General features: G+C 41.0%; 1 protein-coding gene across 7 annotated transcripts; it reads left to right on the top strand.

The window, feature by feature from the left end:
* The first annotated feature begins 26,779 nt into the window (after positions 1-26,779).
* On the top strand, positions 26,780-71,697 carry cep57l1 (centrosomal protein 57, like 1). 7 transcript variants are annotated; one of them, XM_048531098.2, is made up of 12 exons: positions 26,780-26,894; positions 31,501-31,601; positions 40,016-40,187; positions 42,377-42,547; positions 46,076-46,197; positions 48,094-48,210; positions 51,153-51,230; positions 54,763-54,855; positions 59,064-59,141; positions 60,122-60,381; positions 66,846-66,990; positions 71,105-71,697. In XM_048531098.2, exons 1-12 carry the CDS (start codon positions 26,795-26,797, stop codon positions 71,336-71,338), a joined length of 1,671 nt encoding a protein of 556 aa, XP_048387055.1. In that variant the 5' UTR covers positions 26,780-26,794; the 3' UTR covers positions 71,339-71,697. The 7 variants fall into 7 exon arrangements, with proteins under 7 accessions (XP_048387055.1, XP_059501213.1, XP_059501217.1 ...); XM_059645230.1 differs by lacking the exons at positions 26,780-26,894; positions 31,501-31,601 and adding exons at positions 33,371-33,660; positions 36,114-36,331; XM_059645234.1 differs by lacking the exons at positions 26,780-26,894; positions 31,501-31,601 and adding an exon at positions 33,371-33,660.
* Positions 71,698-72,089: the final 392 nt, after the last annotated feature.

The raw sequence follows: 72,089 nt of genomic DNA, 5'->3' as shown, positions 1-72,089 counted from the left end.
ATTACGAGTCTGCAGAATCAGGTGCCCCCCCCCCCCCCATTGCCTGAGGCACACAGAGGTCAGGGAGCCTCCCCTTATAATACATCATTTATCCAGCCAGATCCTCCCCTTTTAGCTCCGTCCAATCTGAGCTCCAAGGTGCACAATCTTCCCATTACTTCCCTTGTCCCACCCTCATCATACATCGCATATTATGTTAATTAAGCAGCTTCGTAAGCATGGGCGTAAAAGTTAATATGCATTCTCTCATTAGGCATGCGCTTCAATTATGTCTATTGTGCAAAGCTTAACCTTTTCACCCTCTGGGTATCTCCTAGCAGTTTTGGACCAGTTCATTCTGGTTTCTAATCACTTGGCCCTTACTCCCTTTTCTTATCACTCGGCTTAGTACTAGATGTCTTTTTGTTCAAAGATGAGTAATTCTTTTTACTGCAGTTTAATCATCTTTATTTCTCACAATCCACCCTTTTTCTTTTTGCTACGCATTATGATTAAACTGCACCTTGGGATGCCGTCCCTCGAACCCTCGGAGCATCTTCTGAATCTCTCTCTGCTGCGTACTATCCTCCGATTGCAGAAGCCTTTGGCGGTGAACCTGGGTTCCCCCCTTCAAGGATGTCCTCAATCGGCTCAATACACATTTCAGGACATTGAGCCCCAACACCAGACCCACTAGTATCAGCAATCCATAAATGGCCAAATTGACCAGCCAACTTCCCCCAACCGGTCAATCCCCAATTTCCCCATTCCCATCTTTTTTCCTTCCGGTACCTGTTACCGGCATCCCTAGTTTTGGCGATCTGGTCTCGCACGTGCTGGGAGATATCAGTAATATTGGGGGAGGCATCCAGTATGTATGTACAACATTCTATCTCAATTAGGGCACAGGTACCGCCCTTTTCGGCGAGAACAAAGTCTAGAGCCATCCGGTTTTGAAGAGCCGTTAGCCTAGTGGCAATCATCTCAGTGTTTATGGCCTCCACCTGGGATTGGGTATCGGCTAACGCATCAGCAGTGTCGTTGGCCAACTCATCCAGAGAGGCCGCCAGCTTCTGTATCTCTCCCCCTGATCGGGCGGTCCCATACATGGATAACAGGGTCCAGAGGAGACGATCCCCCTCAGTTACTTTTCAGAGGATACGTCTCCCTCCTCCTTGTCCCTGGTTTAGCTTAGGGGCCCGCCCCAGCAGTCTCATATGTGGAACCAAATAGGCTAGGTAACAACAGCCACTCTATCCCTTTTGATCATGGAGCAAGGATCTCCCCCACCCGGACCCCTCCTCCCCTCGGTGTTGGTGCATGTCCCCGGGTAGATATGGATACGCCTTTTATCGCAAACCCAGCGCGTCCCATTCAAAACTCGGGGTAGGGTGGTGTCTGAGGCTAGAATGTTTAGTTTACAAGACGAATTCCCCAATTGGAACGGGGCTCTATCATTCCAGTTACAGAAACACATTGAGTTAACCTGTCCCCTAGGTGGCGAAACCCTGAGACCGTCAATTGCACCTTGGGTCCGTGGGGCTGGCCGAGGAAACGATCCCTTGAAACTATAATTCCCCTTGCTCCCGTTCCGCCTTCCCCAACGCGGCCACCAATTCCCGTAACTAGAATTCCATGCACCCCTGCCCGACTCCCACGTATCATTTAAAGTGGAGTCAAACTGCAGCACCTCGCCTATTTCTTCTTTGGTCAGAGGTACAACGGTAAGAGGAATTCCGGACTCCCCATGATGTGGGATCACAGCACACACCCAGCAGTTGGTACGCCCTGTTTGTCTAGCATAGTTTTGACATAAAGTGGTAAAAATGATTCCCTCCCTCTCCCCAGGCTACAATTGACAATAAAATAACAGTACAGTGTAAACCCTTCATATTATCTTCTTCTTCAATTTTAACGTCAATAGGTTATCCCCCTCCCGTGCCTCCCACTCTTCCTCAGCCGGCAGATCCACTGGTCCCTTTATCCATGCCGCATGCGTCCACCCTTTTTCTTTCGTTCGGACTGCTGTCTCTGTTGTCAGTAGCACCAGGTATGGACCAGTCCACTGCGGCTGGAATTTTTCTTCCCTCCACGACTTGACCAGAACCCAGTCTCCCGCCTTGACCGAGTGGATGGAGAAGTTGAGAGGAGGAGTCTGCGCCTCCAATCCTCAGGCTTTTAACTCTGTAAGGGAATGAGAGTCTGCCAGTAAATAGTTTCTGTGAAATCTATCATTGCCTTCAATCTTTCTCATGTATGGGAGTCCTTTATTGGACACCAAGAACCCGACCGGCTCTTCCCTCAGGGGAATAAGAGACATCATCCGCACAGCCCCAGATTAGGCGGCTTGTTGTACCACCTCATCTGCCAATCTGTTGTCCCTAGCCTCAGGTGAGCTTCCCTTCGAATGTCTCTCGCCACACCCCTTTTCCCCTCTTCGTGGGGCCGCCCGCTGTCTTTCACGTTCCCACTTCGACATTATTATTAGTGGCTAGAAAGGCTCAATCCATCTACTTAATGCATCGACAATAACAAGACAACTCCTCTAGCAATCTACATGCGACAATTCAATAAAATCAAGCAGAATGCACTCCAATAGGTGACCAGGCAAGAATGTCTTCCTGTTATGCACTGCAGTCCTTGGCCAGTCAATAAGCATTGGTAACAAAGCATCGGGTATACACACTTGGCCAACTGGAGTGACCCAGAGGCCTTTGGACGCACAGCACGAACACCCATGCGTCTTTCACAATTGCTTTTCAGAGCCGGGGCGTCCCCCTGTAAACGCTGAACAGTGACAATATCTGGCATGCCCGTCATGTTCAAGGGAGGCAAACACTTGATTGCCTGCTTGTGCGTAGAGGGCACACTAAAAGTTTGATCTACGGCAGCCTGATCAGCCCGGGTGTTACTTACAGAATCCTCGGAGGCATGGGCAGCGCATTTGATAATAGTCAATTGTTTAGGGAGAAGGATTGCCTGGAGAAGGGTTTTAAACATACAAGGCATTGTATGCAACATTTTATTCCAAATTGTCTATTTCCCTCTCTAGTCCTACTCGTCTTACTCATTTATATCGTTACCTTGAAACAACCTCGGCAAGCCATACATGTCAGGAGGTACCTCCTTTTTATTTCCGTACGGTAATTCAGCCTAGCGTTTCACTCCTAATTCTCTATTCTGCATTTCCTTTCTCAATCCTTCCTGTTCTGTTACTCAGATCCTAAACCTCATGCTGCTGCTTCAACACCTCCCACCATTTAAAGTTTTCCTCATGATCAAATAATCTAATCCCTCTTCAACAGGCATTATTATCCCAGCTCGCCAGTTTAGATTAGTTCGTTATTTTCTCTGCAGTTTTTTTTCTCCAAGTAGTTATTAAAGTTTTTCAGTTTGCCCCTGATTTGCATTTCAAAATTGCTTCTTTCACTTTGGTGCATTTATCTACCTCCTCATTCCCTCTATTTGCCCAATTTCATTCCCTAATTTATTATTAAGGCATGCTGACAGATGTCTGAATTGCTCCTCATCCTCAGAATTTTCTCGGCACATTCGATGCGGAGGAGCTCCAGTGCCAGATTTATCCAAAGTGTACTCATCCTACACTTATCTCTTATCCTGAGTTTATTCACCCTACCAGTGCTCTAACATCGGCCCCAACGGACTATCGGGCGGAATCCCGGGGCCTTGTCCTCTTGGCCCCCTGTTCTGTTCCCGGGGTCTCTCACCTTTTACACATTGAGTCCCCATCCCTGTCCTGTTCCGGACAGACTCTCCCCGATCGCCCGGATAGTACTTAATAGTCAATTTTCTTACCCAAGTCTTGTGCACAAGAATTGCTCGATCGACTCACGTTCCAAGGGCCCTTAACCTAAACCTACTTGTTTCCAGAGTCTCCTATCTGGATATCACTCACTCGAGCCGCCCAACGGCAAGCAAGGATGTCTGGGACCGCTGAACTCAGCGGGGCGCACTTTCCCTTCTTCCGAACCTACCGCCAGACGACTCAGAGTGTGGATCCCAGATGAGCCTCCAAGCTTGTGAGATATAGTTTCACGTGCTCACAATCACAGAGTCAGTGGAGGCAAAATCTTGAAAACAAGTAACTTAAGCTTTATTACAAGTCTGCAGAATCGGGTGCCCCCCCCGGTGCCTGAGGCACACACGGGTCAGGGAGCCTCCCCTTTTTATACATCATTTATCCGGCAAGATCCTCCCCTTTTACTCCGTCCAATCTGAGCTCCAAGGTGCACAATCTTCCCATTACTTCCCTTGTCCCACCCTCTTCATACATCGCATGTTATGTTAATTAAGCAGCTTTGTAAGCATGGGCATAAAAGTTAATATGCATTCTCTCATTAGGCATGCGCTTCAACTATGTCTGTTGTGCAAAGCTTAACCTTTTCACCCTCTGGGTATCTGCTAGCAGTTTTGGACCAGTTCATTCTGGTTTCTAATCACTTGGCCCTTACTCCCTTTTCTTATCACTCGGCTTAGTACTAGATGTCTTTTTGTTCAAAGCTGAGTAATTCTTTTTACTGGTGATAATGGGAACTGCAGATGCTGGAGAATCCAAGACAATAAAATGTGAGGCTGGATGAACACAGCAGGCCCAGCAGCATCTGAGATGTATTTTAACGAAGGACTGAAATAATCTGACATCCTACTATTTTGCAGCCAGTAAATGTTGGACCCAATTTGAAAAGAGAGTAAGAAACAATATGTGTCAGCCCTAAAGAGTGTGCAGGAGTCCAGGGACATGAAGGTTTGACCAATCTTAATGACAAGGCCTCATTTAAATCATTTTAGGCAATCCATCGAGGATTAATGATGACAAGTTTCCTCTCCAGTACAGTGGTTCCTGCTTCTAAGATGAAGAATAACTCAGCTGATCGAAGAAGGCCCAGAGAAAACAGATCACTAAATTTGACACTATCTCAGCCCAGTCTTACTCTACAAAAAATATGGCAAAGACTGACATCCTAGGTAAAGCTTAACGCAAAATTGACCGTCATGGTACAAAAACATCTTTGGAAATGGAAAGTTGCCACTGATAAGGCCAACAGGCAACCTGCAAACTTTGTCACAAGAAACAGGTGGAGCTTGGAAGGTCAGACACTGGTGTTATTCAGAGGTTTGTGTTCTCTCAAATCTGTGCCTTTGTCAATGTGTCTGAAGTTTAGCATTTCCACAAATGAACCTCCCTTTTGATCAGTAACAAGCTACAATTTCTTGTTAATAAAAGTCTCACCGTAGTTCTCCATTAACAGGGGAGGTAATAGCCTGTGGCATTATCATTGGATTGTTGATCCAGAGACCCAGGTAATGTCCGGGGGGGCAGGGTTGGGTTTGAATCTCACCACAACAGCTAGCAGAATTTGAATTAAATAAATATCTGGAATTTAGAGTCTAATAACAACCATGAATCAATTGTCAGCTGTCAGAAAAACCCATCTGGTTCACTAATGCCCTTTAGGGAAGGAAACTGCCATCCTTACTTGGTCTGGCCCACATGTGACTACATATATACACACACACACACACACACACACACACACACACACACACACACACACACACACACACACACACACACCCCCCAAAGTGGTTGACTCATAACTGCCCTCTGGGGATGGGCAATAAATACTGGCCTAACCAGCAACACCCTCATCCCAAGGAAAGAAAAAAGTCCATAAAGTGCTTTTTAAAAAAAACACACTAATTTATTAATGATCACATCCATGAGTTTAGTGCACTCACTGTCCTTCACTCATGCATTCTTTAGTAGAATTTTTTTATATGCAAAGTGGATAGACAAGCTCAATTTTTAAACGAAGTTGCTAAGCATTTAAGCTTCTGTTATCTTGGAATGTCCAGCACCTGCAGTTTCCATTATCTCTGATTACAGGAATAGGGTTCAGGATGCTCTTTGGAGGTGTTGACTCAATGGGCCAAATGGCCTGGTTCACACTGTTTGGATTTTGATGCCTCCATGCAATTAGTATCTCTAAAATTGATTAGATAATTTACAGCACACTTTAAAAAAAAAGGACACACTAGTACCAAGTGTGTCTGAACTGCAAATGCACTCCTCTCCCAAAGCAGTTGCCTCAGGTTCCATATCCTGTTACATTTTTCAATCAACCTCACTAAACATTGAAACCAAGTATAAAAGGACTTGATTTTTGCCCAATGATTGTTCTTAAAGGTAGCTTCAATTCTATTTAGAAAAAAAACATTAGTTTCCAATCTCCACCTCCAGGCAATCATCTTTTGCTATCAATGTAGATAGAATCTAAATCAGCAAGCAAGGTTGAAAGCAACACTTGTTTCCCTGCTGTTGTAACATAAACATGATGGCACCATCTGCTCCACTACCCACACCAAGTACCAAAGCTGTTCTCATTTATTTGTGCTCAACAACTAATAGCCACCACCTGTTACCCTTAACCTGAAGTAAAAACATTAACCATAATGTGATTGACCAGACATTAATAGGGAGTGTCAAGATAATGTGCTCTAGCACAATTGTGGAGAGAGTGGGACTGATGAACCCAATGGTTTAATTAAAATTTTCTTGTCAGGATAAGATGGATTGAAACCAGGATAGTGGTTTAAAACTTCAGCTTCATTTATGTTCTCATCTTTGTTTCCCATAACCAAATATAAACCAAATTTGTATTCCCTGTTATCATTTAGTTTTCCTGAATCTTACTGGATGCACAAATTTCACCCTTCATCACTTTTGAGCATTTTCTTAGGAAAAAGGCTCAATTGTACCAATACTCTGGACAGTTGTGGGCAGGTGAGAAATGATAGTGCACCATTTCTCAACCTACTGCATTTTAAAGTGTTTTAACCCTTTGAGTGTTGTGACTATAACTAAATTACATTAGACAGGTTTTCTGAAAAGTTTAAAAAGGAACAAGACTGAATATTTATTCCTCAATACCTGAATATATTCACACAGTACCCACTCTCCCACACATGCAATGAAAAGACTATTAGGTGAAGAGATAATATTTATATTTTCAAAGGAGATCCAAAAGTTTACTATTTACCTTGGATCTTTTAAGATTCAATCTTGAAATGTCCCTTTTCATTGACTGAAGAAATGTCATTTGGAAATTCCATTAATTAATTCTTGGTGGTTTACTGTTACATGTTTCTGGTTCTGTTTCTGTCAATGCCATTGAGGCCCTGTAGCTAAAGTCTAGTTTACTTCTTCAAAGCCAAATAAAAGAATAATTCTACTTTACTGTCTTTTAGTGAGTCTAGGCAGTCTCTTTCATTTTAATAAAGTGTGAAGCTGGATGAACACAGCAGGCCAAGCAGCATCTCAGGAGCACAAAAACTGACGTTTTGGGCCTAGACCCTTCATCAGAGAGTCTCTGATGAAGGGTCTAGGCCCGAAACGTCAGCTTTTGTGCTCCTGAGATGCTGCTTGGCCTGCTGTGTTCATCCAGCTTCACACTTTATTATCTTGGGATTCTCCAGCATCTGCAGTTCCCATTATCACTGATACAGTCTCTTTCACTTTGTTAGGCTGGGTCTTTTCCCTCTGATTGAATGATTTTCAAAATCTGTGTGAATAACTGTTCCTTACCACAAACTGGTCTGTGCCAGTTAATCATAGCATTGGTTTATCCATAGACCATGCAAACTAACCTACCATCTCTCATGTCCTTCAAGACCAACAACAACTTATAAACTTTAATTGAATAAAATATCCCGACAACAACTTTAATGTTTAATGTTTTAACAACTTTAATCCTAACAATAATTTACTAACCCAAGATACTTCATAGGAAAGTGATGATACAAAACACAACACTGAATGACATAGGAGATATTCGGTCAGACGATCGAATACTTGGTCAGAGATAGGTTTTTAAGGAGAGTCTTAAATGAGATAAGCAAAGCAAAGCGGAGCAAATCTCATCAAGACTGGGGTCAATTAAGATTATGTCATTGCACCAACCCTGTTTTCCATTTTCCTAGCTGCAATAGTACATCTTGCCTCTAACACAAATTACCCAGAGGTGTGGAGATGATCTGGAAAACTGTTCAATATATTTCACTTCAATGTAAATCAAAAATTACTCAAACCATTGCATTTTAAATATCACTGAGTCCAAGTTATTGAACTTAAATATGGAGATGATGCTTCTGTCTGCTGGCTCAGAAACTAAGCTCCAAGCCTGTCATTGTGCACACTTTCTCCAAAGCTCATGATAAAATAGGTCTTTCACCAAACATCTTGAAACCTAAGGTTCTCTTTCAATCAGTTCCCAAATTCCATTACCTCCAACTATTGATTTAGATTGTTGAGAGCCTAGGAAATTTGAACCATTTTCTGTATTTTGGGAACCCCCTTTCAATTAAGATAGACATAGATGATGAAATTCATCATTGCTTCTGAGATTCAATCCCTGCTGACTGAAGAAAAGAATTTTTGAGAACCAGAATCTCAAACCCGAGTTAAAATCGTGGTTTACCCAGCAGCAGTGATTCCCACACTCCATTATACTTTCAAGGCATCTGGTCAACCGTAAAGCACTGGTGACTTTGCAAAGTCAAGGCAGACAGTCCAGAAGCAGCTTCATCTCCCAATATGCCAGCATCAAAGCATTAATCATTCAAAGTCAGCTCTGTTGAGTGAGGTATATTGTTCGTATACCAAAGCAAGACTCCCAAAGCAAGTTTTCTTCTCGGAAACAGTCACAACATGAATACTCCTAAGAAGATAGTGGAAATACCCTAGGGATGTCTGCAAAGCCTGCCTGAAGAGATCAAACATTCTCATTGAGTTATGCAAATTGTGACACCTGGTTTAATCAAATGGAAAAAATAAGCATCAAACACATTGAGAGATTTTTTTAGCAGCATGCAGAGGCACTTTTAAATACTTCATCTGCTCAAACCTTAGCATTACCAGCCCTACATGCCTCAGAGTCTGTAGATCACAGATTAAATTTATCAGCCATCAACCATTGAACCAGAGTAGAAGCATGTCATCCTCAATCTTGTGAAAATGCTTAAGAGAGAGAGAAAGAGAAAAGCAAAGCAGAGATGTAGGGAGAATATTCCATAATCTTAGTAACTGAAGACATGACCATCAATAGCAGAGCGATTAAAATCAGGATGCTCAAAGGGCCAGAATTAGAATAAAACTCTCTTTAGAAGACCTGTCCTTTGTACAATCTTTTAATCATCCCTCTTTTAATCAGCTCCTACTTTGCCATGTTCAAATATCATTTAATAAAATCGCTGGAAGTTGTTGTACACTCAACAGCTAGATCCACCTCTACACTAGTTCTGTTGATCCATCTTCTGCTTCAGAAGACTACTTGATGAGCCAATTTTCTCTTGAACTTTAATGCATACTGAAGCATAGTCTTCAGCCTAGACCGGCGCCAGTGCGATAGCTGGCCATTACCTTAACATAAACCAGAATGTTTGTGAGCTTAGAGACCCATTCAACCCTGACAACTTTCCAACCTAATATACTTCCCACCACAGAGATCACCTACTTTTACTTTCCTGGCATTCTAGCTTCTGACACTGGCTCAATCTATCTGCCTTATCCATGAATTTCTCACCTTTACATTCAACTATTCCAACACTCACTTAGTCAACCTCACATTCTCCAGACTGCATAAACATCAGTAAACTCAAAACACTTCTGCTTGGATCCCACCTCAGGGCAAAGACTGCTCACATATTAATTTCTGGTCCTCCATTGCCTCCAATTTAATATTACAATAATTCTGTTTAAATCATTTCATGGAATCACAGTTATCTATCTTTGTAACCTCCTTCAGTCTCAGAATCCGACCTGCAAACTCTTCATTTATCTGATGTTAGCCCTTTGAACATTTCCTGCATCCTTCATCACACCACTTCAGGAATCCAGGACACACCTGGAAATTCTTTCTTAAGCTCCTCTACTTCTCTGTTGCCCACTCCTTTTTCAAGCTCCTCCTTAAAACCCAATCTCATTCACCTAGCTTTTGTCATTTCTCCTCAGATTGTTATTATGATATATAACACATTATCTGAACTGCCGTTGATGGTATTCTTGAGAAATGGAATGGCTGCAATCACTCTCCAGTTATAACTAACTCAGTTGTTGCTAATAGTTTATATCAATTTGCGAAACACATCAAGTGTATTTTAAACATAAGCATAATAATCACACACTTTTCAAAAAGGAGAATAAAATCTGAATGTATATTTGAAGTTAACTTTAAGAATTAATTTGCCAAACCAACTTTCCTTGAGAAACAATTCAACTTTTCCCCTTGTTCTTAAAATATGAAATAACTATTGGGAGATATTTTCATTAATTGAGAAACTATACAAAAAGCCACCCACTTGCAAATATTAAATGTTAATCAACAAACCACAAAGACATAATTTCTTTCAACATGAAATAGCCTCACATAATGTTGAAAAGATCAAAGGAGTATTTCTCTCCCATTTCCACCTTGCTTTTTAAGCAGCAGAGAAATAAAAACATCAAGCATAAGTTACAGGTTACACAAACAAAATAAAATTGACTGAGAGTGTTGTTTTAAAACTGTTGTAAAATAATGGAATAAGTAATTATCTGGCAGAAACTCATTGCCTGCTTTCACCCAACTCTAGCAGCAAAACTAACTTTCAATTTCCCATCTTTATAAGATCACAAGAATAGGAGCAGGAATATACATATAGCCATTCAAGCCTGTTACACCTTTCGATATGATTGTGGCTGATCTGTCTCAGCTGGACTTTTACATGTACTCCCCATATCCCTTTACTCCAAGACTGATAAAAAATATTTCTATCTCAGCAATGAATATACTCAATAATGGAGCATCCATGACACTCCAGTGTGGAGAGTTCTAATGCTTCACAACTCTTAATGAAGAACTTCCTCTTCACCTCTGTCTTAAATGATCAGCCCTTTAGTCTGAGCTTGTGACTCCACCATGACAGAGATTCCCCAACTTCACTTAATGCAACTCCCCTCTCTGATGCTCCTCTCTCTGCAACACCACTTTCTCCTGGTCATCTCTTTGTTGTTTCCCCCTCCAGTGTACAGCTGCAAGTTAGGTTAGTAACACTGCTGGTCATATTGCTTCTCATCAGAAGTCACATCTAAAGTAGAATAAGCAGCACTCAGTCTGAAATTTTAAAAAAAAGCCAAAGTGTAGAAAGTCAATTCTAAACAAAAGTACTATAGATGGCCTATCCCCCTAACAAGTAACAAAGCACCTGTGAATACTGAGTTTTTGTTTCATTTTGATGAACTAGATTGAACACCTTAACTGCTGCTCTTTTGTCACCTTTCTTTCACTGGGTTTCAGGAGATTCTGGGTTTATGGAGCTGGCAAGCCTACACAGAGAACAAGTCAAACACATGATTATAAGAATAATTGTCAGTGCTGTGTAACAGTAAGACCTCACAGGCATAGACAAGGTCCAGCCATCTCTAAGGAATGCCTTATTTGCAAAATTGTAGGCCACTTCCAGGATGAATGAAAGAAGTAAGATAGTTTCCAAATGATAGAAATATTGTGATTATATATGTAAAGACATTCACATAGTAGATCACCCACCACCAGACCCACAGTAGAAAATACACATGCATTTGATGAAATACCTCCATTGGAGAAGATGCTGAGGCATTCCTAGGGGAACCAGCTAATCCAGAAGAACCAAAAGGTATTTTCTATATCAATGGGCATCCAGATAATTTTTGTGCTTCATACAGGAGCAAGTGTTAGAATCCTATGAAACCAGTTACAACAGCTGAAGATGCAGAAAGTATTGCTTATAGCAGATGACATAGCATAGATGGAATAAGTGTCAGAAGGATAGGAATCCTGCAAATTATACTACAATGCAACACACACAAGAAGGTTGAAACTGTGCACATTGTTCACAATCAGCTAACTTAACTTTTGAGCCAGCACATGCCTCAACTTCAATGTCATCAGAAGAGTTGGAGGAGACTGAGAACCTCCCAGAGAACAAGTGGTCCAGAAGCAAACTGCTCTCAAACACTGGTCCAAGACAACGTCTTGTTGACAAACAGTCGTGATGCAACAGTTGAAGGCCTCACCGGGATTCTCAGATTCAAAGGAACTCAAGATGAAAGAGTCAGCGAGACTCCTTAATATTAGCATAAGAGAGCTGTTTCATACTGTCAACAAAGTGGAAATCACATATTTCACAGGGCTGGTGGAAATGTTTAAAATTGAACAGTCTATGCCAGTGACAGAAATAATGTTGAATAAGCATCAATCCTTCAATAAGTGTTCAGAAAAGTATACTTCATCATTCAAAGAATGATCCACCTTTCAGAAGTAGGATCAGTAGTCCTCAAGTCTACTATTCCTCCAAGTTCAAAGAGGATGCATTCTGACAGATTTGTGAAATGTCCAGACTGCCTGCATTTTGCAGGTAGACAGGGTGGTGAAGAAGGCATTTGTCGTCATTGATCAGAGCATTGAGGATAGAAGTTGGGACATCAGTTACAGCTGTACAGGACATTGGTGAGGCCATTTTCAGAATCCAGCATTCAATTCTGGTCTCTTTGCTGTAGGGAAGATGTTGCTCAACTTGGAAGGGTGCAGAAAAAAGTTTACAAGGAAGTTGCAGGGATGGAGGGTTGAAGTTATAGGGAAAAGCTGAGTGAGCTGGGGCTATTTTCCTTTGAGCTTTAGAGGCTGAGCGCTGACCTTATGGAGGTTTATAATATCAAGAGGGTCATGGATAGGGTGAATACCTGTGGTCTTTATCCCAGTATATAGGAGTCCAAAACCAGAGGGGAAGGATTTAAAAGAGACCTGAGGGGCAACTTCTTCATGCAGAAGGGGTATGTATAGAATGAGCTTCCAGAGGAAGTGACGTAGGCTGATACAATTACAACATTTAAGGCATCTGAATGGGTACACGAATAAGAAGTGTTTAGAGGGATGTGGGCTAAATGCTGGCAAAGGGACTAGATCAGTTTAGGATATCTGGGCAATGGGGTCAAGTTGGCCCAAAGGATCTGTTTCCATGCTGTATAACTCTGATTTTAAGACAGAAATCAGAAACTTGGTTGGAAGGTGGGGTAGTGGTAAATATAATAATGTTATACACATGACTGTTTAATAGATCAAACATGGACAAAAAGCTTGGGAAGTGATGTTGTACAAGGTTCTGAGGGTATTGGTGCTCATGTTGCACTGATATAATACATATTCTGTGTGTGAACACAAGGAATTCTATCTTAGCTTATAGAGGGAGCAAGCGTATCTTTACAGCATCCTAAAGTTCTGGTGATAATGCCTGATCAAATGTAGTTATTCTTATTGCTATTATGCAATAAATTTTCTTGTGATCCAAAAATACTGCCTTTTCTGCAGATATCCTATGATGCTGCCACTAATCACTAGATTGGTCTAAGCCAAAGCATAGGTCAAGTGGCATTGAAGTACCTCAAATAACTTTTGCCCAGCACCAGACTGATTAAGATGTTGCAATGCACCATGAGTGATGTGGCACATTACCACAGTTCCAGTGATTTATTTGCAAATTAGGATTCCACAAGGAGGTCCTCTGACTTGCCTGCCTCCCTCCCAACCTGGTGAACAAAGATCGGGAATGTGGGGCTGCAGTGCAGCTTGAGATTTAGGAATGACCTTTTCAAATAACAGAAGAGGATTATAATGCATGCATGACTGTGCATCCTTCAGGCTACAAAGAACATGGGAGACCTGCAAATCCACGAACCATCTTAACCATTTAATGCTTGGGAATGCTGCATGCAACATCCTCCATGCAAAAGCACCAGTACTGATCAGGAGGACTCCCAAGTAGACAATTTACCTTTGGGAGATACCTGCAACATCTGGACAGAGGCAGAATAGTTGATAAGAGTGAGGAAATGAAGAGTACGTAGCAGCAACCTGAACACACAAGTCTTTCTTCATACTCTTTCAAAAAAAACTTAAACATTTTTTAAAGAAAGTTGCTAAACAGCTACTGTAACAAAAATCCAATGGTCAAAGCAAAATTAAATGTAAATTAAAATGTTGTAGGTGTAGGTAAGGCACCCTTACCCTGATGTTATTCAACATTCAGGGAAGGCCTCAAGCACAGATGTAACCACAGAAGCAAGGCACACAGTAGGTCTCAAGACCCTGCGAATGCCCTCTTCCTGGATTTACTAATGGCTACCTTTACCAAGCCCAGGGACAATCCATCAGGAGATACTCTGATCTTTTCACCTTCATCCTGCACCCACACTCAGTATGGGGCTAAAATCCAAAGAAAACCCAAGGAGGAGCACCCCCCCGCTAAAATATTGAAGCATTGGCTGGTACCTCACACTCTGTGTGTACACATGGACCATCCACAAAGCCATGAGAATAAAAAGCAGGATGGGAGTCCATGAATCATTTTAAACAGCTATTGCACCTGCTTGTTCCATGAGACACATTACATGCTAAATCTCCAATGGTAAAGGGGAGAACACCTGTGTGAAGAGCCACTCACCAATGCCCCCAGGTACCACTGGATGTCAGGGCAGAATGCAATAGCAAGTGCAGATAGTTGATATGGGTGAGGAAGTGGAGGGTATGCAGCTGCAGTCTGTAGGAAAATCTCACTTTACATGCTCAAGATTCTTAAATTAATAATTACCTTCCAGCTGTATACCCTTAACCTGAATACTACAACTACCATCAATGTTGCACTATTTTCAGGTTTCAGCCTTCATTCATATCTTTAAGTCCTGGAATGGAAGTTGAATCCAGCATTGAATTGTGGATATTTCTAATCAACCTGTTTACGACAGACCTCTGGAGCAGGTTGGAGTCAAAATGGGTCTTCTAGCTCAGAGGTGGGGATACTACCACTACCCACAATTGCCCTCACAACCTGAACTGTATTAACTAAGTTAACAGCATAGTGCTAATAGTAGGCATTCTTGCATATGCTAGCCAACAATCTAGTTTCAATAAAATAAAACACTAACATTAAAACAAATATATTTCTGAAGATGACTGAAAACATCAGCTTTCCTGCTCCTCTAATGCTGCTTGGTCTGCTGTGTTCATCCAGCTCTACTCCTTGTTATCTCTGCATGTATTTAATACCCATTTTTGCCCTTGTTTTCTTCTAAATGTACCTATCTTGTTGGGATATTGATTCCACAGCAAAAGCAGTAATCTATTACTTTTCCTCTCTGATGAAGGGTCCAGGCCCGAAACATCAGCTTTGATGCTGCTGGGCCTGCTGTGTTCATCCAGCCTCACATTTTATTATCTTGGATTCTCCAGCATCTGCAGTTCCCATTATCACCACTACCACAGCACAGTCTGAATTGCTATCCAATGACAGCAGAACACACATATGCCAATGAAAAGCTGCAAACAAAGGCCTGCAATGATTTTTCTCCCCCTCAAAATCTAAGGCCACACAGGTCAAATATTCTTTAATATTAAAGAAAATTCAATTAGTTCAGTTAATCACTCACAAAATGTTGATTATTTTTGAATGGGGAGCAATCCACGTTGCTTATTAAGAATCATGTGACGCAAGCTAATTCCAAGTGAATATAATTGTTCATGTTTAATGGATAGATTCGTCTGCAGGAGTAAATACAGCAGAGATCTTTTTGCTACAATGTATGAACCTTAGTTTAATCATCTTGTTGACATAGAGCACTTTAACAATTAAAGTTCTTGAAAACTTAAGGCTATGTGTGATGATGTTTGACAAAGAGTAATGCAGTTCTGAAGCTTTTGAAGGCTTTGTGGGTTGGGAAATACAGAGGAGATTGACCAGAATGACTCTAGGTTATAGTTATACAGATAGACCAGAGAAGCTGCAGTTCTCCTTGGAGTGGATGAGATTTGATAAAAATGTTTAAAGTTAAACAGAGTTGAGATAGATTAAATAAAGAGAAAATATTTACATTGGCTGAAGAGCTGATTACAAAAGGTACAGATTTAAGTTCATTGGCAAAAGAATTGTGAGAAAGCTAAGGATTAGCTGGGTTCCACTTCAGCACTTGTGCTATTATAAATATCCCCCTTTACTTCTGGGAGTTGTGATGTTTAGGAACAATGCCATTATCATACAGATTCAAAAGGACAACCTTTATGACACCATTGCCATATTTATTAGTCATCACAATGGCTCATTAATGATCCACACGGTTGTTAAATAACGGTGTTTATGTTCAAGTATGTAGCAGTTACCTAAGCGTATACCATATATTTAGCCTTTAATTTAGTTTCTTCTCCTGAATAGGTTATGCCTCCCACGAGCAATCACCTGGAGCCTCTTTCTTTTGATACAGCAATGCAGATGGCAGCAAAATGTGTCAGAAACTTTGGCAGGGATGACAATCATGTAGGTATCACCATGTATATCACTGCACACCAAAACAGTAAGTGCAGATATAAATGATAAGCTAACAAAATAAAAATTTGAAGCATAAATTTAATAAATATGCTAATACGTGTCATAGAAGTAGAACTTGTTGGAGAAACTCAACAGGTCTAGCAACATTTGTGGAGAGAGAAACAAAACTAATCTTTTGAATCCAATGTGATTCTTCTTCAGAACTGCTGGAAATTAAATGGGTTTTACTTTGTTGAAAAAGAGGGTAGGAGCAAATGGCACAGAAGCGAAGGTCATAGAAAGATTAAAGGGTGAGGGAGATTGGAGTTCAACAGTGTCAAAAACAAAAGATAAAGAGAATGGTAATGATTGTAGAGAAAAGTCAAAGCATTGATCTACTGTAGGTATTGATAGCAGAATAAATATCAGCTCGGATTATAAACAAAAACATGAAAAGAAGACATAGACACTGGAAAAGAAAATTAAAATGTAAGGCAAAGTTCATGGTGTGAAATTGTTGAACTCAATTTTGGGTCCAGTAGCCTGTATAAATAGAATCCATATCAGAGACTGGTAGTTACAGAAACAGGATGAAGGAGCAGAGGGAATTAAGAATGGGCAGGCTTTTGATTGGTTTCAATGGTGATTTTTTTTGCTAATGAGCACACCACCATGTTTACAAGGGCCTGCTTGTTGAGGTGCAGCTCTTTGACTTTGAAGTGAGATACATACTAGGTACCAGGATGATTATGTCTGACACGCTGAACAGTTTACTCAACCTGCACAAGACCAAATTAGTTCTTTTGATCAATATATTGTTTTATTCATTCATTGATGCTCTAGACAATGAAACTGAAGATACTATAAAGGTTGATCTGTTATACTGTGGCTGAAGCCATTGTGAACAGTTGCAATGACAGCTACCAAAGATGAGCAACTATAAGATTTGCAAAAGTTCATTATCCAAGGATATTCTGATCATATTAAGTGCTAAAGTTCAATATTAAGGAAGAAACATCAGGGCATTTTGAAAATCTTAACACAATCAAACAGAATGAAAATGGTTCTGTGGACAGGAAATCATGTATAAAAAGTTTGCTAGAGCTTTTTTAGGATATAATGAGCTAACTTGGTAAAGGGGTATCTAGTAGTATTTGGATTTCCAAAAGGTATTCGATAGGATGCCACATAGAAGGTTACAGCACGAGATAGAGGCTCACAATATAGAAGTAATGATTTAGCATGGTTTGGAGATTGGTTACACACAGAACAGAGAGAGTCAAGATTAATTGCTCTCTTTCAGATTGGAAACACACAAGCAGCTGAGTGTCACAAGGATCAGTCCTAGTACATAGATTATTTGTGGGTGACTCAGTGGTTAGCCCTGCTGCTTCACAGCACCAGGGACCTGAGTTCAATTCCAGCCCTGGGAAACTGTCTGTGTGGAGTTTGAATTTTTTCTCTGTGTCTGTGTGGGTTTTCCCCCAAGTGCTCTGATTTCCTCCCACAGTCCAAAGAGTGTAGATTGGCCATGCTTAAAATGAATTGCCCCAGACTGTCCAGGAACGTGCAGCTTAAGTGGGTTAGCCATGGTAAAAATCATATGCAAGGTTACAGGGATGGGGTGGGCAGTGAATGAGTGTGATGCTCTTCAGAGGGTCAGATTTGACAGGCTGAATGGCATCTTTCTGCACTGCAGAGATTCTGCGGTATTATCCACATGACTTGGAGAAGAGGGCAGAGTGTTATGTATCCAAATTTGCTGATAATACAAAAGTAAGTGGGAGAGAATCTCGCGATGAGGGCTTGAGGGGCTATAAGCTGAGTCAGTGGGCAAAAACTTGAAAGATGGCATTTAATGTCAGGAAGTGTGAGGCTGTGCACTTTGGTAGGAATAATCTAAAGACAGACTATTAACTAAATTGAGAGAGGCTCCAAAGAGGTCCACCACAGAGGCATATGGATGATCTAAAGCATGAAACACAAAAGAGTATGCAGGTACAGCAAATAGTCGAGAAGGGAAATGCAATCACATTGAAACGTATGAGATTTTTAAGCAGCTTGATGGGGTAAATGTTGAGAGGATGTTTCTTCTCTTGGGAACGTCTAGGATCAGAGGCATAGTCTCAGAACAAAGGTGTGCCAATTTAAGACTAAGATGAGGAAAAGTTTCTTCTCAGAGGGTTATGAGCCTTTGCAATTCCTTGCCACATAGATCTGTGGTAGCAGAGTACTTGTGTATATTTTGTGTAAGGCTGAGATTGATAGATTCTTGATCACTAGGGATTCATTGGTTGAGGGAAAATACAGGAAAGTGGACATGAGGAACATCATTGGGTCAGCCATGATGCTACTGAACGGTGGTGCAGGCTTGAGGAGCTGATTGGCATGCTCTTTCTTATGATCTAATTTTTTGCTAAGGATTTGGACTTTTAAATCAGGGAACTCTTGATACAACTATTCAGGATGCTTGCGAGGCTGTGCCTGGAGTATAGTTTAGTTCCCATATTTTAAAAAAAGAATGTACTTGTGTTGGAGGCAATTCACAAGTGATTCATTAGGTTGATTCCTTGAATGAAGGAGCTAATTTATCAAGAACAGCCAAAGAGGTTAGCCTTTTATTCGCTATAGTTTTGAACAATGAGGGGTGATTTTACTGAAACGTACAAGATTTTGAGGAGCTTAACAAGGTAAATGTTGAGAAGGTATTGCCCTTTTGGGGGAATCTTGAACTGGAGGAAGAAGCTATGGAATAAGGGGATTTACTTAAAACTGAGAAGCAAAGGAATTTCTCCTCCATGAGAGTGCTGAATATTTGAATTCTCTATCCCAGAAATTTGTGGAGGTAGAATCATTGAAAGTACTTAAAGAGGAAGTAGAAAAATGTTTGAAATGTTGGGGAGTTGAGGGCTTTGATGAGCTGGTATTACAGACGTGTTGTGGCTAGGGGCAGGGCAATCTTGATCTTGCAGAATGGAGGGGCAGGTTTGAGGGACCAAATGGTCTAATTCTTCTCCTACTTTTTACGTTCTTATATTTTGATGTTCTTAAATGCCTTGTTCATTTTGGCCATACAGAGGTGAACTTGGTATAGCACAACAAGTCATTTTCAAGGGCAACTAAGTCCCAACACCAAGAGAATTATGCCATGTTATCATGCCAATGTTACACTAGGGTCAGATGGTTATTGAACACACAAGCCAGTGAACATTTGAATCTGCGTACAGACAAGGGATGAAACAGGATATTCAATAACTCATAAATGCACGTGAGGGATGCCAGTCATATCAACTGCAGCAGCGCAGTGAACATCCACACAATATTCCATTCACTGTTTGGGTGCAAGTAGGAACAGATCAATTCCCAGGGCACAAGGAAGATTATATCCATGCGATGGATTATTTCTGTAAATTTCTCAATTTCTAAATTGTTCAGCAATTTACTAACACAATGCGTTGATTGCCGCTGATACAATGAGCACTACATTCATTCTATTTGATGTACCAGATCAGATAGTGAATGACAATAGACTGCACTATAACTGCAAACTATTTAAAGATGTTTACTGTGTGGAGTGTGACTCATATCACTTCAGCCAATTATCTGTGTTTAAATGGTCTAGCAGAACATATGATATGCACTATCAAATCAACAACCATTGAGTGTCAAGCAACAAAGCAAGATATTTATGCTCTATTGCTGCATTTTTGTGCAACACAAATGGAAAAGGAATACCATCCCAGCACAACTGATGCTCAGAAGGCAAGGATCTTGTCCAGTGACCAATGGTCTAACTATTCAGAGACCCTGGTAATTTTTTCTCACAGACAGAGGAAAATGGAAGAGATTCACGATGGGCAAGCAGGTGTAGGATGGCTGAAACTGCTCATTCTGCAGAGAATGCCATTAGAAATACAAATACTTGGATACCAGTAAATGCCATTGTACGAAGTCTGTGATACCATCATGATAGGCTGACCAAACAGGTAGATGAGAGTAAACCGGTTGATGTGGTGTATATGGATTTCAGCAAGGCATTCGATAAGGTTCCCCACAATAGGCTATTGTACAAAATGCGGAGGAATGGAATTGTGGGAGATATAGCAATTTGGATCAGAAATTGGCTTGCTGAAAGAAGACAGAGGGTGTTAGTTGATGGGAAATGTTCATCCTGGAGACCAGTTATTAGTGGTGTACTGCAAGGGTCGGTGTTGGGTCCACTGCTGTTTGTCATTTTTATAAATGACCTGGATGAGGGCGTAGAAGGATGGGTTAGTAAATTTGCAGACGACACTAAGGTCGGTGGAGTTGTGGATAGTGACAAAGGATGCTGTAGGTTGCAGAGAGACATAGATAAGCTGCAGAGCTGGGCTGAGAGGTGGCAAATGGAGTTTAATGCAGACAAGTGTGAGGTGATGCACTTTGGTAGGAGTAACTAGAAGGCAAAGTACAGGGCTAATGGTAAGATTCTTGGCAGTGTAGATGAGCAGAGAGACCTCGGTGTCCACGTACACAGATCCTTGAAAGTTGCCACCCAGGTTGACAGGGCTGTTAAGAAGGCATACAGTGTTTTAGCTTTTATTAATAGAGGGATCGAGTTCCGGAACCAAGAGGTTATGGTGAAGCTGTACAAAACTCTGGTGCGGCCGCACTTCGAGTATTGTGTACAGTTCTGGTCACCGCATTATAAGAAGGATGTGGAAGCTTTGGAAAGGGTGCAGAGGAGATTTACTAGGATGTTGCCTGGTATGGAGGGAAGGTCTTACAAGGAAAGGCTGAGGGACTTGAGGCTGTTTTCATTAGAGAGAAGAAGGTTGAGAGGTGACTTAATTGAAACATATAAAATAATCAGAGGGTTAGATAGGGTGGATAGGGAGAGCCTTTTTCCTAGATGGTGACGGTGAGCACGAGGGGGCACAGCTTTAAATTGAGAGGTGAAAGATATAGGACAGATGTCAGAGGTAGTTTCTTTACTCAGAGTAGTAAGGGAATGGAACGCTTTGCCTGCAACGGTAGTAGATTCGCCAACTTTAGGTACATTTAAGTCATCATTGGACAAGCATATGGATGTAAATGGAATAGTGTAGGTTAGATGGGCTTGAGATCGGTATGACAGGTCGGCACAACATCGAGGGCCGAAGGGCCTGTACTGTGCTGTAATGTTCTATGTTCTATACCAATGTCGTAGAAGCCAGCTTGGACCAATGTCAGGGTCACTAATGATTCACCAAGACAATGAATGAAAAAACTCTAAAGTTGATGATTATGTGGTGATCTTGAGTGGTAGTATTTACAGTTAGACAATTATGCTGCCAAAAATTGAAATAGAGAACGTGCATCTCTTCAGAGGGATATGACCACTAGATTAGGGTTAGTTGTCAAACTGTAGAAGAATTATATTGAGATTTGAAATGTTAGACTTCTGAACCCAGTTTCCCAGTACGTATAATTATTGAATTGGCACATACCTAAGCACAACCATGCACAGCAAAATTCTCAGTATCAAACACGCATGGGGAATGGAGAATGCCAATTACACAACTATGCTGGTTGTGGCCAGGACTACTCATAAATTCAATCAATGAGGTTTGTTTCATAAAAGGAGACAGAGAGTGTAGTTACTAAGTAATCAGTTCCCAGAGTAAGGAAATCTGCTTCCATCGATTAGCGATAATGGGAACTGCAGATGCTGGAGAATCCAAGATAATAAAATGTGAGGCTGGATGAACACAGCAGGCCCAGCAGCATCTCAGAAGCACAAAAGCTGACGTTTCGGGCCGAGACCCTTCATCAGAGAGGGGGATGGGGTGAGGGTTCTGGAATAAATAGGGAGACAGGGGGAGGCAGACCGAAGATGGAGAGAAAAGAAGATAGGTGGAGAGGAGAGTATAGGTGGGGAGGTAGGGAGGGGATAGGTCAGTCCAGGGAAGACGGATAGGTCAAGGAGGTGGGATGAGGTTAGTAGGTAGGAGATGGAGGTGCGGCTTGAGGTGGGAGGAAGGGATGGGTGAGAGGAAGAACAGGTTAGGGAGGCAGAGACAGGCTGGGCTGGTTTTGGGATGCAGTGGGTGGAGGGGAAGAGCTGGGCTGGTTGTGTGGTGCAGTGTGGGGAGGGGACGAACTGGGCTGGTTTTGGGATGCGGTGGGGGAAGGGGAGATTTTGAAGCTGGTGAAGTCCACATTGATACCATTGGGCTGCAGGGTTCCCAAGCGGAATATGAGTTGCTGTTCCTGCAACCTTCGGGTGGCATCATTGTGGCACTGCAGGAGGCCCATGACGGACATGTCATCTAAAGAATGGGAGGGCGAGTGGAAATGGTTCGCGACTGGGAGGTGCAGTTGTTTATTGCGAACCGAGCGGAGGTGTTCTGCAAAGCGGTCCCCAAGCCTCCGCTTGGTTTCCCCAATGTAGAGGAAGCCACACCGGGTACAATGGATACAGTATACCACATTGGCAGATGTGCAGGTGAACCTCTGCTTAATGTGGAAAGTCATCTTGGGGCCTGGGATGGGGGTGAGGGAGGCGGTGTGGGGGCAAGTGTAGCACAATGCTACACTTGCCCCCACACCGCCTCCCTCACCCCCATCCCAGGCCCCAAGATGACTTTCCATATTAAGCAGAGGTTCACCTGCACATCTGCCAATGTGGTATACTGTATCCATTGTACCCGGTGTGGCTTCCTCTACATTGGGGAAACCAAGCGGAGGCTTGGGGACCGCTTTGCAGAACACCTCCGCTCGGTTCGCAATAAACAACTGCACCTCCCAGTCGCGAACTATTTCCACTCCCCCTCCCATTCTTTAGATGACATGTCTGTCATGGGCCTCCTGCAGTGCCACAATGATGCCACCCGAAGGTTGCAGGAACAGCAACTCATATTCCGCTTGGGAACCCTGCAGCCCAATGGTATCAATGTGGACTTCACCAGCTTCAAAATCTTCCCTTCCCCCACTGCATCCCAAAACCAGCCCAGTTCGTCCCCTCCCCAAACTGCACCACACAACCAGCCCAGCTCTTCCCCTCCACCCACTGCATCCCAAAATCAGCCCAGCCTGTCTCTGCCTCCCTAACCTGTTCTTCCTCTCACCCATCCCTTCCTCCCACCTCAAGCCGCACCTCCATCTCCTACCTACTAACCTCATCCCACCTCCTTGACCTGTCCGTCTTCCCTGGACTGACCTATCCCCTCCCTACCTCCCCACCTATACTCTCCTCTCCACCTTCGGTCCGCCTGCCCCTCTCTCCCTATTTATTCCAGAACCCTCACCCCATCCCCTTCTCTGATGAAGGGTCTCGGCCCGAAACGTCAGCTTTTGTGCTCCTGAGATGCTGCTGGGCCTGCTGTGTTCATCCAGCCTCACATTTTATTATGCATCGATTAGCATTGCTTGAGAATACAAGACAATAGGGTAACAGATAATGGGAAGTTTACTGTGTATCTGTTAAGGATAGCTTTATAAACACTGGAAAAAGAGACAAATTACAATATAATATAACTTTATATATTAAAAAATACAAGATCACATTTATTTGTCTCCTTAGAGAACAGATTCTTCATCAAAACATGCATTTTTAGATGATTTCCATTCGTGTACAAATTTGGAGGAAGTTTCTGTACCAACAGATCATGATGTGCAAAGACCAGTTTCTCATCATGCTTATTTCAATGATCCCAAAACTGTTGTGCTGGATCCATTTGCAAACAATAAAGGTATTTTATGCATTATGGAGCTTGACAAAGATATTTAGAATGTCGTATGTTTTAGATTGAGTAAATGGAGAAGTGAACATTACTAATGAATGAAGCATCAATCATCATAGGGCTCAGATTTAAAATTACTAGCAATGAAGGTAGAGGGTGGCACAAGAAAAAATGTTTTTATGTTGATGAGTGGTTACAATTTGTAGTGTACTGCCTTCTAGATAAACAAAAATTCAATAGTAGCATTCAAAATTGAATAAATACTTGGAGGAGAAAATTGCAAACAAGTGTGGAAATAAAAGGAGAGTGGAGCTAACTGGAATCCTCTTCAAAAGAGCCAATGAGTACTTCACTTCTCCCTGTGCTCTACTGTTCTAAGATTTCCTGTGAAGAATAGAAGTTTTTTTGTATTAATACATTTACATCTGATTCAGAAACAGACAGCAAACCTTTGTCAGTCCCATGTTTCTGGGCATATGGGTAGTGCTTCATGGCTGCTGGCTTTACTGAAGGAGGCCAGCTAAGCATAGAACATAGAAACCCTACAATGTGGAAGTAGACCATTCAGCCCATCAAGTCCACACTGACCCTCCGAAGAGCATCCCACCCAGACGCAGTCCCATAACCATGCATTTCCCATGGCTAATTTACCTAGCCTGCAAATGCCTGGAGAATTTAGCATGGCCAATCCACCTAACTTGCACATCTTGGTACTGTGGGAGGAAATCCACACAGACACAGGGAGAATGTGCAAACTCCACACTGTTATCCGAAGCTGGGATCAAACCAGGTCCCTGGTGCTGTGAAGCAGCAGTGCTAACTACTGAGCCGCCGTGCCACCTCTAGCAAAGCTCCAATCTCATGGCTGCCTCTGTGCACAGGGGGAGGTGACCAACTAAGACACATGACTTAACCAGCACTCTGATCATGGAGATAGGCTTAAAAGGAAACTGCACTGAATAATATTGCTGAAATTTTAAGATGGAAACTAGAACACCAGGGCTTAGAAAGAATTCTAGATGCGGGATGTGGTGCTGGATGTGTTTGCAATGGAGGCAGACAGGACAGGAAATGGTATGATCTTGTAGGGGGCAAGCAGCTTATGGGCACCATCTTCAGAAAGGAGTGGATCCAGATGACTTATGAGCTCAGGACCCAGAGACTGGATCTTAGGATCTGATGAGTACAGTGAGAAGTATAATTATCTCACATGAGGTATCAGTGAATGCATCTTCATATGACAGCTCTTACACACCACAGAACCAGCTATTCATGCTGCTCAATTTTTCACACATCCACCTCTCACCCAGTAGCATTTCCTTATGTTTCAGACTCACAGCTAACATCCATCTCCTTCATCTCGCCCTCACATCAGGTGCAGTATATGAATACTTGGCAAGCCCTAATTGTTAATGGCTAATCGTGGGACTATGATGTATTGTGCAGCTGATGATACAGTACATAGGGGATGTCATTTAAAGACGCATTCACCTTTTATGATGATGAGCCCTCTCTCTGGATATTGCTCCATTAAAGTACCCTTCATTCCAAAAAAGCCCTCCCTTGACAGTTTCAGCAATTGTTGTAGCCTGAGTTCATCTTCTCTTTACGAAGGCCACGCTATAGTTGGAAAGTGTTATGGAAAGCTGGTCATGCATTATACCAACTATGTATGCACATATGTCTTTGCTAAATGTGCAGCAAGAATGACTGAAATTTTCATGCCCGTTACAGAATTCCTTTGTGTAAGGTCCTGAAAAGATATAAAATAAAGGTGGAAAATTGAGTTGAGGCAATGATCAGTGAACAGGGGCATGGACTACTTCTGTTCCTCTCTAATCCTATGTTCACTAGGTCACCCCTTTATCTGAGTGGTGATCACCTTCTCAGGTATGTCTTCCAATAGGCTTTTGCTGCTAAATATGTTGTGAACTGTAGTGGTTAGTCAGATTTTAATTGGAAGATAAATTAATATCGCTGAGCTCAAGGAAATACAACGCTGTTACCCTGTGTGTGTTTAGATGTTCTGGAGAGACAGAGTAGCCATATCGTAAATATGTGTCATGTGCCGGGCACCTGATCCCAAGCTTTCCATTTTTATTTAAGGCTTCATTAATTCTTATTTTCGGATAATATATTTTCAGATCAGATTTATCTCCCAACCTTTGCTCATTAAAAGTTTAAGCTGTTATGTTTTACTCAGTATTTTACAAGTAAAACGACATTATTGAAAGTTTCATCTCAAAAGTACGTAATTTTGTCCAAAAGCATGTCACAGCTTTGAAATATTAATAGCCCACAATGTAGCAAGAGAGAATTTATTAAAGTGAACAGAAAAACATGATCTAGCGGTTAAGGAGGGACTGGTAAGCAGTGATTGAGAAGCTGATCCTATTTTATCAATGTAGTCTGACAATTAAACTTTTGTTATATTATGTAACATTAATTTAGTACAACTGGATTTTGCAACAAACTAGAACATCGAACATAGAACAGCACATCACAGTACAGGCCCTTCAGCCCACGATGTTGTGCCGGCCTATTATCCTACTCTAGGGTGAAACTACCCTGCATACCCTACCCTATTAGATAAAATGTAGTTAAACATTGACGTTTAGCTAATAGCCAAGTGATCAATCTTTTGCTAATGTTCAGCAGCTTGGAAAAATATTCAAGAGAAGATTCAACAACTGGAGTTGGAGCGAAGGCAAGCTGAGCAGCACATGAAACATCTGTGCAATGAATATGTTCAATACATAAAAATTTCAGGGCAAGAAAACAGTAAGGAAGACATCGGCAACATCGATACTGAAGATATCAATGGTGAGTACATTGTTGAGCATGTTTTGTCCTTTAATAAATTAGTTTAAGCAATAAAAACAGTAAGAGTGAATTTTGAAGTGGAATAAGATATGTTTATCTAATGTTCTGCCTTATGTGGACGACTTGTGAATATGTTTACTTGCAGAGATAGGGTTCTGAAGGAGTTACAGCCATATATAAATGGGAAGGAATAATCTAAAGACTCTGCTCAGCTAAGGCTCCAGCCATGCCATTTCCCCAAGTGTTGTGCTGTCACTAATCCTATGATGTCCAAATTGTTTGGTTGCCATTTAGCTTTTTCTGGGTTTCTTTTTAATTCATTTTTGGGATGTGGGCATCGCTGGCTGGCCATGTTCCTTTTCTTGTTTTGTCTTGTATGTGAGGAGGAAAACAGTTACTGAATAGCTGTAGACAAGCAATGTGTACATGTGTGGAACTTATGAAATTAATACAAACGTCAAGTGAGATGAAAGCATTTTCAATCAGGTTTGACTGTTGATTAATTGAAGAAGAATGGTTGGTGTGATGAGAAAGGCCAAAGTTGAGAAAAATGACACACAAGTTATCCTTGTTCTGCATTATTATTATATGAGTACAAAATTTAAGTACCTGATATAAGCATAAAAATAAATAAGGATTTTTGTATCTGGCATGAGGTGATATATTGTTTCCTAAAGATCGGTCGAGAAGGAAACAGAAATGGGGATAAAACATGTTCAAAGTGCAGGATAATGGGGGTGAAGGTAGGGAAACGTTGCCTGTGTTATGCAGAGAGGTAGGCATGTTTGAATTTTGGAACTAGAAACATGGAGAACATAGACACATGGACAGCATGCAAATATGGACAGCATAAAAGCAAAAGAGAAAACATATAATGCAGCAAAGTGCAGTGGGAAGCCAGGGGATTGGGAAGCCTACGAAGACCAAAAGAGGACAACTAAAAAAAAATAAGGAGGGAGAAGATTAAATATGAGGGTAAGCTAGCCAGTAATATCAAAGAAGATTGCAAGAGTTTCTTCAGATATACAAAAGGGAAGAGAGAGGTGAAAGTGGACATTAGGCAACTAGAAAATGATGCTGGAGAAGTAGTAAAGGGGAACAAAAAAATGGCTGAGCAACTGAATAAGTACTTTACGTCAGTCTTCACGGTGGAAAACATGAATAATATTCGATGGGGTGGGGTAGAGGTCAGTATGGTGACTATCACCAAGGAGAAGGTGCAAGAAAAACTGAAAGGTCTGAAGGTAGATAAAGCACCTGTACCAGCTGGACTATACCCCAGAATTTTCAAGGAGAGAGCTGAAGGGATAATGGAGACATTAGTGGTGATCGTTCAAGAATCACTAGAGTCAGAGAGGGTCCCAGAGGACTGTAAAATCACTAATGTAAACCCTCTGTGTAAGAAGGGAGTGAGGCAAAAGGTAGGAAATTACAGGCTGATTAGCCTAAACTTGGTCGTGGGTAAGATTTTGGAGTCCATTGTGAAGGATAAGATTTCTGAATGCTTGGAAATGCAGGTAAAATTGGGTAAAGTCAGCATGGTTTCATCAAGGGGAGGTCGTGCCTGACAAATCTGCTAGAATTCTTTGAGGAAGTAACAAGCAGGTTAGACCAAGGAGGGCCAATGGATGTTATACATTAAAGATCAAATGAAGGAACTGAAGGCATTCTTGCTAAGGTTGCAGATGATACAGAGATAGGTAGAGGAATTGGTTGTATTGAGGAAGCAGGAATGCTGCAGAAGGATTCAGACAGGTTAGAAAAATGGGCAAAGAAGTGGCAGATTAAATACAACGAAGGAATGTGTGAGGTCACACGTTTTGGTGGAATACTTTAGGTATAGACTATTTTCTAGATGAGGAGAAAATTTAGAAATCTAAGTTTAAACTTGGGAGTACTAGTCCAGATTCTCTTAAAGTTAATTTGCGGTTGAGTCAGTAGCTGAGAAGGCAAACACAATATTAGTATTTATTTCGAGATGTCAAGAATATGAAAGCAGGGATATACATCTGACAATTTATAAGACTGTTCAGACCACATTTAGAATATTTTGTGCAATTTTCAGCCCAATGTCTCAGGAAGGATGTACTGACTCTGGAACAGGTCCAGAGGAGAATGATCCCAGTACTGAAAGACTTAACATATGAAGAACATTTGAGGACTCTGGGTTTAAACTTGATAGAGTTTAGAAGGATGAGGGGGGATCTAATTGAAACTTACAGAACACAGAAAGGCCTGGATACAGCGGACATTGGGAAGATGTTTTCATTAGCAAGAAAAACTAAGACCAGAGGGCACAGCATTAAAGTAAAGGGAAGACCCTTTCGAATGGAGATGAGGAGAAACTTCTTTGGCCAGAGAGTGGTGAATCTATGGAATTCACTGCCACAGAATGCTGTGGAGCCCAGATCATTGAGTATTATTAAGACAGAGATAGATAGGTGTTTGACTGTTAAGGGGATCAAAAGTTACGGGGAGAAGGTGGTAGAATGGGATTGAGAAACTTACCAGCCATATTGAATGGCAGGATAGACTTGATGGGCCAAACGGCCTAATTTCTGCTTCTATGTCTTATAATCCTACAGTCTTATATTTACCTTAGTAAGAATTTTCATCTTCAAATAATATTAGCCTAGATTTTTTTTTTCTCACTTTTTCATGGGATGTGTGCATTGCTGGTAAGACCAGCAATTAGACTCTCAGAGTCTTAGAGCATGGAAACAGACTCTTCAGATGAAGTAGTCCACGTTGACTGTGTTCTGAAACTAAACTCGTCCCACTTTCCTGCATTTGGTCCATATCCCTCCAAACCTTCCCTATTCATGTACTTATCCAAAAGTCTTTTAAATGGTGTAATTGTACCTGCATCTACAACTTCCTCCTACTATGAACTGGCATTTTAATTCCTCATCCAGATGATAATCTGAGATAGATTTTTGGAGCAAGAGAGGTAAAGATATGGAAGTAAAAAGATAAGTCTGAAAAACTGCACTTATTATTTATGTTTTAAACGATTGGTTCAAAGCAGGTTAAATAGGGAAACGATTGATGGCTTAAATGGTAACAGTCCAATAGGATGTCAATTGTGACTTTAATGTGAATTGTTTCAGTATTGCGGCAGGAGAACGTGTACCCCATCACCTCACTCAACATTTATTTGTTTATACTCAGCATTAATTTGATAAGTTCCACACGTGTACATGTTGCTTGTCTGTAACAATTCACTAACTCTCCTCCTCTTCACATATGGGACAAAACAAGAAAAGGAAAATGGCCAGCCAGCGATGCCCACTTCCCACAAGTGAATTAGAAAAAAACAGAAAGAGCCAACTGGCAACGAAACAAAATAGCTTCATTCCCCACATGAACCACTCTCTAAGTCAAAAAGTTGCCACTCATGTCCTTTTTAAATCTTTCCCCTCTAGTTTTGAACTCCCCCATCCTAGGGAAAACAGTCTTGCTATTTACCTTATCTATGATCCTCATGACTGTATAAACTTCTATGAAGTCACTCCTCAACACTCCTGTGAACAAGTGCCAGACTATTTTTGTAACACAAACCCTCCATTCCCAGCAACATGCTGGTAAATCTTTTCTAAATCTGCTCCAATTTAATAATATTGCTGCTATAACAGGTACACAGAAAAGGCTTCACCAACATCTTGTACAACATGATGCCCCAAACCTATAATCAAATTGTTGCCTCTTCTTAATTCCCCATGAGATGATAACATATGAAAACACTAATAATGATGGATGGATATTTTTCATATTCATTGGTTTGCTTTTGTAATGCGGGCATTAACATTTTTTCTACTAAATGGGTTAACTTGTTACTTGAAATAGTCAAACGTATTAGGAATGTATTGGAAATGCCTGAACTGCATTTTAATCACAAAGCAGTTTGGCAAGGAATAATGGGTAAAATCAAAGATTAGCCACTTAAAGCTGAGTATCACAGATGGATTAAAATTGCATTTTAATTCTCTAATTATTTATTCTTCCAAAAAATACACAAGACTTGTATCAGAAAACCATTGTGTTAATTCTGTCAATATACCAGAGTGAAATGACAGCGAACAACAGGGGAAAAAAAAACAAAGCTGTGAAAACAGAATTGAAGAAGAATCTACTGTTAGCCCATTAAACTTTCCAGTTTGAATTTAAAAAAATAGAATATTCTGGATGTGAGTTTGCTCGCTGAGCTGGAAGGTTAGTTTTTCAGACGTTTCGTCACCATTCTAGGTAACTTCATCAGAGGCTCACTGATGATGTTACCTAGAATGGTGACGAAACGTCTGAAAAACTAACCTTCCAGCTCAGCGAGCAAACTCACATCCAGAACCTCAACCTGAGCTATAAATCTTCTCAAAACTCACTAAATAGAATATTCTCTCAGAAATTGAGCATCTGTATAATCAGGGTTGATAATATTGTAATAAGTTAAGATAGTTATTTTCAGTCTCAGCACTTTGATATCACATGAAAAGAGAAGAAGTAAAAGAATAATTTGATAGGCCATGATACAAAGCAAATGAAGGCTAATAGAGTATTTCTGAAGCCTTAATTCACATGGTTTATTTAAATTTATCTGTTCATGCATCAGCCACTTTGGATGACTGTTCACTTCTGCAGATACAGTTAGAACATATGATGAATGCTTTAAAGAATGGAGAGACTGAAACAAACCATGTATTAGAGATAGAGGTGAGTAAAATGAAATTTGTTGAATGTTGTGTGTTTTTCCTGTTTGGAAAGCTTTAATAATCTTTTGAATATAAACTTTAGAAAATATAATTGTTACCCTGTACAAAATATTTTACTGCTCAAAATTCAATCTTCTACTGTCATAACATTTATTCCACTATTTACAATCAATATCAGTGGCTTGGAAATGGGGACTGCATATCTGGTGGCTAAATTTGCTGATGACATCAAGCTGGGTAAGAAAGTAAGTTATCAAAAAGAGATTGAAATTCTGCAAAAAGACATGGGTGAGTTGTCAGTGGGCAAAAAGTTGGCAGGTTCAACATGGGAAAATGTGAACATGTCCACTTTTGAAGCCTAGAAAAAGGTGAGATTGAAGAACTCAGAGGTACAGAAGGATCTCAGTGTCCTCATACTTAACGAACAACTGCTTTGCAGGTACAGCAAGTGATTAGGAAGCTAAATGGAGTTCTGATGTTTGTTGCAAGGGGAATGGAATATAAGAACAGGAAAGTTTTATTCCACATGTACAGGGCTACAGTGAGACCACATGGGGTACTGCATACATTTTTTGTCTCTTTATTTGAAAAAAAACTTTTTTAGAAGCTGACTCATTCCTTGGATGATGGGCTTATCTTGTGAAAAATGGTTAAATAAGTTGGACCACTGTCCATTGGTATATAGAAGAATGAAGGATGATCTTGTTGAAACATATACAATCCTGGGAGGATTTGACAGGCTGAATTCTAACAGAATGTTTTCATTGTGGGAGAGTCTAGAACTTGGGGACAAGAGTGAGGTCATACAGTCATACAGCAGGTCTTACTTTTAAAATGGAGGAGTACTTTTTTTTCTCAGGGTTATTAGTTTGTGAAATTTTCTTTTCTGGGAAATACTGGAGGCTGAAGTTAGATGCGTTAGATATATTTTTGAATCAGCCATGTTCTTATTGAACGGCTGAGCAAGCACAAAAGACAAAATGACCTACTTGTACTTTTATGCTCTTGTCATTATGTAATTGTTTACAGCCTGGATTACATAGCATATAGAATCATATACTTTATCTACATATCACCCTAAATGATGGGCTTACCACTAACTTCTCAAGAGTAACTAAGGCAATAGATACAGATTTTATTGTCACATGTACTCAAGTACTGAAGTACAGTGAAAAATGCATAACTCGGCCACAAAAGGTGCCATCTTGGGAACTAAAGTAGCCAAGTACAAAAAAACTTATGTACAAAGTAGTAAGAGAAACACAGTTAATAAGCATTACTTCGTAGACTAAGTAGAAAAATACAGAAATAAACACTGGCCAGTCATTTTGCTCCACATCCCACCAACAAATTAAGAAAAAGCGCAGGCATGGAATTTGAACTTGTGACTTTTAATGATAAATGCCACAGCACAACCACTGAGTCCGTGTTGCCATGCCTCTTAATATTGCCTCATTTGTCACAACATCAATTTTTAAAATTCGCGGGAAAGGCATGGGGGCATTTAGTCATTCTTGTAAATGTGGCTTGCAATTAACTAGGTCCCAATTCTGCACAGGAGGATCTTTACGTACATAAGATTAATAATCTTAAATACCTCATCCGATTATTCACTAAATCAGACGCTGTTTTTAAAAAAAGCGAAAGGAAAGCATCCCCATGAAGTGGCTACGAAGCTGCGAGTCGTGGCCAGCGGCGGCGCTATGTTCGGAGAAGGGAGACAGGGAATGGGCCATCTTGCAGTTTCTTTTTGCACTCCTTTGGAGGCGTCTGGGGGAGGGAGACGTTGGTTGCTCGGATACAGAGGCCTGCTGCTGAACCCTGAATCTCGGTTTTCGGGATTTCCGTCATCTGTTTCCCTCGTTGCGAAGCGGGCAGCAATATTCTGTGGTGAAAACTGTCACAGAGCTTGCACTTCGGGTGGTGAATAATGCTGGGTCCCGCCAGCGCTGACACTGGGCGGAGGAGGAGCGACGACTGGAGGGAATTTTAAAAATCTTCAACAGCCTTTTCTAGTGCATCCATAGAAACCAAACGCAAGGAGCAGCAGCTAATAGAGAGTTGGTTCGATTCTAAATGATATATGCATTTCTGTTCAGTTGTTCGATATCCTGCTTCGCTGAATTCCTCTTTAAAACAAATTTCGTGCCAAAACCTGGTTTGTCTCCTTTTTTTGTTATTTTAGTGAATACATGAAACGAATCAAGCCAGTCCAGCGCCTTTGAAAGTTTCCTTTTTTTTCTCCCCAGGCAGGTTGTGATTTCTGGATCCTGTATTTTAAATTTGAAGGCTTAAACCACCCCCCCCCCCAAAAAAAATGCAGATGCTGGAAATCGCAAACAAAAAGTCTGCCGGTCTGGCAGCATCTGTGGAGAGAGTTCAGAGTTAACGTTTCGGGTCCAATGGCTTTTTGTTTTAAATTTGAAGCGTTTGATTCGTATATGTCGGGAAATCAGTAGTGGGCACGGGCTGCAATAGGTTGGATGATTTCGGTATTTTTGTTCACGTTCTGACGAACGTGGGATTGCTGTGACTCCACTTCTCGACAGTCAGTTGTGCTGCCAGACAGAGAGCCTGCCATTTGGACTCTGCACAAATTTAATATTCTTTTAGAGTTTGTCTTAATACAGTGCCAACCCCTTAACCGTTACACTCATTGAATTTGTGGAATTCAGTGTAGGAAAACAATGAGTCTTTTGAAACATTTTTAAAGTCTGCATTCCCTTTGCCGAAATGCAGTAATCTGCTATCTCAGATGCAATAGCCTAATAAGGGATTTGAAATGTTTTTAAAGGTTGCAGCAGCATGTTTTTTTGTACCATGATGCCCCAACTGTTGAACTGGTGGACTGACAGTTTAGTCACCCTGCAGTGGCCTAAGGAATTAAATGTTTTCATCCCTGAGTTCACCCAAAAGTTTATTTGATTCATCAAATAAAGTTACTGCAATGGATCTTTTGTAAAAGGTAAAGTAAGGTGGTTGGCTAAGCTCAGTTGGCTGGACTGTTGGTTTGTGAAACAAAGTGATGTCAACATCGTACGATGAACGGCTGAGGATCCTGGGATTGCATTCATTAGAGTTTAGAAGATTGAGGGGAGATAGAACATAGAACATAGAACAGTACAGCACAGAACAGGCCCTTCAGCCCACAATGTTGTGCCGACCGTTGATCCTCATGTATGCACCCTCAAATTTCTGTGACCATATGCATGTCCAGCAGTCTCTTAAATGACCCCAATGACCTTACTTCCACAACTGCTGCTGGCAACGCATTCCATTGTCTCACAACTCTCTGTGTAAAGAACCTGCCTCTGACATCCCCTCTATACTTTCCACCAACCAGCTTAAAACTATGACCCCTTGTGCTAGCCATTTCTGCCCTGGGAAATAGTCTCTGGCTATCAACTCTATCTATGCCTCTCATTATCTTGTATACCTTAATTAGGTCTCCTCTCCTCCTTTTCTCCAATGAAAAGAGACCAAGCTCAGTCAACCTCTCTTCATAAGATAAGCCCTCCAGTCCAGGCAGCATCCTGGTAAACCTCCTCTGAACCCTCTCCAAAGCATCCACATCTTTCCTATAATACGGCGACCAGAACTGGACGCAGTATTCCAAGTGCGGTCTAACCAAAGCTTTATAGAGCTGCAACAAGATCTCACGACTCTTAAACTCAATCCCCCTGTTAATGAAAGCCAAAACACCATATGCTTTCTTATCAACCCTGTCCACTTGGGTGGCCATTTTAAGGGATCTACGTATCTGCACACCAAGATCCCTCTGTTCCTCCACACTGCCCAGAATCCTATCCTTAATCCTGTACTCAGCTTTCAAATTCGACCTTCCAAAATGCATCACCTCGCATTTATCCAGGTTGAACTCCATCTGCCATCTCTCAGCCCATCTCTGCATCCTGTCAATGTCCCGCTGCAGCCTACAACAGCCCTCTATACTGTCAACGACACCTCCGACCTTTGTGTCGTCTGCAAACTTGCTGACCCATCCTTCAATCCCCTCATCCAAGTCATTAATAAAAATTACAAACAGTAGAGGCCCAAGGACAGAGCCCTGTGGAACCCCACTCACCACTGACTTCCAGGCAGAATATTTTCCTTCTACTACCTTCTTCTGTTGGCCAGCCAATTCTGTATCCAAGCAGCTAAGTTCCCCTGTATCCCATTCCTCCTGACCTTCTGAATGAGCCTACCATGGGGAACCTTATCAAATGCCTTACTGAAGTCCATATACACCACATCCACAGCTCGACCCTCATCAACTTTTCTAGTCACATCCTCAAAAAACTCGATAAGGTTTGTGAGGCATGACCTACCCCTCACAAAGCCGTGTTGACTGTATTTGATCAAGCCATGCTCCTCCAGATGGCCATAAATCCTATCCCTCAGAATCCTTTCTAACACCTTGCAGACGACAGACGCGAGACTTGCTGGTCTGTAATTGCCGGGGATTTCCCTATTTCCTTTCTTGAAGAGAGGAATTATATTTGCCTCTCTCCAGTCCTCAGGTACGACTCCAGTGGAGAGCGAGGATGCAAAGATCTTCACAAGTGGCGAAGCAATTTCATTTCTCGCTTCCCAAAGCAGCCGAGGACAAATCTGTCCGGGCCTGGCGACTTGTCAATCTTAATGTTTGTCTTGGATTCTCCAGCATCTGCAGTTCCCATTATCTCCAACAGGAAACAATTACTTTTGGCAAGGAAGGTCGAACATGGAGAAGTAGGTGTTCTGTAGCTCATCTTATTTAATTTCAACTACTGCAGAGCTGATCTTTCCAGATTAAGACACAAATTTGAATACAACTTAGGTTGTCATCTTGCAAACATTTAACAATATAAAAACGATAGTGGAAATGTGATCAAATGTCAAGCTGCTAAACCTGTTTAAGGATGTATGTACGAAACTTTTTTTAAAATCAATGACCCAGACTACTATAAATACCTCTGACCATGACAATGGAGGCATTAGTTAAAATACAGAAGTATCAAAGTAATCTATGCATATATTTTGAAGGTGAGATCGTAATATTGATAGACTTAGATTTTCTTTAATCTATTAATTGGATGTGAGCATCTTTGGCAAGGCCAGTTTTTATTTTCCATCCATTTAGAAGTCTGTGACTGACTGTGTTTCAGAATCATTACAGTCCATGTTGGTGTAAGTGCACCCACTGTTCTGTCAGAGAGAAAGATGTAGAATCTAAAAACAGTGACACTGAAGGAATGGCAATACATTTTCAAGTTGTGTGATTTGGAGAAGTACTCACAGATTGTGAGATTCCTGGGGGCCTGCTGGTCTTTGACATTAATGATGATAGGTGCGATGGGTTTAGGCAGAGATATTGAAGATGTTAGGAAGTTGCTGTCATTGGAAACTTGACAAGATGTTGCAGTGCATCTTGTGGATGGTTCTAATAGAAACTTACAAGATAATGCATGGCTTAGAAAGAGTGGCTGCTGGGATGTTGTTTCCGTTAGGCAGGGAGACTAGGACCTGTGGGCACAGCCTTAGAATTAGAGGGGGTAAATTTAAAACGGGAATGAGGAGACATTTCTTCAGCCAGAGAGTGGTGGGCTTGTGGAATTCATTGCCACGGAACGCAGTGGAGGCCGGGACATTAGATGTCTTCAAGGCAGAGATTGATAAATTCTTGCTCTCAAGGAATTAAAGGCTATGGGCAGACTGCAGGGAAGTGGCGTTGAAATGCCCATCTAACAATATGGGCTCAATTCCCACACCAGCTGAGGTTAACGTGAGGGTTTCTCTTTCTCAGCCCCTCCTCTTGCCTGAGGTATGGTGATCCTCTGTTCAACCGTAATTAGTTGTCTTTCTTGAATGAGAAAGGAACCCCGTGGTCTGGTAAGACTATGATGACTTTACCCTTTTATAATGTGTATGAAAAGAAGTGATTTATTTTCTTATTGTCAATAGTTACCTGTTTCAGTTGTGCATATTTGACATTTGTACATGAGGCAGTTTCTTTTTTAAGTGCTTTTCTTTATGTTTTTAGATATCACCTTTACCAGATCCTATCAAACCAGAAGCAAAATACTGGAGATGTTAGAAATCTGAAATTTAAAAAAACACAGAAAATGCTGGAAATCTTTTAGAGACTGTGAACAGTTCAGGCTGATGGCCTCGTATCAGAGTTAAATGTGCAAAACTTGGAGGAAGTGACAAACTTGTAGTATTATTGCTAGATTGTTAATTCAGGGACCCAGATAATGTTCTGGTGATAACAAGGTGCAGAGCTGGATGAACACAGCAGGCCCTAGGCCTGAAACGTCAGCCTTCCTTCTCCTCTGAAAGCTTGGCTTGCTGTGTTCATCCAGCTCTACATCTTGTTATCTCAGATTCTCCAGCATCTGCAGTTCCTACTATCTCTAATGTTCTAGGTTCGACCTAGGTTCGAATCCTGCCATGGCAGATGGTGGAATTATTTGGATTCATTAAATATTTGGAATTAAGAGTCTAATGATGACTGTGAATCCATTATTGATTGTTGGAAAAGCACAGCTGGTTCGCTCATGTCCTTTAGAGAAGAAAATTGCCATCCTTACCTGGTCTGGCATACATGTGACTCCACACCCACAACAATGTGGTGACCTCTTAACGGCCGCCTGAGCAATTAGAGATGGGGCAATAAATGCTGCCTAGCCAGTGAAGCCCTCATCCCATGAATGAATAAAGGAAAAAAAAACGACAATGGCAAAACTAAAGATTGTCAGAATCTAGGAACTAAATTAAAGAATAGGGCCTCAAGTGTTATAATCTCCAGATTACTGTCAAAGCCATGTGCAAATCAGCATGGGGACGCAAGAATAAGGGAAGTAAATGTGTTTAAAAGAGTGGTGCAGGAAAGTGGGGTTCCATTTTATAGGGCACTGGCATCAGTATTGGAATAGGAGGGATCTGTACCATTGGGACGGTCTCCACCCGAACTGAGCTGGGACTAATGTTCTTGCGAAAAGAGTAAATAGGGTGGTCAACAGGACTTTAAATGGGAAAGTTGGGGGGCAGGTGCGAAAGGGTAAAATGCCAAGAAGTAAATTGGCCAATGGGAAACGGAGGAGCAGGTTAAAATCTGTGAGGTGGAATCAACTGCACGGAAAATATGAAAATAAAGGAGAACTCAGGAGAGGCTATTAAAGTCTCCAGCACACAAAATAGGACAGACTGTTTGGAAAGGGTTAGAAATCAAACTTCAGCCAGAGTTTGGTGAATCTATGGAATTCATTGCCAGAGAAGGCTGTGGAGGCCAGGCCATTGAGTATATTTAATTTAGGTTCTCGATTGTCAAGGGGTTCAAGGATTACAGGGTGTAAGTGGGAGAATGGAGTTGAGAAACTTATCAGCCATTATTGAGTGGCAGAACAGACTTGATGGCCCGAATGGCCTATTTTCTGCTCTTGTGTCTTATGGTAATAACAACCTCAACGTGACAGCCCAAATCAAACTTTTTTTAATAGTTCACCCAAGAACCTGTCGGCCATGTGATCAGAGGTAGTAGGCGTCTTCTAGGTTATTGTGTTGTATGTGCATATCACAAACACATCTATTCCTGTCCGTATTTACAAACGTTCCATCTGAGACATGGGTTATAATCAGACCTGGGAACTGTACCAGTGCTAAATATTTGTCTTGGGTCCCTAATCAATAAATAGAGGTCAGGAATCAAATCTGGGACTATACTGCTGTATATATCTCAGTGCGATATTTAGTTACTGGTCAATAATTGGGCCAGATCTTCTAGTTTTTGAATCGGTGAGTGGGTTTGTGACGGAATAAGAACATAGGAAACTTTTTACAGTCCTGTCAAGCATACCTATACGGAAGTAGCTTGGAAAGTTTGTGGCAATTCCATTGGCTCTGGGAGCCTGGCTGATCATCTCTGACTCCGAGTTGGCATCAGAACCTTAAGACAGTTCTGTAGTACTTGCATGAATAGTTACGCATTAAATGATTTAGATTTAAATCTGGTATAATACTTTGAAAAATCACAGTTGACCTAATTCAACGACCACACGCGCACGCGGGCAGGCAGACACGAGTTGAATAATGCAGGAAAATGTCTTAACAGTGCAAAATTGCTAGCTGTACTAGAATTTGGTCTAATGTTCTTTTAGTTCTCTAATTCTGGTCTTTTATGTGTTGCCTCTGAGTTTGGTAACAGGACCTTCAACCACTTCAGTTATTTGGGAACATATGAACATCCTCTCAAATCTTTTTAAAGCCATCTTAAAACACCCTTCTGCAATCAAGCTGCAGGTCAATTTCTATAACACTCCTCAAAGGGTGCTGTCCACTTATTTTATCATACACTCTGGAAAAATACTCAATTTCATAAGCTTTCAATAAATAATGTTTATAACTTCATTCTAAAAGGGATTTTCATCTCTTTAGAGTATGGAATCTCTATCCAAATGTGGCTCCGTAGGAAATCCACTTTCAAGCTTGGAAAACATTTCGTTTACTTCTGTTGCTGTTCAACAGAAGGCAGTGCCTCATGTGACAACCACTGAATCAAGAAACAATGATGAGGCTAATGGGATGAGCCTGGCTGCCAACAGCAAAGGTATATTTACAGATGGAGAAAAGGTGGTTAACATTTGCAGTATTGTTCAAAATATAAGCTGTAGGGGACTATGTTTCAGTAGACTCAAATAATGAGGCAGTACTTTGCATTTCCAGTTTTCTTTTGGATCTGTATCATCATCTTTTATGGCAATAGGTAGCATTGAATTGAAATACAGAATAATATTAATTGACCATCTGTATCTCAACCTTGAACATGCTTACTGACCCAACCTCAACATCCCTCCACAACACAGAATTCCACAGAATCACTACCCTCAGAGGAGAAACCTTCTAACCTCTGTCTTAAATGGGTGACCCTTTATTCTGTTTGCTTTCTTTAACTCATGGGATGTGGATGTCATTGAGCCAGCATTTATTGCACATCACTCGTTGTCCTTGATATGGTGGTGATGAACTGCCTTCATGAAGCACTGTAGTCCATGTTTAAAGTGGAAGGTGTGGTGTCAGCTGCATTCCACCCTTGGCTCACTTATTGTTTTGCACTGCCATGGACTCTTCCGCTACCCAGGTCCCAGTTTCAAAGAAAGCTGGACTGTTGGAATCTGAGTCCCTGGAAACTGAGCTGTTACTTCCCAGGCAGGCAGCACAGCGTTTGCTGTGCAGATCCAAGGAGAATAAACTGAATTGGGACAACTGCTACCTACTTACATTAGAGACACCAGTGGGGAAAAAAAGAACAAAGTCTGAGCAAGGTGGAGAAATTCAGGTAGATGGAAGGGTGGACAAAGGGGTAGGTTTAGAGTGAGGGAATGTTGAGTTAGGTGGACTGAGTAGTATGAAAGGGAAGGCTTGACAGGGGATGGGTTTGAGGGAGCGGCAAGTTGAGTGAATGCGGATTTGGATGCAATTGGAGGGAAGGCCAAAATGAATGGGATTTCATAGGGATAGAGGGAATGGATAGGAGAAGGAAGAACATGGATTTGGAGTGAGATAGTGAGTGAGTGAAGGGGAAGAGATCTGGGAAGGCGGTGTTGCTGAGTGAACGTAATCAGCCCGCACAAACGCAATGTGTGTCGGGGAGTGGAAGGAGAGATTTCTAGGGAAAATGGAGATCTTCACTGAAATCTAAATGAGTATATGAAATAAAACTTCTACAAAGTATTTTGAAAACACATTATTATCATATAGTGTCACTATACCCCTTTTAATGCTGTTGTGTATTGATTAGTTTTATTTTCCATCATGATGATTTTCAATAAATATTTGTTCATGGCTGTGGACTCCCAATCCTAAATCTTCTAGAGAAGATGGTGGTGAGTCTGGAAAATAGTTTGAAGCACTGCTGTAATCCTTTGTTTTGTATTTAAATAAACCAGAGAGGCCATGGCCTGTTTTGATGTGGTCTTTCTGCTGTATCATGTGCACGAACTGCATTGAATGCAGAAATGCTGAGGTCATGTTGGTGAGTTTATACAAATGCATTTTTCCACTGTCTTGATGTTCATGGAAGGTGCACAAAGGGAAAACTACATGTTTTTATTCACTTGAAGTCTAATGATTCCACCCATCTAAAGTGGTCCAAAAGCATTTGTGTTTCACTGCAGATCCTAGAAGTACTGTCATACAACATCTTCCTTGTCACAAATAATTTTGAACGTTGTCTTGTATTATTCTCCCCTCTATTCTGCTTACCAGTTATAAAGCTGACAATAACATTTTCTGTATATTTATTCTCAAAATCCCTTTTAATCAGTACAGCTCCATTAGATCTCCACTTACCTCTCTCTGATCTGAGGGAACACCATTAAGTAAGTTCCTTGCCAAGTTGCAGACATTACTAATCTGACTATGTTGCTGTTCCTTTACCATCACTGAATCAGAATTCTGCAGTTCCCTTCTTAAAATCACTGTGGGAGTCCCTAAGGACTAAGTTATTCAAGAACGCACTCCCAGAACAATTGGGAATAAGCCACAAATGCTGGTTGAGTCAGTGATGCCAACGTCCCATGAACAATTTTTTCTTAAAAGAAAGTTATCATGGCTTCTCAGGTCTATGTCTGGTCTAGTTTAGTCAAAATTACCCATGTGACAACCATCCTGTGACTTTTTCATGTGAGATTAATTCTAAATTTGGACTCTTGGGGAACTAACCACATAATTGAGATCTAAGCTATTTTGCTCTCCAAAAGTCTAGCCTCACTATGAAGTTTTTTTTTCTGTTTCCAGCTATAGTTTTGGCTTTGAAAAATCTTCAGGAGAAGATTCGGTGTTTAGAAGTGGAACGTGCTGAAGCTGAAAAGAAAGTACAAAGTCTGAGCTATGAATGCAGTCAGTACAAACATATACCAGAGCAAGGAAAGAAAAATAACACCAGAATTGAAAAGGGAGCATCTGATGGTGAATATGGTTTTGCTTTGTGCAATTGTTTTGGATTTTAAAATGTTGTTATCACCAACTTCAGCCAAAATCCCAAACAAAGCCATGCTGTGGAATGCAGCCTCATTTTAAAATAAATCTATGGAATAGCTCTGCATGGAAAAGTTGTCATTTAAGGTGCATTCCTATTTGCCCTTGAGAAGGTGCTAATAAGCCACCATCTTCAATTCCTGTATGCGTGATAAAGATACTCATGCAGTTCAGTTAGGCACTGCATAAAAGGTCAGTCTGTGCCTGTGTTCTTCACATAATCTGCTCCTAATTTCAATTTTAACACTGCCAACAGCTGTGCAGTGAAAATTAGCAAAGAAGAGTGAAAAAAGAAACAGTGACGGACAATACCAACAATCTGCAGACACTATGGTTTTATTAGATCCTTCCTCTGAGAAGCTGGAATAGTCTCTCTTTTCACCATTCCCATTTTTCCTGTCAGTGAACCCGGACCCCTTCTAGAGTTCCCTTATTATCTGTCCCCATTGGGAAGGCAGACAAGATGATCTGCTCCTGAAATTCTAACAGTTCTACCCTTCAGATGAGATGTCTGAAGCTGAGAATGCTAATTTTCTTTTCAAAGTTTGTGAGATTTGCCATTTTTCCTAATGCCTCTTATTATGTAGTGTCAGTGGTTTGTTGTTACGTGGTAACTGATCACATATGTGAGATGAGATTTACAGATATTGAGGAAGAGGAGTATTCTTCACTTTTACATACTTCTTAAAAGCTACTCTCATATGACCTGTTCTTTATTTATTTTATTATTTTTGTGAGTACCATGTCAATGCTGATGAATCAAGTGGTCAAACTGCTGCTGATTCCCTGTGGCTAGCAACCCAACCTTCTGCCTTTTGCAAATATTTGACAGCAGCAGCTAGGACATTCCAAAACCATAAGAAATAGGAACTGATGTAAACCATTCAATAAATTAATTACTAATTTAATTGTAGCCTTAATTCCATTTTCCTACCTAACCCTGATCTGTTTAATTCAGTCTTGAATATATTCAACAATCCAGCTTCCACTCCTTTCTGGTGAAGCAAATTCCAAAGACTATGACTCATTTAAGAAAAAAAATTCCTCCTCATCTCCTTAAATGGGAAACCCCATATTGTGAAACTGTGCCTCTAGTTCTCGTTCTAATTCTCAGCATCTTGCGTTTCAATAAGATCAGCTCTCATTCTTCTAAACTGCAATAAGAATAAGTCCAATTGACCTAATTCCAGGATTCAGCCTAGTGAACTTTTTTCTGAACTGCATCTAATACAAGTAAATTCCACTTTAAAAAAAATTAAGGAGACCAAAACTGTTCATGATCTCTGGGTATAGTCTCAAAGGTTTTCTGTGCCATAACAAGAAATTCCTACTTCTATACTCCATTCCCCTTGAAATAAAGGTCACTACTCTGTTTACTTCCCTAATTACTTGCTGACTTCTTGTGATTCTTGTATAAGAACAGCCTGATAACGCCAGAAAAAAAATTGACAATCTGCCTTCATTTAAATAAAATTCAGCAAAATTGTCTCTGCCAAAATGGATAACTTCACATTTTCCCACATTATAGTTTCATCTGCCAAACTTCAATCAACTCCATTAACCTAGCTCTTCTGTTGCTTTGTGCACTAGTTGCATCTTGCTCACAACTTGCTTTGCCACCTAACTTTGTATCATTGGCAAATTTGGCCCCAGTACATTTGAACCCTTCATCCCAGTCCCTTGTGAGGGAATTCTTGAAGGGCAGTTAATGGTTTGTATGTTAACCACAAGCTTGAGACTAGAAACAACTCAGAATGTTTGTTGTTTTTTTTTGTCTGATACCTTGCTGCGCAAGATTATGGAAATTGTCATACACCTGCCAGATAAGACCCAATGAAATAGGAGCAGGGCTAGGCCATCTGTCCCTCAAGCCTGCTCTGCCATTCAATAAGATTGCAGATTCTTTATGTCCTCATTGCAGCATGCAGTCCCATCTATCATTGTATTAACAGAAAATTTGGATAATTTGCACTCTGACCCCTCCTTCAAGTCCTTAATGTAGACAGTAAATAATTAAAGTCCTAGGATTGATTCTTGTGACTCCTGCTAGTTACATCTTTCTGTATATTGTCCAGTCCTTAATCCATGCTAACACATTATCCATGAGCTTCAATCTTGTGCATTTATCTTTTATGTGGTACCTTACCAAATGCCTTCTCACTACGTCTACTGGTTCCCCTTAATCAACTGTGCTTGCTATATCCTCAAAGAATTCCAGGAAAATTGTCAAACATGACTGTGTTTTTAGATGAAATACTTGTGGAATGTTTTGCATAAGAGTTCACAAGTTGCTGAGGCCAGCTTTTGTACAGTTAGCAGGCAGGGAGTAGACTGTAAGTTTATAACCGCATCCAAGGGCTGTCATTCACCATGAAAATCAATGGATTGGATCTGTAACTAGTAGAGATGATACTAAAGTATAGCCACATGTGGAATAATAATAATAATAATATTATGGATCAAAGGAAGTGATATTGATAATTTGGTAGAATTGGAGGTGGGAGGCAATCACTGATGTGAGTAACTAGCGCACATTTTTTTATTTAGAAAAACAGGAATAATTGCATTTTGATGGAGGTTAAGTGATGTGGAAGGATAGAGCAATTTGGGAGTTTGGCTTCTCAAAATCTCTGAAAGCACCACCTAAAATGGATAAGCATATAGAAAATGTCAATGGAATGCGGAGTTTCTTGGCTAGGGTTATAGAATATAACAATCAGTATTTGTTAACATTAAGGAGGGATTGAACAGAAGAAGTAAACATTCTTTTTCCAGTGGTAAAGGGTGATACAGATTGAATGGGATTTAGAACAGAAACCAGGAGAAACATTTTACCTGTGATAATGGGAACTGCAGATGCTGGAGAATCCAAGATAATAAAATGTGAGGCTGGATGAACACAGCAGGCCCAGCAGCATCTCAGGAGCACAAAAGCTGACGTTTCGGGCCTAGACCCTCTCTGATGAAGGGTCTAGGCCCGAAATGTCAGTTTTTGTGCTCCTGAGATGCTGCTGGCCCTGCTGTGTTCATCCAGCCTCACATTTTATTATCTTGGAAACATTTTACCTAGTGTGTTGTGAGGCTAAGCAGTGTATGATTGGAATTGGTCAATGAAGCAGGAATCGTGGTGGTTTTTAAGAACAAGGTAGATATGTAGTTGAATGATGGGGATAAGGAATTGGGCCACTGCTCTTGTGGACCATTAAACCCAATACTGATATGATGATTGATCCGATTCTCTGTTGTAATTCTGTGGTAGATATCAGGCAGGAGCTATGCTTTAAACTGGTGACATCATATCCCTGATGAGGCATAGCCACTCTCCAGGCATAAGGAAGGTAAAACAAAAATATTGAAGATTTGAGGGAGGTTGAGAAATCGAATGGCTCATTAAAGAATTAAACAAAACCCTGTATTTGAACCAATTCTAGATAACTTTAATTATTGCTCTTTATTCAGAACTTGCTGTTCAGCTGGCAAATGTTGAAGACCGTTGCTCACTTTTGGAGAAACAGCTAGAATACTTGAGGACGATGGTGGACCATACAAAAACTGAGAAAAACATTTTATTGGAGAAACAGGTGACTATGCTAAATTACGATTCTCTTTATTTGGGTTATGCATGGTATCTGTTGTTTAAAAATAAAAATGCCTTTGTGTGCATGCAGAGCCATATTGCCTACACCAGTAGCATGTGATATTACTCCCACAACTAATTGCACCCTATACATTGGATCCTGAGTAGTTTCCTGGCTGTCTTACAAGCTGTCTGGAAGTGTACATCTGCTGTCGTTTGTCATTTAAAATCAGTAGACAGGATGTATATTATGAATGAAAACAAAGTTGCTGGAAGAGCTCAGAGGTAATGTGAACTGCAGATGCTGGAGAATCCAAGATAGCAAAGTGTGAAGCTGGATGAACACAGCAGGCCAAGCAGCATCTCAGGAGCACAAAAGCTGACGTTTTGATGAAGGGTCTAGGCCCAAAACGTCAGCTTTTGTGCTCCTGAGATGCTGCTTTGCTGGAAGAGCTCAGCTGATCTGGTAGCATATGTGAAGAAAAAATTCAGTTAAAGATTTGGGTCCGGTGACCCTACCTCAGAACTGATGGTGGCTGGAAAAGCATCAGTTTGTATAGAAAATAGGGAGAGTGGGTGGGATAGGGAGTAAACAATAGGAAAGAGCCTGAAGGGGGAGGGGGAGAGAGAGAAGAATAGTTGGACAGACAAAGGAGTTGCTAATGATCAGGCTGGGAGGATGAATACTTGTTAATGGGGACTGTGAGTGACTAAAAACAAGTGGAGTGTAGTGGCAGGCTGTGTGATAACAGGGCCAAGATAGTAGTGGGAGAACGGTAACAAATTTTTGTGGGAAGCCAAATTTGAGGAGGATGATCCTGAACCTTCCCAGTTTTCAGAGTTCAAGGCCTTTGTGAGGCTGAAGAAGGCCATTTACAGAAACTGCTGCTGATCTCTAGCCTATTTTTATTTTGTCTTGCTGTGACGATCATGTCCTCTGTGCCTGTTAATGTACATAATTTGCATTGTAATTCTGGTAGGAGGTCTTCAGCTGCTGGGAGGGGCAATTGGGAATCTGACATCTGCGCTCACTTATGGCCTTATTTCATTCTGTCACATAATTATCCACAAGTTACTTAAAACATGAAATGGGCTTTGCCCCTCATCACTACTTGTGTCCAAAGTATTCCATGCTCCAAAAGCTCTCTACATGAAAACATTGCTCCTGACTTCTCTCCTGATCTTCAGTGACTTCATAAATTGATGAAACTTTGTTACTGTTTCTAACAGAAGAAAGTAGTTTTGTATTGTATTTTGTATTTGAGGTATACAAGATAATGAGAGGCATAGATAGAGTTGATAGCCAGAGACTATTTCCCAGGGCAGAAATGGCTAGCACGAGGGGTCATAGTTTTAAGCTGGTTGGTGGAAAGTATAGAGGGGATGTCAGAGGCAGGTTCTTTACGCAGAGAGTTGTGAGAGCATGGAATGCGTTGCCAGCAGCAGTTGTGGAAGCAAGGTCATTGGGGTCATTTAAGAGACTGCTGGACATGTATATGGTCACAGAAATTTGAGGGTGCATACATGAGGATCAATGGTCGGCACGACATTGTGGGCTGAAGGGCCTGTTCTGTGCTGTACTGTTCTATGTTCTATGTTCTATGTATTGTCTCCATCAAAACACTTCAGAATTTTTGAACCTTCTGTTGGACCTTTTTTCTTGAAGAATCATTTGCTTTTCATTAGGTCAGTCGTTGACTGAGATCATCCACTGAGTTGGTATCCAGTATATTGCCATATGCTGCAAACTCTATTAGTTTTATTGAATGTTTATCAGATACCTGTGCAAGCAGATTTCTCCATCAGTATGAGATGGTTAAGCATATTTGAATGTAATCATTTTATTATCCAATGTTTCATAATAATTATCTCAAAATAAATCATACACTTTGACCTCTAGACCTCACTGCAGATGGATAGGCACTGGAACCATGCAGAACTGCAATCAAAGCTTGAAAAACTGGAAATCCTAGAACAAGAGTGTCTAAAGGTCAACGCAACACAGACCAGAGCTGAAGTAAGTAATGTATTTTAATTTAAAGTCCAACAACGATAAATAGGAACCAAATTGATAAACACTTTTTAAAAATCATTTTTCATTCCTTAAACTAATATTGGCAAATTCCAAAGTTAGCAAGGGTTACCTCATTGCTGTCAATCACCTGCAAGTGAAGAGTTTTGCCTGAAGTTCGGAGAAAAGTACCATAATATTTGAATATTCAAAGCACTTTATGTAGTAATAGAAGTTGTTGTAAGATTTAGAAACGGGTGAGTATTTACAAAGTTACCTGCGTTTACAAATGCACTGTTGGCAGCATCCAGTTGAAGAAGGTCAGCTCTTTTTCAACAATGCTTATCCGAAGTTTTTCAGTTGTTAAGACACTGAAAAATGTAGATCTCTACATATGGACTTTCATCAGGTATTATTTGTTTTTCCACAAAGTTTAGGAAGCATTTTTATAAATTTGATTGACATAACTTGAGCACTGGCCTCTTGGTGTACCAACTGCCAACATATAAATAGCAATTTATATTAGCAGGTGATGGCCAAGTGGTATTATTGTTAGACTATTAATCCAGAAAGCCTGCTGAGGTTCAAATCCACCACAGCAGATGATGGAATCGGAATTCCAAAAAAAAAGACTAATTAACAATCTATTGATCACCGTGAAATCATTGCCGATTGTTGGAAAAACCCATCTGGTTCACTCATCTGCTGCCTTCACCTGGCCTGGCCTACATGTGACTCCAGATCCACAGCAAAGTTTTTGACTCTCAGCTAGCCTTTGAAATGGCCCAGCAAGCTACTCGGATGTACCAATCACTACAAAAACTCAAAGAAATGAAACTGGACGGATCACCTGCCTTTGACCAAGGCACAGGAAAAGACAACGGCAGAAACAGCCCTGTCGACCATGCCAAGTCCTCCTCACTAACATATGGGGCTAGTACCAAAATTGGGAGAGCTGTCTCACAGACTAGTCAAGTAACAGCCTGACATAGTCATATTCTACAACAGCAGGCCAGAAGCTGGGAATGCTGCAGCAAGTAACTCATCTCCTGATTCCTCAAAGCCTGTCCACCATCTACAAGCCACAAGTCAGGAGTATGATGGAATACTCCCCACTTGCCTGGATGAGTACAGCCCCAACAACACAAGAAGCTTGACACCATCCAGGAGGCTTGATTGGCATTACATCCACAAGCATTCACTCCCTCCACCAGTGATGCTCAGTAGCAGCAGTGTGTACTATCTACAAGATGCACTGCAGAAGTTCACCAAAGATTCTCAGACAGCACATTCCAAACCCACGACCACTTCTATCTAGAAGGACAAGGGCAGCAGGTATATGGGAACACCGCCGCCTCCAAGTCCCCCTCCAAGTCACTCACCATGCTGACCTGTAAATATATTCCTTCACTGTTGCTGGGTCAAAATCATGGAATCCCCTCCCTAATAGGTTTTAGGGTCAACCCATAGCTGGAGGACTGCAGTGGTTCAAGACGGCAGCTCACCACCATTTTCTCATGGGCACCCAGGGATGTGCAAGAAATGCTGGCCAGCAAGGGACGCCCACATCCCACAAATGAATTTTAAAAAATGACAGGCTTGAGTTTGTAGTTGAGATTCATGCACAATCCTGTGTGAATAAGCAGGATGCCGAAACACACTTAGAACGCCCTTGACCGCGTCTCCCGCATTTCCCGCGACACATCCCTCACACCCCGCCCCCGCCACAACCGCCCCAAGAGGATCCCCCTCGTTCTCACACACCACCCTACCAACGTCCGGATACAACGCATTATCCTCCGACACTTCCGCCATTTACAATCCGACCCCACCACCCAAGACATTTTTCCATCCCCACCCCTGTCTGCTTTCCGGAGAGACCACTCTCTCCGTGACTCCCTTGTTCGCTCCACACTGCCCTCCAACCCCACCACACCCGGCACCTTCCCCTGCAACCGCAGGAAATGCTACACTTGTCCCCACACCTCCTCCCTCACCCCCATCCCAGGCCCCAAGATGACATTCCACATTAAGCAGAGGTTCACCTGCACATCTGCCAATGTGGTATACTGCATCCACTGTACCCGGTGGGGCTTTCTCTACATTGGGGAAACCAAGCGGAGGCTTGGGGACCGCTTTGCAGAACACCTCCGCTCAGTTCGCAACAAACAACTGCACCTCCCAGTCGCAAACCATTTCCACTCCCCCTCCCATTCTCTTGATGACATGTCCATCATGGGCCTCCTGCACTGCCACAATGATGCCACCCGAAGGTTGCAGGAACAGCAACTCATATTCCGCCTGGGAACCCTGCAGCCATATGGTATCAATGTGGACTTCACCAGTTTCAAAATCTCCCCTTCCCCCACTGCATCCCTTAACCAGCCCAGTTCATCCCCTCCCCCCACTGCACCACACAACCAGCCCAGCTCTTCCCCCCCACCCACTGCATCCCAAAACCAGTCCAACCTGTCTCTGCCTCCCTAACCGGTTCTTCCTCTCACCCATCCCTTCCTCCCACCCCAAGCCGCACCCCCAGTTACCTACTAACCTCATCCCACCTCCTTGACCTGTCCGTCTCCCCTGGACTGACCTATCCCCTCCCTACCTCCCCACCTACACCTTCTCCACCTATCTTCTTTACTCTCCATCTTCGGTCCGCCTCCCCCTCTCTCCCTATTTATTCCAGTTCCCTCCCACCATCCCCCTCTCTGATGAAGGGTCTAGGCCCGAAACGTCAGCTTTTGTGCTCCTGGGATGCTGCTTGGCCTGCTGTGTTCATCCAGCCTCACATTTTATTATCCAGTTTTTGTTCTCTTCTTTACCAAAGAAACACAAGATGACCATATTTTAAAAGGAGGTTTTTTTCCAGTGTAACTTTCTGTTGTGATGTGTTCAGTTTTAATTTCTATCACTTTTAGATTGCTATAAATGTCTTTCAATTATAGAAGAAAATTTATGAACTGGAACAGAAACTTCAGGAAGAAGAACATCAGCGTAAGCTTATACAAGATAAAGCAGCTCAGGTGAGTGGAGAAAAACTGACACTTCATACTAATTTTTGATTAGAAGTTAAGTAGATTGGGCATGTACTCATTGGAATACCAAAATAAAAGATAGTTCTCCTTAATGGGAGAGTCTAGGACTAGGAGGCAGAGTTGCTAAGTAAGACCTTGCACATTTAAGACAGATGAGGAATTTCATCTTGCAGAATGTAGTGAACCTGTTGAGTTATTACCACAGATGGCTGTTGAGGCTGTGTCAGCACGTCCATTCAAGACTGAGACGGACAGATTTTTAATCAGTAAGGGAATTGCGGGTTGTGGGGCAAAGGCAGGAAAATGGAGCTGAGGATTATCAAATCAGCATCATCGAATGTTGGAGCAGACTCAAGTGGGCTAAATAGCCTGCCTCTGCACCTTTGTCTCACGATTAGCCCTCATAAGACAGTCCCTCCATACCTGGTATCAGCCTAGTGAACCTTCTCTGGACTGCCTCCAACATATTAATGTCTTCCCTTAGATGAGGGACCCAGAACTAATTATAATATACCAGCTAGGGTCTGTCTAGTGCCTTGTATAGTTTTAGAAAAAATCTCTCTACTTTTATACTCTACTCCTTTTCAAATCAAGGTCAACATTCCGTTTACCTTCCCTCGTACCCACTGCGTCTGGATTCTAGCTTTTTATGAATCGGGGATGTGGGGTCCAAAATCCTCTGTTCTGTAATTTGTTGCAGTCTTTCTCCTTTTAAATAATATTCAGCTCTGCTGTTCTTCCTTTTAAAGTGCATGACCTCACATTCATGCACAAAGTATGTATCTGCCATGTTTTACTCCATTCACTTAACCATCATATCTCTGCAGACTGTCTAGCTCAGCATCATCACTTGCATTCCTATCAATTTTTGTGTCATGACAAACTTTGCCAGTTTTTCTGATTTGCAGTGTTTGTAGTTTTTTGCTTTGATCTTTTTTATTTACTGTTTATAAAGTCATCTATGCACAGAATGATTGTGATATGATACTTAAAAATAACTCGTATGTGTAAAAATCCATGAGGTTTTATATTTTTAAAAGTTCTGATATTCCCCTCTTTCTTTTGTACAATTTTTTTATTTCTGTAAATTTGTAATGCTTCTTTCTGTAGTAGAACTGTTGAAGTGTAAAGAATGAAAACTTTCAACAGAACAATTATTCCAATTGTTTTTCTTTTCTGTTAATTTGAACAAGGCTGACTCAACATGTGCATTAATGGATGCGGCTGTGAAAGGGGAAGACTGGACCAGATTAGGGTGGGTGGTGTTTCCTTCCACCCCTTCGCCAGTCCCCACTGCCCCATCTGTAATAAGTTTTCACAGCCATAATCATATGTGTCCTATATCTAATGACTTGTTAAAGGGTTAACTTGGGCTTTGCCGTGCTAAGCCAGGTGCTGATATGCACCTTGCTGAGTTAAGGTGTTGGTCTGATGGATTGAGTTTTGAAAAACAAACTGTGGTGATATAAGGTCCTTTCCTCATTGCTAGGTGGAGGGACCTAAAGGTCTTTGATTCAAAATTACTTTGATTTCAAATCTTTTTGCTAATGTTGAAAGTTTCTCAATCATATTGTTTTCAGCTTTTGGGAATTATTAATGTCATGCACCTTTCTCATTCTAGTTTTCATGGCTTATGCTTTGCTTTATTTATAATAATCCTTTTGGGCTTTGTTAACAAAAATAATGCACTGAGCAGAAATTAAATTATTTCATAAGTCATTGAAATGTTCCTATGCTCTAAGTAAAAGTGGCTCTGAATGAGAAATTTATGGCTACGTGCATTTGAGTTTTCTATTAGGAGTACTTTGTCATGCCACAGCTCAATTTTTTTTGAAGAGATATTTCGTGTGTGCTATGTACGGGGGGGCTCTGCTATAATGTGATAGTAGCATTCTTGCGCAACATTGCGTTATAGAAAATTGCACCACAGAACTAACAGGGCCTGTGGGAAAAGCAAGGTTAGAACACCAAAAATTATCGCTCAAAAATCGCTCCAAAGCCTAACACAAAGGATAGCACAATTTGAATAAATCTTTAATTCAAATCTAATAATGAAATTATAGTAAATTTAACACCTTATCTTGGGGGGGACAAAAAAGGTTAAGATGGCTTCATGGGGGAGGAGGTTTTGACATTGCGCTGTACTTAATGCAGGGTCTGCGGGTGGTCGTCGTCATCTTCATCTTCAGATGCTGTAGTGGTTGCAGGGTTAGGGCAGAAAATAGTTAATGTAGAAAGTGGTTCATTGTTTTCTGACTTTCTTGGGGGTTGGCTTAAAAAAGACATCCAGTTTTTGCAGCTTTGCCCTTTATAAACAGCTTCTTCATGAAAGAAGATAGGGGCCAGATAAGACCTTATTCCATGAACTGCTATCCTGTTGCATTCTGCATTGTAATTGTTGACCTCCAGGAGTTGTAACTGCTTCTCAATTTCCATCAGGATAGGAGATAAAACAGAAGTGAAGAGCTCTAGTGGTTCTGCATCCTGGACTGTTTCATCTCCAGCTTCCACTCTCCTCCCTCCGTGACAGGTTGTCAATAGATCAGCTATAGAATGGTCTTCACAGTGGCACTCAAGCAGCTCTTCAAGTCCTCACTGTCCACTCTTCAAATCTAACTGGCTTTGCAAGATCAACATCATGTTCTTTGATTCTTGGGAGCTCCTTTGACTGATCAAAGGTTTTAAAATCTTGAAAGAAATCTGGGAGTAGCTTCTACCAAATTGCATGCAAGCATTCCTTACTGACATCACCCCAGGCCTCCACGATAGTGTCAATTGCATTCTTGATGTTAAAGCTCTTCGAAAATTGAAGAGCACTATCCTTATCCCCCTCAGTGGCTGCAATCAACCCTTAAATGTGCACCTTAAATAATATGCTTTAAAAGCTGCCATTGCACCCTGGTCCATGGGTTTTAGGAGAGAGGCTGTGTTTGGGTGTAGAATAGCTCTTTGATGTTTTCAGAAAGCTTACCAATGGTGGGAGGATAGCTTGGTGCATTACCTAGGATGAGGAGAATCTTGAAACCCAATTTTTTTCCTGCAATACTTTCTAAAAATATCTTCCAAAACATCATAATTCAGGTCACTGATGAAATTGCATTATATCCAACACAAGTTCGCGTTTTGAAATAGCGTTTTCCCCCATTTGTCAGTCGTGTTATAGCCACTTGCACTGCTGGCACAGGCATTATAGCAGAACTCCTTGTAGTACCATTTGCAAACATGCAGTTTTTGTTTAATAATTGTTAAACTGGAACTAAAAAGAATTGAAGATTTATTTAGAATGTTGCAAAATCCTCAAGATTTACTGATGTGTCATTATCTAGATACAAAAACATTCAATTATATACTTAAACTTATTTTTATTACCTTTGCAAATTTTTGAAAATTCTTCATGGGACGAACTGGTATGTTTATAATGTTTAGGTAATAGTGCCCAATTTAAATCTAGACTGTCAAAAGTATTGCAAAAGATTTGAGCATTTTAGGAACTACTTTTAATACTTGTGTCTCTTTCCAGCTTCAGACTGGACTTGAAATAAACAGAATACTTTTGGGATCATGCTCTGTAAAGAAAAAAAAGAAAATCAAGAAAAGGAAAGACATTATGAAGGTGAGAGGGAGCAGTGACTGAAATAATTTGTAAATAAAGGCAACTGTTACTGCATTTTTATAGTTTCAATTTCAAGAAAGTCTTTATAAATTATTCTCACACTTTTAGATATTCCCTATGCAATGTCCTGTACAAGGACAGAAAATAGATTCTTATTTATTTCCAGATTATAAATCTATAAATTTTAAGTTTTATTTTTGAAGTGACTAGCTATGTTGCTCAGCTTGGTAGAATTTTCTTCTCAATATTGAGGCAGAAACAAAAATACACAGGTGCATCATTTAGTTCTGGTGACTGATTTGCTGGTGCCATTTTGACTACTTGTGATTTTTGCTTAGATATGGAAGGCAGGGTTCAGCAACCTGCCAATTCCGCTCAGTCTCAATAGACAATAGGTGCTGGAGTAGGCCATTCGGCCCTTCGAGCCAGCACCACTATTCATTATGATCATGGCTGATCATCCACAATCAGTTTAATTAGCTTAATTGCTATGTTATTGAGGGCTTTTGTCCTTTGTGAGTATTCATGAGTGCTACAATGGCTCTGAAACAGGCCAAATAGATACAAGTGGCAACAGCGAATTGAGCCAGTCATGGCTGTACCATTCGTTTTGGTGGGTCCACCAAAGGGTGCACAGCTGAATGTGACGCTCAGCCATTGTAATGCTGTTACCATTAGATGAGCCAATGTAGGGGACCAAGTGGTCTGCTAATGTAGGCATTGTAACCTTTCATGGATTATGAGAATTTATAGAGGGGAGACCCATTAAACATTGTGACTGCAAACAGAGCAGTAGTTGGGCATGTGATTAAATAAATGATGACATTCAGCATCTGCAGGAACTGATGCAGAGCAACAAAGGTCATCCTGTTAGCACATTTTGCTAAGAATGAAGCAACCTGAAAATGAGAGAGCATTACTACTGAAGAAGAGTTGCACCTATCTCTCAAGTGACAGCACAAATTGCAACTCAAAGATCACTGCCTGTTTGTACTTTCAAATAAATGTGGCTTTGCAGGCATACAGAGTATGGATTTGTCTCCATCTCTGGGTTCCAGCAATTGCAGAGCACCATTTAATAGCAACCATGTGACTATCAAGACACTGAATGAGCAGCCAGTGAGTTTCATTAACTGGGAGGGATTTAGCTTGTATATAAGAAGAGATTGCAGCCCGTGCTCAATAATCTGTCAGCTCCATTGACTGCTTCATTATACAGCACTACTGAGTGCCACAGCTCTTCATGCTATTACCGGAACCACATGAATGTATTCTGGGGGAACCTGAGACAGAACCATAGAAGTGTTTTCGCAAAAGCAATCTGCTCACAAGACTACCATTGAGCACATCATCAGGCTTCTGAAGGTTTAATTCCAGTACTCTACAGTCATGGTGTGCCTTTGCATATATTTGTGCAAGAATCTTGAAAAGGATGGGCCAAACGATCGTCTCCTGCGTTGTAAATTCTGAGTCTGAGATGGAATGGGAGGGAGATGCAGAGCATTATGATACTTTTCCTATGCATGGGAGGTAGCTGAAATTGACTCAGGTCAAAGCTGTCATCAGGATAGCTTGAACTACATTATATCTGATGTTGACACATTTCACCAGAGCAGTAGTCATTCAGCAGGATAATATGCACTTATCACTCCCTTTGCCTCTGTGAGAAAACGTCAATTAAATACACAACCTTGAAATAATTCATTCTTGCAGGCAATGTTGGCTACTCTTCACTGTCTTGGTGTTTTCAAGTTTTAAGTTCAAAGACCATGCCTTCCCCTCCCATTTCTTCCATGCTTATCATTAAAGAATTAAGTTCAGATATCTAGGATCATTCCTCGTTATGCATGCATTAATTTAGTAATAATAATAACAAGTAAAATTATCCCAGTGAACCACTCTGTGATAACTTGCATGGTGGCTTTCACTCTTAGCTATTTCTGGGTGTTTTCCTTGTGGCCTTTGACTAGATGGAGGCAAATGTCTCCTATGGTTGACATGCTTTTGCAGCAATGTCTGTGGGGTGAATTCTAGGGGCCCCTGTCACATGCACCTTACTGTGTACTTCAGAGGAACCAAAGATATAAATTATGTCCTTCTAAAGGATGGTACTGTGACCTCTGTGACTGTTACAGCTGTTGGGCACTGTGTATTTGCACCTGTGATTGCTAAAGAGCATTGTGCGCATTATGTGCATGTCACTGCACTATTCCTGCATACACTTAAAAGAGTCACTGCATGTGACTCTCAATGAAGAAGTTTAGTGTTTTGAGACAATGCACTATGTTAGTGTTTTATCACATGGGTGGAGTCATGCATTTTAAGCCCAAGACTTTGAACCTCTTCAATGTGTGTGCACACACATCTAAGACTTCTGATTAAAATAGTGTAGTTGCTTGTTATTCTAAAGGTCCTGTGCCTGCATACAACTGAGCATGTCTGTCCTTCATACTGCAAGGTTGAATACCCACAGCTGTCTCTCCTTCCACCTCTATCACTTCCACTATTTTGTATACGCCATTCTCCAAACCTGGTGCCGCCCTTTCTAATTGTGATCAATGACCTACTCATGAGTATCGCTGAATTTGTGCCTGATCCAAGTGCCTGGTCTTTTTTTTTCCTCTGTCTTGTTTGACGTTCCTGATGATGCTTCGACACTAGTGCGCTTCCCGGTCACATTCCACCCCCTTGTGGGAGGCATGAAAAGTAGATTGATTACCTGTCTGTGATAGCAGATGTGATTTCAGAACTGAGTTTTCCCAATGCATCTGAGGTTTTGGCATGGCCATGTTGGGAGAAGTGTACTGCCATCTACTTCATCTTTGCGTTTCAGTATCTTTTCACCCTCTCCAGGTATTTCCATCTCTTGACTACACAGAGTTGACATTGCATGAAGAATTATGTTAATTGCTGCAGACTCCTATGTACATCCCATCCCTTGCATTTTGTGGCATTTCCACTTGCAAGGAAGGTGTGACAATGTCAGCCTCTCTGATCATTGCCATGAATCATTTAAATAGGAAGCTAAATGTATCAGTGCTGCCAAATCCTCAGCAGGCTTAGAGGCATCCCACAGATGCCATCACCCACCTCCAACACTCTCCTTTCACCAGGACCTCTCCCTTGACCATTTAGCCGCACTTGAAACATTCATGAGAACTGTTAATTTTTCAGTGACTGCTTACCAATTTGAACCTATTTTCCTCTGACTTGACTAAACGCTATGCTGTCAGATCCAATCCTGACCTTGTCACCAAGCATGCTGATACTATAGTACTGTTGTTTGGTGTGCTGATCTCTACATTGGGATGGCTGAGCACCAGGTATCGGGCTCTTCTTCTGTCTCCCCCAGGACCATGACCCCGCCATCAAGTATTAGGCCATTGTATCCCACAATTGTCACCAATGTCATCCCAAATGGGGATCTCCCTGTGACAACCTCCTGACTCCTTGCCCCCCAGCTCACTTCACCCTTCTCCCCTAAATCCACAAACTGGACTGCCGGTGCAGACCCATTGTCTCTGCTTGTTCCTACCCCATGGAACTTATTCCTTCCTATCTCAAATCTAATTTTTGTTCTCTTGTCCAGTTTCTCCCCACTTATATCAATGATTCTCCTGACGCTTTATGCCAATTTTCAAAATTTCCAGTTCCTGCCCCCTCTTCACCATAGACGTGTAATCCCTTTTACATGTCCATCTCCATCAAGATGGTCTTAGAACCTTCCATTTCTTGGAAAGAAGACTTGAACCGTTCACATCCACAACTATCCCCCTGCACCTAGCTGACTTTGTCCTCACTCTGAACAACTTCTGTCTTAATTCCTGTCACTTAGGTGAAAGATGTGGCCCTGGGCCTGTCATGTCCATCTATCTATGGGTTCTCTTTTTGTGCTCATTGACTTTGGACCGTATGAAATTGCCTGGCTTTAATCAAACTTGTGAGGAAACTTGATTAAAACATTACCCCCACCCTTCCCCAGCTGATGAATTCTCTGTTGAACACTTTGAAATACTGAGGGTGCCAAGAATGCTAAATATGCTCTGGGTGAGAAATTGCTAAACTGAGTACGTATTTCAGATTCCGGCAGCCTCAGCAGTTTGCTGTCATTGGATTTTAAGATAGAGCTAAAATTCTCCAATTCTAAATAAATTAGTGTGCCTTTAGTCTTTCTATTATCTTTTACAAGGAATTTCTTGTTTTTCCAGAATGAGATGAGAGGAGAAAACTCTTGCTCGCCTCATGTTTTGTCAAGCCGTGCAGAATTTCCATTTGTTGCTGGCACAGTAAGTTTCAGAATGTGCGGTTTTAGGTCAATCTGTTCTTGTATAGGGAGCTGACAATGAAGCTTTACATTATTTCAAGCACTCATGATGTTCAGAGGGTAATAATGTGAAGTAATCTATATGGTACTGTACCCAGTTGTAAGAATGGGTTTTCTGCCTATTATGCCCTACTACAGTCCATTTTCTACAAATGTATATGAAATGCAGAAGAAATGACAATTATCTACCCACAAGATAGTAGATAATTTGGATTAGATTTTGTATATCTAGCTGAGAGATAATGGAGGAGTCTTACAGGTTAGATGCTCAAGTTGTAAAGAAACCAAAAAACTTTAACAGGAACAAAGTAAGGAATTTAAGGGGTTTTTTTTGGTCAGTAACCAAATCACCAAAACAACGATATGTCAACTGTCTCTCAAATATTCAGAGTATACGAATTGAACCTATTTTCTCTATGATGCACCAAATCCTTGTTAACTATGGGGAATAGGGGCATGGACTTCCTGTGAATACTTTAAAAAAACTGGATTACGCTCCAATGTAACTCTCCTATATACCATGAAGGGTCATAGGGTCATAAGATTACGCTGGACAAGTCAAATGGGAAAACCATTGGAGTCTGGGCTAACCTCATGAGTACACGGATCAGCGGATAGAAGAGTAAGTGCTTTGCATGTTACGGTGGTAACTTATGAAAGCCTTTTTCTTTACCCCCTTCTTTTAAGATTATGCCATGAAGTAATTTTACCCAAGTTAACAACACAATTAAATGGGTAATAATGTCAGCTAAGACTGCAGTACACGTCCCGCATGGGCATTTAAAGCTATTCTACATTTGGAGTCAATGTGATCACTAAAGTCTTATGCAGCTTATCAAAATGTGTTCAGTTCTGTGGAAGCTAATTGTATTGAGATCCTGGTGTGAAGAAAATTGCTTTCTTTTGAATACATTCTTAAATTGTGCTGTTTTTGTGTTCGAGTCTGTTAGTTCCAGTCATTCTGTCACAGCAAACATACAAAATGTTTTCCATCTGATGAAGCATTATAACAAAATGGCGTTTGATGGAAGACAGAAACTTCCTGTTCAGAAGACACTTAAGAATCGACAAAAAGTAACTTGTGCTACTGGCAGAGTGAAGAAAAGGGATCTCCAATTTGTTTCCTGTCCCTTATCCTCTTCACCAACAGAGCTTTCTGAGCTTCTTTTAGCGTTGCAAGATGAGCTGGGCCAAATGAGTTTGTAAGTATGAAAATACAGTTCTAGTCTGCACATCAAATTACAGGACTCGAGAAGGTTGGGAGTCGATCTGGAGATCTCCAACTCCACCTTAAATTGGTTCAACACTACCTGTCTTTATTGCCTCCTAGATGATCATTTCCTTACATAGACCAGCTTTATGGTTATTGAGTTTAAACTGTTTCTTTTCTCTTTTAATTTTGAATTTATGAACCCTTATTCTAGAATTTTTGATAATCAATTTAACACAGCTGTTTCAAGATTAAGTGAAGGACCTTTTACAGGTATCTACTGTTCAAGCACATTCTAATAGTGCATTTTTTTGTTTCAGCTGGGCTTTGAATTCTAGGTATTTACTCACATAGGGGTGCATCTGTCTTTGTTTCAATATGATTTCTGAACATGCAGTATGATAGTTTTTAACTGTGCTTGCACTTAGTCTGTTTTTGTAAACATATCCTAGTTCATTTTCTTCCTATCCTGGAGATTGACAGCCCTTGAATCATGGCCATATTTGACGGTATGTGAATCAAGGAGCCTTAGCAAAACTGGAATCAATGGAAATTAGTTGGCAAATTCTCTGCTGGTTGGAATTGTACCTAGCATATAGAAAAAAAAGTTGTGATTGTTGCAGGTCAGTCGCCCTGGCTTCAGGACAAGGTGTAGAGTTGGATGAACACAGCAGGCTCGGCAGCATCAAAGGAGCAGGAAGGCTGACGTTTCGGGCTTGGACCCTTCCTCTGATGCTGTGTGCCTGCTGTGTTTGTCCAGCTCTACACCCTGTTATCTCAGATTCTCCAGCATCTGCAGTTCCTACTACTTCTGGCTTCAGGACATCTCTGCAGGAGTTCCTCGGATAGCTATCCTAGGCCCAATTATCTTCAGCTGTTTCATCAATGACCTTCCTTCCACCATAAAGTTAGAAATGGAGATGTTCACTGCCCAATAGTCAGTACCATTCATGACACCTCAGATACTGAAGCAGTCCATGTTCAAATGCAGCAAGATCTGGACAGTATCCAGGCTTGGGCTAACAAGTGGCAAGTAACATTTGCACCAGGCAAATGCCAGGCGATGACCACCCCCAATAAGTCACAATCTAACAATTGTCCCTTAACATTCAATGGTGTTACCATCACTGAATCCCTCACTATCAATATTCTTGGGATTACCATAGACCAAAAAATGAGCTGGATTGTCCATATAAATACAGTAACTACAAGAGTCGGTCAGAGGCTAAGAATACCGTGGTCAGTAAATGACTTCTTGACTCCCCAAGCCCTGTCCATGTACAAGGCACAAGTCAGGAGTGTGTTAGAATAATCCCTGCTTGCTTGAGTGAGTGCAGCTCCAACAACCCTCAAGAAGCTTGACACGTCCAGGACAAAGTAGCCCGCTTGATTGGCACCACATCCAATAGCATCCACCACCACGCTTAGTAGCACTGGTATCTACCATCTGCTAGGAATTTACCAAAGATCCTTAGACAGCACCTTCCATACTCTCAACCTCTTCCATCTAAAAGGATGAAAGCAGCAGAAAAATGGGAACACTACCATCTGCAAGTTCCCCTCCAGGGCAGTCACCATCCTGACTTGGAAATATATCGCTGTTTCCTTAATGTTGCTGGGTCAAAATCCTGGAATTTCCAGTCCACCTGCATATTGAAGTCAGCCATGATTATTGTGCATTTTAAATCTCTGGATTTATTTTCTTCCCCACATTCTGACTTCTGCAAGGAGGCCATCAGGGTCTTTTTACCTCTGCAGTTACTCAGATCTATTCATGCTTTCCACATCTTCAACGCTATATCACTTCTTGCTGTTGATTTAATTTCATTTCATACTAACAAGGCAACCCAGCCCCCTTTGTCCATTGGCTTGACCTTTCAATAGGACGTGCATCCTTGGATATTTAGATCTCAGCCCTGATCTCCTTGCAGCCACGTCTCTTTGATACCCACAATATTGCACCCTCCAATTTCAACCTGCACTATGAGCTCACATAACAAAGTGTGAAGCTGGGTGAACAGACCAAGCAGCATCTCAGGAGCACAAAAGCTGACGTTTCGGGCCTAGACCCTTCATCAGAGAGGGGGATGGGGTGAGGGTTCTGAAATAAATAGGGAGAGAAGAGAAGATAGGTGGAGAGGAGTGTATAGGTGGGGAGGGGATAGGTCAGCCTATAAGCTCACGTACCTTGTTTTGTAAACTGCTCGCATTTAAGTACAACATCCTCAATTCTGTGTTGACTGCTCACCTCTCCTCATAGGTGTCCTCTTCTCTAAAGATGAATTCCTGAGCCTTTCCTGTCCTAATACTTGTTCTGGAAACTTCAGCCTGTGGTGAGCTCTTCTCCATAAGACAATGAGATATAGCAACAGAATTAAGCCATTCAACCCATCAAGTCTCCTCCGCCATTTAATTGCGGCTAATATGTTTCTGAATTCCATTCTCCTGCCCCTCGCTGTAACCATTGTTCCCCTTACCCATCTATCTCTGTCATAAATACACTAGATAACATGGCCTCTAGTCTTCTGCACCAATGAGTTCCACAGATTCACCGCCTTACAGCTGAAGAAATTTCTCCCTGTGTCCATGCTAAAATGTGTTCCCTTCACTCTGAGGATGGGTTCTCAGGTACTGGTCTCTCCTACTAATGGAGACATCTTCTCCATGTTCAGTTTACCCAGCCCTCTCAGTATTTTGTAAATTTCAATGAGATTCCCCCTTCATCCTTTTAAACTCCATAGACTACCGACCCAGAACCCTAAAATGTTCTCCATATACAAGCCCTTCATCTCTGGGATCACTCTTGTAAAACTCCTCGGGCCCCTTCTTTAACTTTTTCCAGTGACGGATACCAATGTCCCATGAGTTTGAACCCATTTCTCCTATGCCAATTGTTAAATCACGTATTTTCCCTCTAACTTTGTTGCCCCTGTACCAATTAGCTCATGACTCCGGTAGTAATCTAGAGGTTATTACCTTTTTAGTTTTGCTTTTTAATTTAGCCCCTAGCTGCTCAGATTCCCTCCGCAGAACCTTTATCATCTTTCAGCTTATGTCATTATTACCTATGTTGAACACAACTGGAACTCTCTCCTCCCGTTCCAAATTCCTGTACAGCCCAGATCAGATATCCTGAGCCCAGGAACCAGGCAAAAGCACGACCTTCAGTTCTCTCAATCCTGGCTATAACGAACAGTGTTTATTTCCCTGACTATACTATCCCTGATTACAACTGTGTTTCTCTTTTCTCCCTGCTTCTAAATGGCTCCCTGTGCCACTGTGCTGTGCTTCTTTGCTCTTCCTCCCTACAACCTACTGTCATCCACACGAGGAGCCAGTATCTCCAACCTGTTAGATGAGCTCGAGGGCTGATGCTCCTTCAGCATTACCTCCTGGATGCCTCTCCCAGCGTTGCTCATAGTCACACCCTCCTGACTCTGACCACTGACTGAATTTGAGGTAATAATCTAAGGAAGATGACTGCTTCCTGAAACACTGCACGCAGGTAACTCTTCCCCTCCCTGATGTGTCGCTGTGTTCGAAGTTGAGACTCCAGTTCATCAACTCTGAGCCAGAGTTCTTTAAGCACCTTGCTACAGGCGTGGTGACTGAATCACAGTGGGGTACACCAGCTCCCACAGCATGTAGTTACAACATTTTGCTTGGCCCTTCAACCCTGTTTTATTTACTTAGTTTTTAATTTGATTTTTTTAAAAATTCCTACTGATTTTTTAGTTTGTAACCTGTAAAAATATTTCCCCTATTGACCCTTTGATTTGAAAGCAACGTATAGTTGATAATCAGATTGGTAGCTTTTATCAACCAATGAATTTAAGGTACAGTTTTCCTGTGATGCTACTCTTTCTTTTGTCCGGGCCCCCATCTGGGCTTCAGTTTATCTTATAGAAACCTTACAATGTATGAACCAAAAAACCAAGAAAAAAGCACCTTCTTCACTCTGTACCCAATCCCTGAACTATATGCTTATTTGAGTTGCATCTCACCCCAGATGTGATCTGTCCCTTCCTAACTGAGCACAGCTTACTGATGGATTAGAATTCTTTTGAGGAGGTAATGTGGCAGGTATCATATATTTGGATTTTCTATCGTGACAAGGTCTGACATAATAGGCTTATTCTATTAGTGCGTGCAGAGGCAGGCAGTACTAGCACGGATACCAAATTGGCTAAAGGTTAGAATGTAAAGTGTAAAAGTAAATTCCTTCAAATTAGAAGGAAATAGAATGCTGAATTTCACAAGCAGGAAGGTTAAGTAACTCAATACCAGAACTTGAAAAAAGATACCAAACTAGAAGGTATGGCTGACACGGTGTGAAACAATGCAACACAGAAGAAGACATTAGGCAACTTGCAAACCAGGGCCGTTCAGTGGTAAATAAATGTAGGCTGGTGCACTTGGAAGAAAAAAATAGAAATACATCTTGGACCTTAGAAACTGTGGAACCAAATGGGAATGGAAAAAAAGTGAACATGTCTTTAAAAGCATAATCAGCAAAGAAATATAAATGCTAACAAATATGCTGTTTCTAGGGGTGTAGAACTCACAAGTTGTGAAATTATGGTGTAGGTCCTGTTGTTAAGCTGTATTTAAAACACTCAATTCAATTCTGACCTCAGTACCATCAAAAAGAATGTAAAAACACTGTATGAAGTGTAAATTTACTCTGCAGGAATGGTTTCAGATTTGAGATCATGGCAATTGGAAAAGATTTAACAAACTGGACATTTTCTCCTTAGAACGTATGAATGATGAGCTGGGATAAAAATGGAGAAATTGTTTCCATGATTTATGATTCTACTCATCTAGATCCAAAACAAGGTCTGTAAATGCAAGATGATGACTAAATATACAATAGAAAAATAAAGAGCTTTCCAGAGCTGGGAGTTCAAACGTGGAAACTACTTCAGAAGCATATGCTGAAGCACAAAGGGAATGGAAAGATACGTTGGGAATCTGATACAAGTCAGTGATTTGCGAGGAATATCCTAATGAGGATTTACTTAGTCTATGTAGTTAGAACTGAATATTAGTCAATCTGCAGAGGTTTAATTCACAACTGGGCAGTGCCAAATGTCATGCTCAACATTTTAACAGCTCTATCCTTATCTACTGGCAGCAATTCCATAAGATCATCAGATTCCATACGAACATTGTTAACATCCAGCCCCACCTCATCAGAACATTTTAATCTCTCCACTGTCTCTGATTTGGATCAATGGTTATCTGACATTCTGTACTGGATGGGCAGACAATATTCAAGTAAATGTTGGAAAAGCTGAAGCCCATTGGCCTCAATCATCCAAGTATTGGCAATACTGGTTAGATTGTACACATTGGCAAAGATTTTTCCCCAAATTTATATCCTTGTGTGTTCCTTCTGGGGTTATTTGACCCAGGCTTGCATTAAAATGCACGTTGTCCTTCAGGGAACTGTGGAGCAGAGTAGTTGGGAAGACACCTTGTACAGCACTAGCTACTGCATAGTGTTTCAAAGTTCAGTGTTAACGTTAGTGAATAGATGAATGAATGATGAAATGGATTGGCTCGGCTGTGAGTGAGTTGGTTAGGTCGGTTAAATGACTGGATGACGTAGTAGGTGAATGAGGGGTTTGCGGGTTATACAGAGTAGTCACATTGCAGGATAGTTGGTCTGTTTGGTGGGGTGATAGATGGGGGATTGAAAATGGAAGTCTTATCAGGGAGGGAGTTTGGTTGGGTGGACATTGGGTAAGTGGGTCAGGAGATTCTGGAGGGCTGTTAGGAGTAGGGGGACAGGGCATTGGAGTCAGGGGTTAGGGGGCAGTTAAGTTATGGGTTTGTGGTGGTGGGTTAACAGTTGTCAGTAGGCATGTGTTAGACTAGGTTTTAATCAAACATTTCCTGGGTAAGTATGTAGGCAAGTATCACGGATCTATCTGAAATGTCCAAATTCAGACATTTGTAGAGTGACTTGATGGGCCGAATGGCCTTACTTCCACTCCTATGTCTTATGGTCTTATGGGATTGCTTGGCAAAGGTTAAACTTCCATGACCAACCCCATGTAGGTCTATATGGCAGAATTTCCACACACACTTTCACTTACCTGTCTGGTTTCTGGCAGTCTAAAGACTGAAAGATTTGGCCTGTTTGTCCCCTGCCTCAGCTGTGTTCTCTAAAATAACCAACTCCTATCCTAATATCTCTGTGTATGGCCATGTGCCATATTGTTCTTGATCATGCTCCTGTGAAGTATCTTGGGAAGCTTCACTGTTAATGGTGTTATTTAAATGCACTTTCATAATTATTGTTATTTCTGAACTAGGGGAAGTAAGAGAAGGGTTTTGCTGGCTTAAGGTGGAAATCAAACCAATTTTTGTGAAGATTAAATTCATGTGGATAACTAATTTTGCAAGTAACATAATTTTTGTAAATATTACCAAATTCTATATTCCCAGTGAGCATCAAGACCTGCTAAAACAAATACAAGGTACCAAAAATATTGATGTCCGTGAAGATTTAGAACGTGAACTTGAGTGTCTGGTAAAACGGATGGAGAAGAAAGGGGATCAAATTTCTAAACTCAAAAAGCACCAGGGTGATGTAAGTGTCTAATTTTAAACAAGGATTCTTTGTATTCTCAAGTAACATACAATAATCTTGGTTGAATGGTTCAGTTGCCAGTTACGTTACAGCTACTTGTGCCTTATGACGTGAATGGAAACCCTTTGATTCCCAGCACTATGTTGAAATCATGACAAGCTGTTTATTTTTAAATTACAAAGAGTAACATCTGTGGAGCTATGTTATTAATTCTGTCCTCCGGCAGCTGCTGATAACAGCAATAGAGGTCCATTTTATTCAATGATTGATGTCTAAAATTACAGAAATTTAACCTGAACAAGGGATTCCTAACAATCTCTAATACTTTTCATAGAATCTTTACAGTGCGGAAACAGGCTCTTCGGCCCAATAAGTCCACACTGATCCTCGCCCTATAACCCACCTAAACTATGCAACCCTGAGCACTACGGGCAATTTGGCATGGCCAATCCACCTAGGCTGCACATCTTTGGACTGTGGGAAGAAACAGGAGCACCCAGAGGAAGCCCACGCAGACACAGGGACAATGTGCAAACTCCACACACAGCCACCCGGCAGTGGAATCAAACACAGGTGCCTAGTGCTGTGAGACAGCAGTGCTAGCCACTGTTCTGCCCCACGTATTTGAATAAATGTTTCATCTCCTGTATTTCCATGAAATGGGGTAAATATTGCCCCACTCCCTTTGGTAAACAGTTGTCAGAATTGGTTTTTGATGTCCATGGAGTGAATCATGCTGATTGGACTCAAATGGCTCATTGATTAACATCTGCTAAACAACTTCGGAAAAACTAACAAAACTCACCCACTAACATCTCCAACTAATAAAATCGGTCACTTGGTTTGACTTACCTTGGTTCCATATTCTTATACTTTTGGTGGCAAAAAAATATCAAATTTGAAATTATTAATTGAGTTGAGCATCTACTGCCTTTGGTGGTTGAGAGTTCCACCCTTGTATCACATTTACGTGAGTAAGTATTTCTTACCTTCTCCTCTGACAGGCTGTTTCTGATTTTAAGGTTATGCCCACCTGTGCTAAACTCTTCCAACAATGAGAAGTTTGACTATCCCCTTTTCAAAAAATAACTTTTCTAAAACTAAAAGAATGTTTACCACTAAAGTTTAAAAATTCCAATAATATTTGGACTAGACATTACCACATCTTTATAGCTTTTTCAGAGATTAACTTTGCTCTACTTGAACTGTACCAGTTGTACAAAATTACTTTGCGAATTTCATCTTCATTACTGATGTTCAGCCTAAAGCAGCAGACGATATTTAGTACTCACCGTTTTAAAATTTTACAACTTTGGTTTTGTCTGCTTTTATAGGGATCAGGACTAATTATGTAAAAATTCCAATAAAAACTTTTGTTTATGAGAGAACTTTAATTACAACAACTAATTTCATTCTGATAAAACTTTTGACATCGTCGATGTTAGACCATAAGACACAGGAGTGGAAGTAAGGCCATTCGGCCCATTAAGTCCACTCTACCATTTAAATCATGGCTGATTGGCATTTCAACTCCACTTACCTGCACTCTCCCCGTAGCCCTTGATTCCTTCTGACATCAAGAATTTGTCGATCTCTGCCTTGAAAGCATCCAACGTCCCGGCCTCCACTGCACTCCGTGGCAATGAATTCCACAAGCCCACCACTCTCTGGCTGAAGAAGTGTCGTCTCATTTCAGTTTTAAATTTACCCCCTCTAATTTTAAGGTTATGCCCACGGGTCCTAGTCTCCCCGCCTAACGGAAACAACTTCCTAGCGTCCACCCCTTCTAAACCATACATGTTCCAAGGATCTTTTGCAACACCTGCACTGTTAACCGTTGCTTTAAATCCATATTAACCATGATGATAGTGTGACACCTAGAGGGCAAATAAAGAGCATTGATTCATTCAAAATTCAGATGTAAAATACCACTATGATTTAGTTTCTCATTAAAGTCAAATTATCACATGCATCCAATTTCTTGCAGATCAAGGAGCTAATCCGGTTGTTTTTGTTGTCTGATTTGGTTTTATTTCTGGAAGAGGGGATATGGAAAAACCCCAAGTAAATGGTGTAAGCACATAGAGGGAGGATATATTGTACCTTTCACCTTTGGTGTTCCAAAGGGCTTTGCTGCTTTTGAAGAACATAGTCAGTACTTGGTGGAAAAACACTGCTGCCTAATTATATACAGCAGCATACAGGAAATTACAATGAGACAAATTCAGTTGAGCCGTGTTACTGGTATTAGTTGAGAAATGAATACAGACCAGAACAGCTTTCAAATAGTACCAGTGAATCTTATGCCCATTTCTGTATTTGGAGCTTGGCTTAAAATCTCATTTGAATAACAACATAGCTGACTGTATAGCACTTACTCAGATTTGTATTTAAATGTCTGCCTATTTTATATGCTCTTGAACGCACAGTTTTCTGAACTGGACTACAGTACTACCACTGAGCTAAAATTATAACAGGAGGTTTAAAAAAAATTGAGACTTCCATTATTGCCTACTTGCAACACAATTTAATTAAGAGCAATCATATGACTCCTTTAGATACATTAGAAATGTTTTCTTTCTTTATTCATCAATGAGATGAGGACGTTGCTGGTTAGGTGGCATTTATTGTCCATTCCTAATTGCCCAGATGACAGTTGAGAGTTAGCAACATTTCTGTGGGTCCGGAGTTACGTGTAGACCAGACCAGGTAAGGATGGCAGTTTTCTTCCCCAAAGGACATTAGTGAACCAGGTGGGTTTTTCCAACAATCGGCAATGGAGTCACAATCATCACTAAATTCTTGATTCCAGATGTTTTATTGAATTCAAATTCCACCATCTGCTGTGGCGGGATTTGAACCCAGGACCACAGAATGTTACCCAAGTCTCTGGATTAACAGTCCAGCAATAATACTGCTAAGCCATTGCCTCCCCATATTTCACTATTTTGTTTCTCTACCTTTCAAAATGCAAAGATGGAGACAATCACTCATGGTGCAGGTAAAAGGTGCCAAGTCTTACCAGACCATCGGGCTCACTAGAGAAAGGCACCATCAGTGTTGGTTTAATCTGAAGGTTACCATGCCTCAGTCGACGGGAGAGGTTGAGAAGGAGCGTTCTTCATGGTAAACCCAACTGGTGCAGGAATTTAACCCAAATTGTTGGCATCACTTGTAATGTAAACAGGCTGTCCAACCAACTGAATTAACTGACCTCCCTAACCAAATTCATTCGCTGCTGAAACCCAGGGTTGTGTAGAGAGATGTTGACTGGGGGCTGGAAACTTTTACTGAAAAACTAAAACTAATCTTGCCTGACACGTGATTTACCTTCTGTCTATACATGTAAATTTGACTGAATCCTTCCACGTTAAAATATAGGCATTGGAGGAAGTGGTTATATTTTTACAATCCTGTAAGTAGAGTTCAGATTCCACCCTATAGTTTTAGAACTTGATTTCAGTTTGTAAATCTTACAATAAAAAGCTGAAATCAAAATGACCTTGAATGGGTCACATTGATATCAAAGTAGAATTGATAACTAATTATCATTTTAGGGCAGGAAACCTGCTCACCTTTGAGATCTCAGTCTAGACAATGCGGCTCCAGTCCCACATCAAAAAGGTTGCCTCATCATTGACCTTTTGAAGTAACAGAGCAAGTCACACCTCCAGAAGATCATGACCATCACCATTTTGGTGACTAGGGATGGGCAATAATTGTCAGTCTTGCGGTTAAGCACAAATCCTGAGAAAGTAAGTTACATTGGTTTTAACAAATAGCAGCTGGTTAGACTTTTCAACATGGAAACTGGAATTGGACATAATTTGGTCTCAATTTCATGATCTCATAATTTGGTTACATTATACACCTAAGACACTACAAAAGCCACAACCCATTTGCAGCATATAATAATGCAGCATAGACTACTTTGTATTTCATTAATTGTTAAACGTAATCTTTAAGGGATGCTGATTACTAATTTTGTCAGTTTTTAAATTTTAGTGTTAAATCAGATTCTACACTAATAGTAAATCTCTGATTAAACATTTTCCACGCACAGATATTTAGTTTAAAAACTATTACCAAACAATTTAATTTTACCCTTTTTTAGGTTGAGAAATTGAAGGTAAAAGCGAAAGAAATTAAGAGGGAGATGTCTGACACTAAAAAACGAACAAAAGCTTTGGATGAAATGAAGGAAGTGCCAGTACCCAAGGGAACAGAATTTTCAGTCAAAACAACTTGTGCTGCTGCCCAGAAAGGAAAAGAGAGCCTTCAGCTGCTTAGGAATGCACAGAAACTGCAGCTCTCTCTGAGGCAAAATGACATCACATGGGAACAGTGATTACTGGTTCAGAAGGCAATGTCTGTAAATTTGACTCTGAATTTAATTACTAACTTACTGTAGAGTAACTTAATGAATCTACACATTTTAATTGTGTTTTAATGTGATGCTCGTTGCTTTGAAACTGACTTGAGGCACTGCTGATGATCACATGGGGTAATGTACCTGAATTTCAACATGGTTTTCTTAATTCCTATTTTTCGCCTATTGAAATAATTTACAATGTGCATTTTGTGCAGCACCGTCCTTGTTGGGAGATAGTTTGGGATTGTCACTAACCTTTTGTATGTGTATGGGTTACTTTTGTATTCAAATTAATAAAACCTCTTGGTCACTTATTGTGTCCTGCTTTCACTATCTGCCTGTGTACTCTTTTGTTTCCATACTCTCTTGCACTATGTATAAATCGGGTGGAGGACTTGGTCAGTTACATCAAAGGTCAGTTAACTGTCAACCATGTTGGTTGTCTACAGTCCTTAAGAAAAAGTGTCTGTTTATGATGCTTTTAACTGAGTTAATTTTTTCTAGTAGCTGAGTGCAGCTGACAAAAGAATGCTACTTATCGCTAAGTCGTCAGACCATCATTAAGGAAATATTTATTTAGTGTCAGTAAATTAAATTTGACTAGGGTTAAAACCTGGTCTGGGTGATCTTACATGTCTCCTAGTTAGTAGATAGAGCATTTAGTCCAACATGGCATAATGGTATACACTTGTGTCAGAAGGTCCTAGATTAAGTTTCAGTTTTCAGT

Source organism: Stegostoma tigrinum, chromosome 4 (assembly GCF_030684315.1).
Source record: "Stegostoma tigrinum isolate sSteTig4 chromosome 4, sSteTig4.hap1, whole genome shotgun sequence".
NCBI classification, from domain to species: Eukaryota; Metazoa; Chordata; class Chondrichthyes; order Orectolobiformes; family Stegostomatidae; genus Stegostoma; species Stegostoma tigrinum.
Note: the sequence above shows the minus strand (reverse complement) of the source record. Positions and strands in the feature narration are given on the sequence as shown.

What these genes read in the sequence shown, in the direction of transcription:
- cep57l1 (XM_048531098.2), top strand. Translation starts at nt 26,795, where the DNA reads ATGAAACATCTGTGCAATGAATATGTTCAATACATAAAAATTTCAGGG. An exon ending in ACATTTTATTGGAGAAACAG is followed by an intron (nt 46,198 to 48,093) that starts GTGACTATGCTA and finishes TTTGACCTCTAG; the next exon opens with ACCTCACTGCAGATGGATAG. An exon ending in TTCCATTTGTTGCTGGCACA is followed by an intron (nt 59,142 to 60,121) that starts GTAAGTTTCAGA and finishes TTTGTGTTCGAG; the next exon opens with TCTGTTAGTTCCAGTCATTC.